This window comes from Pogona vitticeps, chromosome 5 (assembly GCF_051106095.1).
Source record: "Pogona vitticeps strain Pit_001003342236 chromosome 5, PviZW2.1, whole genome shotgun sequence".
Taxonomy (NCBI): Eukaryota; Metazoa; Chordata; class Lepidosauria; order Squamata; family Agamidae; genus Pogona; species Pogona vitticeps.
This window is the reverse complement of record NC_135787.1, coordinates 14,587,641-14,648,895: the sequence shown is the minus strand read 5'-3', so window position 1 is coordinate 14,648,895 and position 61,255 is coordinate 14,587,641. Positions and strand designations below refer to the sequence as shown.

Below are 61,255 nucleotides of genomic sequence, written 5' to 3'. Positions count from 1 at the left end.
TACTTTCTATTTAGGATTATTAAACCTAAAGGCAAGGGCAGGATATATCTGTCATTTTATTTGCACACGTCTCGTTTCTGTTGCGATTTTGTCAGATAATTAAATAAAAATATATCTTGCCATTTCCATATGGAACCCATCAGTATCTTTTCAGAGAGAGACAGAGAGAAAAACACTGTTCCTGAGCTAAATTGCAGTAAATGCCCTCACTACCATCCAAATGGACGTAAAATAAATATAATTTTTAAAAAGTCTTTGTTTCCGCATAGAGACACGTACAAAGACAAGCTCCTTATTGATTATTTATTCACTTAAAATATTTTTATCCCGCCTTTCTCCTCAAATAAAGGACCCAAGGTGGCTTACATCATTAAAAAGACAATATTTAAAAGCTAATAACAGTAAGTATGTAAATATTTCAAAAGAATGAAACAAGCCTTATATTAAAAATGGTAAATCAATACTAAAACACATTTAAAACAACAGAGCCCAACTGTCTGTTTAAAGATTTGTGGGATGGAGTTTCCTCTCAGACAACCAGTCATTAAGGAAAAGCCTGCCTGAAGAGAAAGGTGTTTGTTTTGACAGCAGGATCTGGTCTACGAGAGGCAGAGGGGGGTCACCCCAAGGTCCGTGCTCCTAGCACACTTGGTTCCAGGGAACCCCTTTGTGCCACTGCTGGAAGGCACCTGTGCCGGCCCACGGAATGCAGCAAACCAACCGACCGTTGGCATTCCTCCTTCTTCTGCCTTCCAACAGTCACCTGGGCACACCTGGCCCATCTGCACATCTGCTTTCCAGTGCAGTGCCTTGCTTGGATTTTTCTCTCTCTCTCCCTTCGACAAGCTGCAATACCGTCATCTTTTGGCTGGGTAAATGAGGTGGGGCGGGGGGGGAGGGAGACTGAAGGAGGTGAAACCAAAGGAGGAAAGGGGCTTGTAAATGTGGGTTTAAAAAAGCCTGGCCTCCGTCCTGTGAAAACAACAACAAAGATGTGTATGTGTGTGTAACCTGCCTAACTTTGCCACTTCTAAAATTAGCTAGACATCCAATTCCTGTATCTAAAGGAAACAAAAAATCTCCTTTAAAAAAACAGGAAACACATTTTGTTTCCTTACACTTTTGTGGACAAGAACTCAGTCCCACAAAATCTTATGCTTACCGCTCTCCCCATGTTCATTTTTGAGGCACCTTGAAACTTTTTGGCATCTCTGTGGTGAATGGAGAAAGCACCTGTCCAGATGGTGCTGGGATTTAATTCTCTTCAACCATAGCTAACCTTTGTTTAGTTGTTAAATCATGTCCAACTCTTCCTGACCCCATGGACCAGAGCATGCCAGGCCCTCCTGTCTTCCACTGCCTCCTGGAGTTGGGTTAAATTCATATTGGTAGCTTCAATGACACGGTCCAACCATCTCATCCTCTGTTGTCCCCTTCTCCTCTTGCCTTCACACTTTCCCAACATCAGGGTCTTTTCCAGGGAGTAGGGGCAAAACATGATGTGAGTCAACACCATCTGGAAGTCCATGGACCTGAAACATATATATTTTAATATTAGTATATATGAATACAGTTCAGTGGCTCTGAGTTATGTTCACATATACTAATATTATTACACAAACACATAGTGGTGAAATGATACATTTGAAGTACAGACACTCATCCAAAAAATGTACACTTTAAAGAGCATCCCGTTGATTAGGGTCTGTATAGCACTACATTAGGGAAGATTGCCTAGTGTAAAGAGATGTGGATCTCACTTTCAGGGCAAAACTGAATGTGAATTCTTTGCAACAGACTTTCTCCCTCTTGAGAAATCGCACAGAAAATCTTTCTCAGAGGTGTTGTGCTCATTGTTTCTGGGAGAAATGCCAACCTGCACAGGATTATTATAACTCTGGGCATCTTTTCTGTGCAGGATTTGCCAGAAAGGTATTAATGTGCAGGATTTAGAAATTTCCTGTACAGAGTAACAAGTATAAACAAGGGAAGAAAAATAGAAAGGAAACCCAAATGAATCACTGGTGCAGGAGGAAGTCTTAGTGGGGAATCTGATTGAGTGATTGATTGATTGATTGATTGATTGATTGAATACATACATGCATACATGCATACATGCATACATGCATACACACACACACACACACACACACACACACACACACACACACACATACATACATACATACATACATACATACATACATACATACATACATACATACATACATACATACATACATACATACATAAAAAATTAAAACCACTAAAGAACATCCACATATACAAATACAGTGCTCCTCCTTACCAAGACCAATGGAGATAAACTATTCTTTCCTTCCTAAAAAAGAGGGGAATCTTAGCAAGATAAGACATAGAAAATCACTATGAAATTTTGGTCCTATTGCAGCACATAAGTGCATTTCTTGAGCACACTACATAGTCTGACACCCCACATTTCACAGTGTTTAGCCACACACGTCTGTGAACCTCCCCTGCTGCCAACAGGGCAGAAGGCCCTTTCCTGCTGGTTTTTCTGATCCCCAGCATGTGATATTTGGACACATGCAGATTTTCCAACCAGTAGTTCAGGCATGAAGAGCTCTGGAGGAGTGGTGCCCATTTTACAGAAATGTGTTTCCTTATCATTTTCCTTGCAGTTTGCATTTCACAGGCAAGGACGAACTTTGTCATAACCAAAATATTTATGTTGTTGGACACAAGATTCTTGCCAGTGCAGTCCTCCTGATCTTGTTAGACTATAAGTCCCAGCATTCTTAACTACGTACTATGCGAGCTAGAATGGATAAGTAATGTAATTCAATAACATCTGCAGAGTGTACTTTGTTCACCCTTGCTTCAGTTGGCATGAAGGATGGAGTTTATAACACAAGGTTGGGGATGGAGATAAATAAAAGAAAGAAACATATCTTTGAATCATGGTGCAGCCATCTATCCCATGTTCTAAACTGGATCCCATATGCTAATTGTGAGCCCTTGTACAGAATACAGTAAGTCATACAGGAGAAGAAGAACACAGCATTCCAATTCAAATCAAGAAACAGAAGAATATTGGATGGAACAGTGAAACATCAGCACAAATATAGTCTTAGAAGAGGTAGCTATGTAGCTGCATTGCTTAGTGACTCCATATGGACAGGGGAGGCATGTTGGATGGGGAAACAGTGAAGTATGTTATACCCCATGGTATGTTATACCCCATGTACTAAAGGTGTACCCCATCACCTGCTCTGCCACTATCATGTTTGGCTGAACATCTGATGACGGGAAACTCTAGTACACACAAACACTCCCTGAACAATTTTGAAGCCACATTTGCTATGTTTTAAAATTTACTATAGCTTCAGTGGCTGGAGTGTCTTGGGATCTGCAATCTTAAAAAAAATAACTTCTCTCCCCTCCTCCCCTCCTGGTGCAATGCACAAGCCCAGCACTTTCTTCTTGGCTTGCACAGGTGTGTGCATGTAATATCAAATTCTGGCTTAGGACATGTGAACTGATGGGAGAGAAAAGAAGAGAAAGAGAAACGGAGACTGGAAACTAAACTGAAAAGCGGCTTGGATGCCAGGTTGGAGGTCTGATTGAAACCCTGGATTTGCCATCTGTAGAAGTGGTTCGGCGCTTGTCTCTGCCGCTACTCTACTTTTACATTTATAAATAAATAAAGTACCGGAGGCCGAAGAGGTGAGACTGCAGGTCTCCAGTGTCTCTGTTGCTACTAAAGGAAGCCAAATCCAGGTAACAACTGCCTCTAGAATTTCTCTTTGCTTGAGGAAGGGAAAAATGTTACGGTGTAATAATACACTAAATTAGAAGGCTTGGGTATTTGCGATTTCTGTATTTCATAGAAAGGTATCCTATAGGCTGCCTTTACAAGAAGAACTGCATTTCAGATGATAGTAGGATTGGCTTCACCGTAATCCACACTTCCTCGGCGGCTGGTTGCTAACGTTCTGATATCTGGTTTCACGAAGTGCTCACCATGACTGCTCCTTTTCTTTAATACTGTACTTGTAGCATCATGCTGCCTAAGTTGAGAAGAGTGGAAATTAAGCGTGAAAGCCATGTGGAAGACGCGGCCATGCTACGGAAGAGAAAAATCACTTTCCCAAGTGGCAAGTACCCTGAAGGAAGCACCATGACCTTTCACAAAATCAACTACAAAGTGAAATTTAAGACTGGTTATATAGGATTTCGGAAGGAGGTTAAAAAAACGATTCTGACTGATGTCAGGTAAGTCTGCCCGGTTAGGGCTCGCTGATTTGGGGGTGCCCACCACCCTTCCTCCTGCTTCTGTATACAGAGGCAAGAATGGTTCCACCTTTCTTTTACCGGTTCTTGCACCTGGTTGATGTTACAGCCCCTTCCGGAACTGTTCCACACCTTTCATTTGAAACCTCACCAATCTTTTCTTCTACAGGCTGCCCGCTGAGCAGGAGAACTTGGAAAAGTCATCTGGGGAGTTCCGGGTTGTGTAATTCAAAGGAATATCTTTCTCAAGCTCTCTTTACTAGAAGTGTGCGGCGTACTGCAGGGATGGGGAGTCCAGTTGTGGGAACTCACCCTTGAGTCGGACTTAAGTTTTACGGGCAACTTGACTCAAGATTTCCCTCCCCCAAAGGCTCAGACTCAGCTTGTGACTCAAAACCCACCCACCCTTCCTTTTATTTGGTGGTGGGAGAGGAAGGCTGGTTTTTAACAGGAACTCAGGGTTGGGCCTTGGGACTCAGGACTTGGTACCAAAGACTCAGACGTGGGACTTGGTACCAAAGACTTGGGACTCAGACTCCAAAGACTTGACAAAATCTCTGGGGTTTTGCATGCTAAAAGTGGGTTACTGAGTGCTTCCCGGTGAGGTGCTGAAGAGCTGCCTTGAAATTAAGTAATTCCGGGAGGGATGTGGTGGCGCTGCGGGCTAAACCGCAGAAGCCTGTGCTGCAGGGTCAGAAGACCAAGCAGTCGTAAGATCGAATCCACGGGACGGAGTGAGCTCCCATCGCTTGTCCCAGCTCCCGCCAACCTAGCGGTTCGAAAGCATGCAAATACAAGTAGATTAATAGGGACCACTTCGGTGGGAAGGTAACAGCATTCCATGTCTAAGTCGCACTGGCCATGTGACCACGGAAGATTGTCTTCGGACAAAATGCTGGCTCTATGGCTTGGAAACGGGGATGATCACCGCCCCCTAGAGTCGAATACGACTGGACAAAAATTGTCAAGGGGAACCTTTACCTTTACCTTTACCTAGCAATTTCCAGAGTTCTGAAATTATATTGGCACTCACTAATCGGGGGCACTCTACTACCATCATCACTAAATCTGCAGTTTTGATGGCCTTCCTGGGCTTTTACTTGCCTTCACCCTGCAAGATACACTTTCCTCACATTCCTTGTTTACAAGTAAAGTCATGCTTGTAAATAATGAACATTTAAAAATTGTGCTATAGGCATAGTTAAAGATGTGGCCAAAGAACACAGGAGATGAATGCAGCACTATTCAAACAACCAGGAGGTTATAATACCAATTGTTAAACATTTGAAAGATTTTGCGGGGTGGAGAGATATATTCTTTGGATTATCCATGGTTCCTCTTGCCCAACAACATGACTGTTTATTTTACGTGCCTTTCCCCCCCATGAATACTTACAGAATTCAGAGTTGGTGTGTGTGTTGTGTTTAGTCGTTTAGTCGTGTCCGACTCTTCGTGACCCCATGGACCAGAGCACGCCAGGCCCTCCTGTCTTCTACTGCCTCCCGGAGTTGTGTCAGGTTCATGTTGGTTGCTTCGCAGACACTGTCCAGCCATCTCATCCTCGTTCGTCCCCTTCTCCTCTTGCCATCACACCTTCCTAACATCAAGGTTTTTTCCAAGGACTCTTTTCTTTTCATGAGATGGCCAAAGTACTGGAGCCTCAGCTTCAGGATCTGTCCTTCAAGTGAGCATTCAGGGTTGATTTCCTTTAGAACTGATAGGTTTGTTCTCCTTGCAGTCCAGGGGATTCTCAAGAGCCTCCTCCAGCACCACAATTCAAAGGCATCAATTCTTCGGCGGTCTGCCTTCTTTATGGTCCAGCTCTCACTTCCATACATCACGACAGGAAAAACCATAGCTTTGACTATTCGGACTTTTGTTGGCAAGGTGATGTCTCTGCTTTTCAAGATGCTGTCAAGATTTGTCATCGCTTTCCTCCCAAGAAGAAGGCGCCTTTTAATTTCGTGGCTGCTGTCTCCATCTGCAGTGATCATGGAGCCCAGGAAGATAAAATTTGACACTGCCTCCATATCTTCCCCTTCTATTTCCCAGGAGGTGATGGGACCAGTGGCCATGATCTTAGTTTTTTTGATGTTGAGTTTCAGACCGTTTTTTGCACTCTCCTCTTTCACTCTCATTACAAGGTTCTTTAATTCCTCCTCACTTTCTGCCATCAGAGTGGTATCATCTGCATATCGGAGGTTGTTGATATTTCTTCCGGCAATCTTAATTCCGGCTTGGGTTTCTTCCAGTCCAGCCTTCCGCATGATGTATTCTGCATATAAGTTAAACAAGCTGGGGGACAATATACAGCCTTGCCATACTCCTTTCCCAATTTTGAACCACTCAGTTGTTCCATGACCAGTTCTAACTGTTGCTTCCTGTCCCACATATAGGTTTCTCAGGAGACAGATAAAGTGGTCAGGCACTCCAATTTCTTTAAGAACATGCTGCTAATAAAGCCAGGTTCAGAACCAAGCAGGCATAGGCTCTCTTATATCACTGTTTGGATATTCATAGAAAAGTGAAGTTGGAAGGGGCCTACAAGGCCATCAAGTCCAACCCCCCAGGTCCCTTGGTGTTTGCAGAAAACCATCTAAATAGCATCTTTCCCACGAATAAATAACTGATCTGTTTTACAAGATGTTCTTGTGCTCAAGCCCCATTGAAGTGAACAGGAGCTGAGTCAAAGCACTGCTGTGCGTCCGTGGGGCTACCCTTCATGTTGACAGGGGCTCTGCAAAAGTTCCATGAATATTCTGTCTTTGCATTTGGCCTTCCATATTGCCATGTCAAAGGCTCCTGGAGCCTCTAGAAACTGGGAAGGATCTGAGGTCTCCTGCCCAGTTCAGGTATACGCAAAGAACCTAGTGACTACCCCTCTCCGGCTGTCATTGAACCACAACTCCCATCAGCTGCAGCCAGCGTAGACAATAATGAAAGACTGTGGCAGCTACAAATGTGCAGCACCTGTACAATCTTGCACTCTAATTTTTTTAAAAAATGCATTCATTTTCAATAGGGGTAGGTTTAGAGATAAGGGGCTAGGGGGCTGGGGAAGTAGACATGGGTGGGGAAAGGTAAAATTCCAGAGGGCGAGAGAGTACTTGCACATCCACTTATACAGTTATACTACAATAAGAAGACAGTAAAAAAGAGAATAACTTAACAAGTTTTCCAAGAATGCCTATAGTTACTAAACTCTCCATTCCCTGGTTGGACCTTCACATTCTTTTATCTACACTTTCCAGTCTACCTGCACACTGATTTATAGCATGTGAATTCAAATCTTGTAAAACATTTCCTATGGTGTTCTCTGATATTTTGAGTGGGGTGGTGGTATAGGATTAGATGTCTAATTTTAAAACTATGTGGAAAGTGCTAGGGAACAGTAGACCTTAGCTCAAATGTCTGTGGCCTCTTCCTCTTGATTTTTAAGACTGTAATTCAGTACAGATTCCGTGACTTGAACTTCAGCCAGTTCTCTCCTTTGGTTACTATCTTGCCTGATGAAAAATAATGGAAAACTTTCATTTGGCCTCTTAAATTGGGCTCTAATGTGGATTTTGAAATTAGGCTCTTGTATGTTGTATAGAACAGGAGTCCCCAAACTCCGGGCCGTGGACCGGTCGCAGTTCGTGGCCTTGGAAGGACCAGACCACCAGGGCAGATGACCAGCGAGGAGGAAGTGAGTGGCGAGCGAAGCTCCGCTTCCTGTCAATGTGATCCTATTAGGTTATAATGCTGCTGCTCATCTGACAGGAGGAGGAGCTTCACTCCCTGCTCCCCTCCTGCTGCTGCAAGATCTGCTGAGCCTGGGGCATTAGAGTCTAATAGGAGCCTGCGCTCCTATTAGGTTCTAATGCTGCTGCTGATCTAATAGGAGGTGGAGCTTCAATTGCAGCTCACCTCCTGCTCCTGCTCGCCGCTCATCAATACACATAATGAGTCCGATTCAAAGCTATCCTCCAACAACCTACTGCATAACAAGTACCTTCCCCCCAAAGTCCTTGGGAGAATGTCTTCAACTAAACTGGTCCCTGTTGTCAAAAAGCTTGGGGACCACTGGTGTACAAAACGATCTTGTTATCTCCCGTCAAGTTGGAACTGACTTATACTCTTAGAACTGCAGAACTGAAAGGAATCCTAAGGATCTGTCTAGGGCAGTGGTCCCCAACCTTGTGCCTCTAGATGTTCTTAGACTTCATCTCCCAGAAATCCTGGCCAGTAGAGGTGGTGGTGAAGGCTTCTGGGAGTTGTAGTCCAAGAACATATGGAGGCCCAAGGTTGGGGACCACTGGTCTAGGGAATTAAACTCCCAACCTCTGGTGCCACAGCTAGGTACCCAAACCTCTGAGCTTCTTAGCAGTTCAATATTAATCTTGGAACTCCCGTATAAGGACCCTAATAGGGTTCTCAAGGTAAATGTTAACTTTTAAGGAATGGTTTTAGCAGTTCCACACCACCAGTGAGTTTCCGTGGCCAAGTGGGGATTTGAACCCTGATCTCCAGAGTCCCAGCCCATCACTCTGTCCACTGCACTACAATGGGTACCATGTAGAATAGTATAGTTGAGTAATTTTTCAGCTCTGCAAGACAGTTGTATCTCTGGAAGTGAAAAGAAGCAGGCATTCAGTAAAATGAAATGTAATATTGATAGATTAAACATCTGATGAGTGAAAAACTGTTTTGTTTTGTTTTTAATCTTATAGCGGTGCCATGAAACCTGGTCTCAATGCAATCTTAGGACCCACCGGCTGTGGCAAATCTTCGTAAGTATCAAAATAATGAAAAGACTTGTTTTACGGTGATGCAAAACTTCATATTGTTACAAGCTTATAAATATTCCCTGTCCATAAGTGTGGCCTTGTAAGAAATGTGCATGAATGAGTTTAATAAGAAAGCATGTACACAAGCTAGTTTCAAAACAGCTTCGGTGCAATTTAAAAAGATTAATCTGTGTGAATTTTCTGTGTCGGCTTAAATATCCTTATTGGAGTACGTTTTATATTACTTCTAGGCTATTGGATATCTTAGCGACAAGGAAAGATCCTACAGGGCTGTCTGGAGATATTTTGATAAATGGCTACCGTTTGCCTTCACATTTTAAATGTATTTCCGGATACGTAGTACAGGTAAATGAAGTTTCTAGTTACTGTATTAAATCTCCAGTGTTAATCTGGTTCCATTTCCTCACCCAGGCAAATTAGGCTAGGGAGAAAAAAAAAGAATACTTGGGGAACAGGCATGAAGTAGGTGAAAGGCCGTTTAAGCTTCATTCTGTTACCAGTTCCAAAATCCTGGGATGAACATGTGCTCAGATGTAGCACCGCTTAGCCTATGCCTGCTTGGTTCTGAACCTGGCTTTATTAGCAGGTGAACCGCGGGGTTCTAGTAAAAAAATAAAGCAGATCTTATGAGGCAGAAATCTATAAAGGTTCTAAGTGCATCCAAGACACAGATGGGAGGCATTTGCATTTTAGATTACAACTCCCAGCATCCCCCAAGGGCAATGGCTGATCCTTGTTGTGGGGTTTTGCAAGCTGTAGCCTCCAAAAATGTCTCCCATTCCCTGGTCAAAGCAGCTGTGGGTGGTCAACCCTAGAGAGGCCCAGAAATCAACCACCAGGAACTGGGCTTTCTCGGTGGTAGCTGCAACACAATGGAATACATTGCCTGTTGATATTTGCCAGACTCCCCCTCTTCTGACCTTCGGGAAACAGGTGAAACCTGAGCTTTTTAAAGATGCCTTTGCTAGCATCCCTCTCTTTACCCAGCATGTTGTTAGTCTGTGGAACTCCTTGCCACCGGATGTGGTGATGGCATCTGGCCTAGATGCCTTTAAAAGGGATTGGACAGATTCCTGGGTGAAAAGTATATTGCAGATTACAAGCCATGATGGGGATGTACAATCTCCAGGCTTAAAAGGAAGGTACCTCCAAATGCCAGATACAGGGGAGTGGTATCAGGGGACAGGTATCTAGTTGTCTCGTGTGCTCCCAGAGGCATCTGGTGGGACCACAGTGAAATACAGGAAGTTGCAACTAGATGGTCCCTTGGTCTGATCCAGCAGGGCTCTCCTTCTGTTCTTATGTTTTCTCCTTTAATATTTTTGCAGATCTGTGCATTTTGAAGTGAATTTCATCTGCTGTTGCCTCTGGAATTTTTTTATTGGGTTTTTAAAATATGTACATGTGTTGGTGAATGGGTTATTTCTCTTTATTGCTGTTAGCCATCTAGAGTAGCACTCTTTTACTAGATGAGCAGGCTTAAAAGCGCAGCAAACGAACCAACGAACAATGCAGACAAAGGAACAATAGCAGTGCATAATCTTCAGATGAAGTATAACCATGAAATGAAACCTTCCCTATTCCCATCTTTTAAGGATGACATTGTCATGGGAACCTTAACTGTCCGAGAAAATTTGGAGTTCTCTGCTGCCTTGCGGCTACCTTTGTCGACCTCGGTACAAGAAAAGCGGGAGAGAGTTGATCAAGTTCTCAGGGAGTTGGATCTGGCCAAAGTGGCAGACACCAAGGTATAAGCATAGAGCAGCATTTTGATATTACTTAACAGTGGCTTGTTGTGACAGAGATATTGTTAGGAATACCAGAAAATTAAGTACGTAGGGGTTTTTTTAAAAAATCAGGCTTGTGTGAACCATGATCTGACTACAGTTGCCTCACCAGAAAAAAACGCTTCTGCCAGTTTCTAGGAAAATCAGTGCCCGTGTGTGTTCTAAGATGAAGGTTTGGCTCTTTTTCTGGAGGCATTTTCCTGCCTGAGGGGAGGATCAAAAAGTGACAGCCTCCAATCGAAATCAAGGTGCACTGTATACAAAATGAGCCAAGTCATTTTGGCACAGGGTAGCTCATCATCCCTGGCAGCAAAAAAACAACAACACAAAGGTAGCAAAGTAAGCAGTTCATTGCTTCAGTAAAACAACCTGGTTCAGTAGCGTTCATTTCATTTGTTTCCTCGTGTTCTCCAGACCACACAATGTGCAGTCTGTTAAAATCTGCACCTTTCCCCATGCTTTTCTGTAATGTTGTTGTTGTTGTTCTTCTTCTTCTTTTTTGGAGAGGGGTTCACAGCCACAGCACATCCTATGGAGAGTTCATTTTCTCCTTGGAAGTTCTCAGTTTGAAGCCTTTATTGGGCTCTTAAAATTAGCTTTAAAAACCGAGAGAAAAATTTATCTCCAGCGGCAAAGCTGCAGTGAGGAAGTAGAACTGTGGTGATTCCTTTTTATTATAATAATAATAATAATAATAATAATAATAATAATAATAATAATAATAATAATAATAATAATAATAATAAACTTTATTGTCAATGCACAACATGTGTGCAATGAAATTGAATGAGCCTCCACTGGTACAACCACACAAAGCACAAAACACAAAATACATGCATGCATGTACATATTGCATGTTATACTGGCACTGTGAGTCTGTTTATATTAAGTCTGGTCACGGTGTTATGTGGCATTTAGGAGTCTGATGGCCCATGGATAGAAGCTATTTTTTCAGGCTATTTGTCCGGCTGGCTATACTTCTATATCTCTATATCTCAGTTTAGGCTTCTCCTGAAACCTGAGGGCCATCCTCCCCCTCCGGCATCCCCTCTCCCAAGAAATCATGAAAAAAAATTGCTCTAAAATGCAAATCATGTATTGGGGTGTGCATGGCAATTTGTTTGGCAAACATTGCTTTTATTTGGGGGTTCAAGGGTGTTTGGGCAGGCTAGGGGAGCCACACAGACTGCGCTGGGAGGGCCATGTGCAATCTAAGGGTCCCACTTTGCCCACTTTGGCCTTTGGAGTGGGAATACAGATCTATATTGCTGGTTCCTTTGCTGATATTGTTTTGCTGTCATGATTAGAAGTTACCCACTCCCCTTTTCCATGAACTGGTCTACCGAGTCACTCAAATATCTGTGATTTTTCTTTGTCAAAAGCACCCGTAGGTGAGGCCAGAACATGCTGTCCTTTCACACTTTGCTTTCCCAACTCAACAAATTCAGCTTTAAGAGGTATTAGAGGATATTTAGAGGGAGAGCAAGAGGGGGTGGGGGCATATAATTAAGGCATTTTACACTAATTGAAATGCGTTCCTAGTTTTAAACAATGCTACTGCAATGAAAAGCAACTCACTTTAACATTTATTTTCCTGTACTAGGTCGGCACCTATTTTACCCGTGGAGTTTCTGGCGGGGAAAGGAAAAGGACCAGCATTGGCCTAGAGCTTATTACACACCCGGTCGTATTGTTCCTGGATGAACCGACTACTGGATTAGATGCCAGCACGGCTAATGCTGTCTTGTTGCTCTTAAAAAAGTAAATTGTGCTAGAGGTGGCAGATTCTGTTTTATGGTGCTAGATGAAAGGGTAGCATCCATCATGGCCAGTAACATTCCAATTTTAATATCAGGGGGTTGAGTTGTTCATTTTAAACTCAGTATTCCTTTCTTAATTCTTCTTTTAAAAACTTAACAAGTTTTATATATAGGTTTCCTTGTGACTTTTACAAGCAACTTTCTTCATGGAAGGAATGCACAGTAATTTTTCAGATCTGGTTGTCGTTGATAATGACTTGGATTTTAATTTGCATTTATGGATGGTCCTTGTTTTTAAATTCATAAACTGCTCAGCTTACAGTCCAATACTGTTATTTAAAGTTACATTCACATGCGCTATGAATGGTTCAGAATATGAAAAGCCTGTGGTACTTACAGCAGTTAATTGTTTCCCTTGTGACAGGATGTCAGGGCAAGGAAGAACGATCATTTTTTCCATCCATCAGCCACGGTACTCTATTTTCAAATTGTTTGACACCATGACATTACTTGCTGCTGGAAGGCTTATATATCATGGACCTGCTGATGATGCTCTTAATTACTTCAGCGATCTCGGTGAGTTTACCTAGGGTGAGTTAAAATTGAGACACGTTAATGAGGATTTTTCTAGAACATCTCTAGTGCAGTTTAAGATGCAAGGGTCAAATTCTCATTGCTTAGTGTAATAAATCACAGTACAATAAGCCTATTGAATCAATGGGGGCTTGGTCAGTCAACTCCTCCATAAGTTCCATTGATTCAAATGGGCCTCCTCTAATTGCGACTTAGGATCTGATCCCACTTGCCAGAATAAATGAGCAGAGGGATTGTTTCTTTTGGATTTGGGCTAAAATCATGTGGCTGGGGGGTAGGAGCAATCAGGCAGGCTTGCGATTTGACGGATGGGCAACTGGGTGGGGGTGAACAAGGGGCAGATGAGTGAGAGCAGCTTTTTCTCCTCCCATCAGGGGCTTTTACATATGTGGAATCAGTGGCAATGAATCAATTCCACATCCATCTCAAAATAAATATACCTCTGGTGGAGGAGCAGAAAAACTCGTTCGTCTGACACACTACTCTGCGCATGTGTGCACCTCATGTGTACACCTAGATCTGGGTGTTTTTTTAAAAAGCAGAACCCAATACAAGAGTGTTTTTTATTATCAGCGGGATTAAACTCTTACTTTAGCATAGGTCACAGTTACCGCAGGCCATTCAAATCAATGAAACTTATGGAGGCGTTAATTTACAAAATCCCCCTGGCGCTACAGCGATTCACTATCCTGAGCAACAGGAGTTTGATCAAAAGATTAAATGTAACTGTAAGCAAATTTTTTATATAAAACAAAGATATGGCATTTTTACATAGAAATCAGCTACCCGTTCCACACGCTCTTCTCAATCCATGATGTTAAAAGTGGCCACATTGAGGCCAGAAAGTTGACCACAATGCTAGGCCCCTGCCTCCTTATGTTCAGGAAATTGCTAAAGATGTAATTATTTAAGGCTGCCTCTAACAACTAAATCTCGTGGATGCTTTTACATTTTTTGTAGGGTTTTTTATATTTATTATTTAATTACTGTTGTATATCACCGTATTGTTTCTGAATGTATATTGTTATGTGGGGTCTTGTGGATTTAATTTTTAACCTACAAACTGCCCAGAATAGTTCTTGCATTAATGGTGTGGCATTTAAATCAAATCAAATCAAATCAACCCAAGCAAGCAAGCAAGCAAGCAAGCAAGCAAGCAAGCAAGCAAGCAAGCAAGCAAGCAAGCAAGCAAGCAAGCAAGCAAGCAAGCAAGCAAGCAAGCAAGCAAGCAACCAACCAACCAACCAACCAACCAACCAACCAACCAACCAACCAACCAACCAACCAACCAACCAACCAACCAACCAACCAACCAACCAACCAACCAACCAACCAACCTTCTTCTAAGATGCAACAGCAGTAGAGAATGGATGCTGTTTGTTTTGTCTTTCAAAAGCCTTTTTGAATTCATGTTATCTTTATATGTCTGAGCCTAGAAACCACAAAAGTACTTTAGGCTTATCACATCCATGGTCAAGTAGGTCTTTTAACCATTTCCTTGGCATGCACACCAATAGGTTCAGCCCTTCCAAATTCCAGAATCTCCCCAAGGAGACAATTGCTTTAAATATAATCTGAAGTTGATGTATTTAGATCAAAGCATGACCTTAATTTGCACCTCTGAGAGTACAGATGTCTTAAAAGAAACCAAGCTCTTCTGGATTTACACATGGCCTGTTGCAAGGAGGCCATGTGTGAAAAAAGGAAAAGTTTTTGTTTTAACTAAAGCTCCCAGAATCCCACAACCAACATAGCAATTGCAGTGGAATTCTTGGAACTATCGTTGCTCAAAAAGTAACTTTCCCATCTGTGAATCTTTCCTGCATAACTGAGTTCAGGATAAAATGGCTCAGCTAATTTTTTGTGGCACTGTGGACTGAGTGACCTTTCTGATAACAAGAATTCATTTCCCCCCAGAACTATTTATCAAGTCGAATAAACCTAATTTTATGTCCATGTACTTTTCAAAACACGCCATGTCCAAGCAGTTGATAAGATAACCTTTGTGGCACCTGGTGAGGATGGCATTTTTAAAGATAACTGGACTAAAGCTTGTGAGGGATGGGGTCAAACAAGACAAAATATGTGTTGTATTTAGGAATTTTTGTCAAGTGGCTGGAATTAAACTCACTCCATAGCAGAAAAAAAGCACATAGATGTCTATTGTAGGTTATTTGTGTTTCTATTCCATTACTTTCTAATGACTGGTTTTTTTTGGGGGGGGGGGTTGGCTTGCTGGTTTGTTTGTTTTTAGAAAATCTATAATGCTTCCATGGCCAAAATCCTTTGGTTCCTGTGAAACTATACCTGTAAAGGTAATAATGCAAACTGTTTTTGGCTGTTGGTCACGGGTCCTGTCATTGATTGTGCAACCGGAGAACAGCTGGAAAGCTACCTACTACTGCTTGCATAGTTGGTGTTGCATGATCACGTAACCCAACAGTATCCAGCCTACAGGTCTTCATTTTAGGTATAGGGTATGTAAACATTAATCATCTTTGCTTTGCAGGCTATGTGTGTGAACCATATAACAACCCTGCAGATTTTTTCCTAGACATCATTAACGGAGATTCAACTGCTGTTGAAATGAGCAAAACTACCATAGACACTATAGGTATGGATGCTTATTGTCTTTTCCAGGGAATCTTGTCTTCTCATGATGTGCGCAAAATAAGAAAACAGTGTCAGTTACATCATTTTTGCCTCCAGAGACAGTTCAGGCTTATTTGATCCAGGACACACTTATTTGTCTTTCCAGTAGGTGGCAAAGCTCTCCTCCGGCACCATATTTCAAATGCTTCAATTTTTTCCTGTCCTCCTTTCACACCCATACATGGTGATCAGAGATACAAGAGTATGGGTGATCTTAGTCTTAGTCTTCAACGATACATCCCTACCTTTGATCTTTTCTAATCCTTTTACTGCTGCCCTTCTGCATCTCTGGGCCGGCCCACACCGTGAAATTTGGTGCAATCCAGCCAGTGTTTAAAAGCACTTATCTTCAGGGCATTTTGTTTTAATTCCCGCAACTCATCTGTGATGGCAGAAGGAAGAGCTATTTTGCATCTCAGTGTATCTTCCTAAAAAGACTGCATGCCCTAGCCCTGTGAAAGAAAGATATGGGTCAGCTCTTAAAGGGGAAGGATGGGTTGTTCTAAGTAGAAACACAAGCAGATAAGGACTTCTTTTTTCTGTGCCAAACAGTGTTATCAGGGAACCATATACCATAACTAAATGCCAAAATGGACAGGTTCTTCTGATTTCTTGGCTGCCATTTCTGTTTGGAGTGATTATTCAAAACAGGTGTACTTACCTTTAATAACACCTGCTTGCTTAACTGGCTCTGAAGTGATATGGGGGAATTCTCCTTTTAATGGCATCCTTAACCCCTTCCTGCCTTTACCTCCTTGCACTGAAATGTTTTCACTCTTTTGTCTAGCTCAGCTCCAGTACAGGAATTATATTAAGCTAGGCAAAAATAACTGGGATGGGGATGCTTAGCGTAACAAGGAAAGGTTGAGGAAGAGGTAAACATGCTTCTTTGGCTTCAAAGCCAGTGCAGTACTGGGGATAGAATGCTGAACTTGGGGTTCAAATCCCTTCTTGGCCATGGAAATTCACTGAAGGTAGTGTTGGTGAAACAACTGCTTAAAATATCTCACATAGCTTGCAAATCCTACCAAGGTTGCCATAAATGGGATGTGATTTGACGACACATAGTAATAAGATGAATAGTATATGTTTGATTTGGCCTTTGGTCTATAGTGTATAATGATCAAAGCATGTTGTAATACACATTTCTCTTGAGGTGGATGCAACTCTAGCTGGCATTTAAGTATTAACTATATATGTATGAGAGTGGAAGAACTGGAGAACCACATTTTTATGCTTCCTTGTATAAATAATTCTGCAAATAGAAATGTAATAAACTGAGCAGGAAACTTACCTGTGACCCTAAAAGGGCTTTCAGGATACATGGGATATTTAAGGAATTGTTTTACCTGTTCTGCCCCTAGTGAGTTTTCATGGCTGAGCAAGGATTCAAGCCCACATCTCCTGACCTGAGTCCTAGTCCATTGTTCTGTCCAATATTCCACCCTCAATAGCTGATGTTCAGTGTGATCGCCACCTATTCTCCATGATATGCTAGTGCCTTTACTGGAGGGAGTTTTCTGTGTGGTAGACCAGCCAGGTTTAAGTCTGAAGATGTTCAAACTTTATAGTTCAAATTATTAAGATGTTCAAACTGAATAGCTTGCTTACTTACTGTACAGCTCACTTGCAATGTATTAATCTGATTTTTCCTTCTTATCTGAAACAGATATTGAAGAGACTGTCAGAGAGCAGGAGACCATTGCGGAAAGATTAGCTGAAAAGTTTACTCAATGCAGCTACTACAAAACAATGAGAGAAGAGCTGGATACACTGTCTGCGGAATATAAGAAGAGGGGTGAAACGTATAAAGAGATTCCATACTCCACTCCCTTTTTTCATCAGTTGAAGTGGTTGTCGAAACGTACATTTAAGAATTTGATAGGTAATCCACAAAATTCTACTGCCCAGGTAACTCAAACAAAATTCACTTTAAAAAATAATGACTGAAAGCAATGAAGCCTGCTTCTGTTTAAAAATAAGGTAAATTTACATAATGAAGAGTTACGAGAATAATTATGTTTAATTACTGATGCTTAGTAATTATTATACTTTAGGGCAAACAGCTTTTATCCTCTTCTGCCATTACAAAATAGTGTATTTGGGCAAAATACAAACATGAAATGTTTCAGATTTGTTACACTTGCTCAAGGAACTGTGGAAATCCTCATTCTAGGCAAAGCTAAATATCCCTTAGAGATAATTCACAGCACTCAGTAACTACCATTTCCCAATATTGTTCAAGGAGGGAAACTCTCATGCTCTACAACAGTTTCATGTTTTAAAGCTGGAATACATTTGTAATGTATAGACATGTCCTCAAAGTGGAGAAGAAACCCAAGCCTGGGGGGGCTTTTAATTTCTTGTTCGTCATTTGGTGGGTTGGGACTCAATACTAGGTACAGAAATAGCTTGGGCTAAAAGGGTCACAACAGCATCTCTACCATGATGTGGATCAGTGGTTCCCAGTCTTGGGTAGCCCAGGTGTTCTTCGACTCCAACTCCCAGAAACCCTAGTCAGCACAGCTTGTTGTGAAGCTTTCTGAGAATTGCAGTCCAAGAACACCTGAGTTACCCAAGGGGGGAAACTATTGATGTAGATATATGCTAAATAATTAAGAATCGGATCTGCAATGGCATGCTTGGGGTGAAGGCAAGCATGTTTTGGCCTAAGTCTGTCTCTACTGTTAGATGAAGCGATACAACCATGATGTATAACAGATGCTGGGAGACAGCAATAGCAGTAATGGGCTGCTCTTCCTAAGCCTTGTAGTTGAAAGAGGATGCCATGTGTGCTAGGCCTGTCTGTTCTCCTAAAGAGGGCTGCTGCTCTCAGGCGTGATGGAACATGCTATCTGATTGCCAGCATTTAGCTGACAGTCCAGTCATCTCCTGAATGGAGAGGAGGGCATTGATTTGCCCTTAAAGGTTGGAGTTGGCTTTGCTCAGGACTCCAAGAACGTAGCTCATTTCAAGGCAAATCAAACCTTTTCCAACCCTCTCTTTGAAGGACGTCCGATCCCCTCCCCCCTCTCCATCCCAGACTTTCCCCCCCTGTGACCTCTGTTTCCAGCAGCAGTTCTTCAAAAAAAAACTGTGCAAAGGTTTTCTTTCAAGAGGAAAAAGTACAGCGCAATCACCAATCAATCATCTGTTGAGACCCTGTGAAGTTAAAAGCTTTGTGTGTGTTGATAGAATGGGGATCCCTATTAATTGCTTTCTAAAAGCTTGACCTTGTGACAAGAATTATGATCTTAAGAGCTTAGAATCGTCCAGGGTTAATAGACCTGACTTTTTTCTCACAATCGTTTTCATCTCCCTAACCTCATTAGGAATGGATTTTGGACGCATTCTTAAAAAGACCCTGCATTTTTAAAGCCTCCCTTCACTAATCTTCTTAAATTGGCCCTGATATGATCTTTGTTTCCCACTTCAACCGGCTTAGAAAGGAGTTATTATCCCTGACGTTTCATCCCCTCATCCTGCCCTGAGCACTTTGGTACCATGTATCAAGCCCACCTTAAGTGTTAAAGTTCAAGCAATCCCCTCTGATTAAACACCGGTGAACAGCCTGTTACCATCGTCTTGACTGAGATTTTCCTCCCTTTTGCTTATTTTAAAGAAAGTGTTACATACAGTTTTTAATCAGTTTGGTTATTGTCACCAAAAGTCACAATCCTTCTCTGTGTGTGTGTGTGTGTGTGTGTATTCCACCCTTCTATATAATATGTTAAAAATACCCAATTTGTTTTGAATCCAGAAAATGGGAAACATCTTTTCGTGGCATTTTTATCTTCGCGATTAGTGCTGTAGTTTGGTTTGGTTTATTTCCGTACTGTCTTTCTTCCAATTAACACTCACAAGTTATTAAAAAACAAACCAATTAAAAGTATGATAAATGATTATATTAAAAACTATTAAACATATGTTCGTATTAATTAAAACTATTAAAACATTTTAGAAGGAGGTTAAAATGTAAAGATGTAATACCAAAATTAAAATTCTTCACTGCCCGGTGAAGACCAATGAAGACCAAAAGTATGGTCTTCCTTGGAAGAAAAAAGAGGGTGGGGGCCAACTTAGCCTGCTGGGGTACATTTTACAACGGGAGCAGCTACAGAAAAGGCCCTTCTATCACATCTCCACCTCAGCCTAACGCCGAGGGAGTCCCAGAGAGAAAGAACAAGAAATCAGGCCTTCTCAGCAGTGGTCCCTCATCTCTGGAAAAATCTTCCCTCAGAAATTTCTCTGGCTCCCTCGCTGGGTGTTTTTAAGAGCAAACTCAAGACCTGGCTCTTTAGGCAGGCCTTCCTTTCTGTCAATATCTAATTTATTTATTGCCATCTTCAATTGTAATAAAGCTGTTGTTTTCTTTTATATTTGTTATTATTTGGATCGCTGTTAACTGCCCATAGTAGACATTGGTCTAGATGGGCGGGGTATGTATGTATGTATGTATGTATGTATGTATGTATGTATGTATGTATGTATGTATGTATGTATGTATGTATGCATGTATGCATGTATGTATGTATCAATCAATCAATCAATCAATCAATCAATCAATCAATCAATCAATCTGCAAGAGAGGGTGGTGGGACTGAGAGAAGGGTCTCTCTTGAAGTTCTTAGAAGCTGAGAAGGTTCACATGGGAAGATACGGTCCTTCAGATAGCCTAGACCCAAAACATGCAAGGCTTTGTAGATCATATAACCATCACTTTGACTTGGGTCTGGAAACAGATCGGCAGCCCGCGAAACTGTTGTAACAGAGGACTCTGTTGTTGGAGCCAGTCTGAAGGGAGGGAGTGATTTGACAGAACCAGGAGGGAGCAACCTAGGAGGATTCTGGCTACAAAAGAAGTGTTGGTGCTTTGACATCTGCAAGTATAAAGGAATTTTCTAATGCAAAATCAATTTATCGTGAATACACATGGCAACCTGTGGGGATGTCAAAGCACTAACACTTCTTTTGTAGCCAATATATATTGGCTACAGGTTGCCATGTTGTATTCACGATAAATTGATTTTGCATTAGAAAATTCCTTTAAAAGTTTAAACCATGTTCTTGAGGTTTGGAAGCTAACTGCTGGTCAGCATGGTAGGATTTTATAACCTCTTACAATTGCCAATACATCAAGGTTGGAAAGTTAAACATACACCATTCACTCTTCAATGGTCAGAAGATCCTATACTTCAGCTACAAATGAACACCTATTCTGTCAATGTCATCTCTAAATGAACTCTCTTTTGAGGGTACATTGTCTCCTCACATTAAGATGATTATATGACAATATATTTTGTATATCCCTCATTTTTTAATTTTTAATTTTCTTTTCCTTCTTCCTTCTCTCCTTCCTTTTGATTTGCCATGAAAATAAAATATTTTTTTTAAAGAAATGACCAACTTATCTCAAAATGCTGTTAAAGGTTTATTACACCCTTTAAAAGCAGCTTTTTGAAAGTAACTAGATGATGTTATTCATTATGCCAGGAAAGTAATGCTGGTCCTACTTATTACATTAGTTTTGAAATGTAACTTCATTACAGTCTACAGGTAAGTTTGTAATTTATAACTTGTTATTTTTAACCTTGCTTCCTTTTTCCACTTGAATATCTGTTAGAGTGGAGTGCATGATGTCTACAATCTAGCTGGAGCAGAAGTAACATCACTAAAGATTCTATAACAGATTGTATTGTTGTAGAAGATATTGACGTGTGCTATTTTCAAAAAGCTTACTCTCTCTTTTATACTAACCACTTCCACTGCCCCTTCCTCATTGCTTGTTGTGAATCTTAATTTTTTTTCCTTTTTTCCTAGCTGGTTATTACCACTTTTCTGGGATTAATTGTTGGAGTTGTTTTTGCTGGAGTTAAAAATGATGCCACTGGCATTCAAAATAGGTTAGTATCCATTAGGAATATACTTTAAAAGGGGATCAAATTTTCCTTCATCTGGAGTCATTTACTTAAATTTTACAATGTACTGAAAATGCATAGATAAAGAACCTAATATGCTTTATACTATGGTTTCTCCTGTGATTTGAATTTCCTTCAGCTATGGGGCCAGAAGGTGACTGACAGAAGATGCCCATGCAGTGGAATTTAGAAAGATTGCTATATTTGCAGGAATAACTTCTAGCAAGTATCCTTTGAAGACCAAGCCCTGTTATTTCCTCCTCGTCCTAATTCTTCCCTCCCAGAAATCCACAAACATCCAGCCTTCCTGAGATTCAACTCACCTTCTGCCTCAGATGGTTTCCTTTGTTTACAGTGGCCTGGTTAACTTGCTTCATGCAACTTTATCTCTTTATAATGTGAATCCACCTGTGGAATAATGATATGGATGCTACTCTTGTTTCATTAATATAACATGTTTTGTTGTCTTGTTTTGTTTTTGTTGCTGTTTTTTCTGTTATATGCCCATCTAATTTTGAAATTCTTGGATTTTCTTGCAGAGTTGGTGCTTTGTTCTTTTTGGTTACTAATCAGTGTTTGAATAGTATAACGACGGTTGAACTTTTTATCATTGAAAAAAGAATATTTATGTAAGTAAATCTGTGTGTCATGGCAAACGAAGTGTGTCTTTCCTGTTAGCAGCTTTATTCATTTATCTGTTGTATGGTTAAGTTGTTTATCTGTCAGCTGGCTTCACAGCCCTGGGCATGCAGCCATTTTGCACACACTCTACCAGAAAGCTCTATCACAGCTGTAGAAAAAAATGTTCTCTCTCTCTCTCTCTGTGTGTGTGTGTGTGTGTGTGGTCCCAAGGCTTATGTGAATGACTGACTCACTATTTTATCTCTGTGAATATACACCTTGGAAGAGTAATCTTTTGGAGTACAACTTCCAGAATTCCCTGGCTGTCCTGACCACCAAAGGAATTCTGGGTATTATAGTCCAAAGAATAATATTTCTAAGCTTTGGATGAATGCTGGCTCAGCAATTGATTGATTGTTATTAACAATTAACAATTGTTTGCCAGTAAAATCCAAAACACAGAGACTGGGACATCATCATCATTCTTATTCTTATTCTTTAGATTGCCTTGTATCATGACAAGCTAACCTGGCACTTTGTATTAACTCAGTTTGCTTCAGCTAAGCTAATGACAGACAGTATCCTAGCTGGGTGAACTCTTTCCATCTATCAAGGTGTTTGGATGAAAATGTAGGCTGAAAAAAAAAACATCCAGCAGCTGACGCTTCACATGGATAGCTTTGTTTGAGCCTTTGGTGATGATGCTGGTGACCTCTTTGGAGAAGCTGTGAGAGCATTTAACAGAAACAGCTCCCTTCTTTGTTCAAATTCTTCATCAGCACTGTTGCTTTCAGCTTGGTTGGGGCTTGGTGCATAGCTGCTGGATTTGGATCCCCATTTTATTTTCCCTTTCTTTTTTTTCTCAAGAATCATTTATAAATGATTCTCAAGAATCATTTATAAATGCTCTTTTTCTCAAGAGCATTTATAAATGCTCTTCATTTCTGTTCCTCTTTTCCCAGTCATCTTGACATTATATTCCTCTTTTGCTTCCATTCTATTTAAATTCTTCTTGATGTAATCATCTGCTGTGCAACAAAAACTGAATCACTGAAATAATTTATTAGAAATAGGTGTAATAACACATGATACTTCACATTTTTATTATGCGTATAAAAGACACTGGATTAACCTGAGCCGTGTTGGGGCCATCAGAGATGGGAAGTGGACATGGTCTTTTAGTAGTAACTTCTAAGGGATGTTGTTACAGTAGACTGTTTACTTGTAAATGTATTTAATGGAGATATAATAGCTGAACAAAATTGTATTAAAGCATATGTAATAATGCCTTATATGTTTCCTATGAGTGTGCTTTTTGCCTCAGTATGAAGTAAGTGTTTAACACCTGTGGTATCAGTTATTCTGTGAAGGTATTTTAATTTATTTTATTTGTTTAGACTTAAACCTGGCCATTTAGTAGACAACCAACTACTCTTTAAGGAACTGAAGGGCTTACAGTAATACTGCTTGGGCATTTTGTTGTCTGGGGAGCTGCCTATACCACTTCACCAGAGCTTATGGAATAGCAGGTGGTTTCTACAATTCGCTTCCAATTCAATTGAAATTCCAGATCCAACTTGGTTCCATTCCACTGAGACAGCATACTCCCTACAGATCTCTTCAACTAGCATCATCTTTAAAAATCTCCTGGAACACATAATAATACCTGAGTTTAAAGAAACAGCAGTTGATCTAAATAGGCACATGATTGCCCCTTTCCTGGCTTCTTCTCATATTAAAAACTTTTTCTTTTCTTCCTTGCACAGGACATGCTACCACTGAGAACTTGGGGTCTTACCTCTTGTAGAGGGAGTATATGAGAAATAGCTGGATACTCTTTGAGTAACTGTTTAAATGAAAAAACAATGTAAAACAAAAACAGCTGAGATGAGGGTATCTAGATGAGGAATACCCACTCAAAAGGATTAAATATCAGTCAAAGGTTCAATACTCATTTGTTGTTGTTGTTTAGTCATTTAGCCATGTCCAACTCTTCGCGACCCCATGGACCAAAGCATGCCAGGCCCTCCTGTCTTCCACTGCCTACCGAAGTTGGGTCAAATTCATGTTAGTAGCTTCCATGACACTGTCCAACCATCTCATCCTCTGTCGTCCCCTTCTCCTCCTGCCTTCACACTTTCCCAACATCAGGGTCTTTTCCAGGGAGTCTTCTCTTCTCATGAGATGGCCAAAGTATTGGAGCCTCAGCTTCAGGATCTGTCCTTCCAGTGAGCACTCAGGGTTGATTTCTTTCAGAACGTATAGGTTTGTTCTCCTTGCAGTCCAGGGGACTCTCAAGAGTCTCCTCCAACACCACAATTCAAATGCATCAATTCTTTGGTGGTCAGCCCTCTTTATGGTCCAGCTCTCACTTCCATACATCACTACAGGAAAAACCATAGTTTTGACTATGCGGACCTTTGTCAGCAAGGTGATGTCTCTGCTTTTTAAGATGCTCTCTAGATTTGTCATTGCTTTCCTCCAAGATGCAGGTATCTTTTAATTTCGTGGCTGCTGTCCCCATCTGCAGTGATCATGGAGCCCAGGAAAGTAAAATCTGTCACTGGCTCCATGTCTTCCCCTTCTATTTCCCAGGAGGTGATGGGGCCAGTGGCCATGATCTTAGTTTTGTTGATGTTGAGCTTCAGGCCGTTTTTTGCACTCTCCTCTTTCACCCTCATTAAGAGGTTCTTTAATTCCTCCTCACTTTCTGCCATCAAAACTCATTACCAATTGTGAAATCCTACATTGCTTCCCAGTTTGCCACTCGTGGCAACAATGCTATTGTTATCTTGTAGACTCATTGATAATTGAGCATTTGAAATTATTCCCAGTTTGGTAATCCTATTCCTTTACTAAGGAACCATTATCACTTTGTCCATTGTCTGTATCTTTACATGGTCATGGGCCATGTGTAAATATGAGTCATAATCTTACTCTAATGTCTGAGGAAACATACTTGGTCTAAGAAAGCTCCTATTAAAATATAGCAATTAGTCTTTAAGATGGAACAACATTTTTGTATCTTTGTGAGGGTGTTCTTTTGTAGTTTTGTGGTTTTTTGCTGTTGTTGTTTTGTCTGATTACATGAGTTGCTATCTCGTTCCTGACAAAATGGGATTCCAGATAGAAAAGAATGTAATTGGGGGAGTGTCGTAAGGATAGGATTTTAGGGGCACACACAGAAATAACCCCCCCCTCGCCATTTTAGACGGTAACTCAAAAGGTTGACCACTCTCTGTCTTTTTTTCTATTTTAGACACGAATATATAAGTGGCTATTACAGAGTGTCTGCATATTTCTTCTCAAAAATAATAGCCGACATGATGCCCATGAGAACCTTGCCTGGAATCATCCTTACCTGTCTAAACTATTTCACAATAGGCAAGTATATGGTGAAACCAAAATATTCTCTCCTCCCCTACCTCACCTTGGAGAAATGAGGGCCCACATTTGTTTGTTTATGGCCTCTAAATTGCTCCTTAGATATAAATTTGAAGAGGTTTTATTCAAAGTTACTAGCTACAAGATTAAATTATCCACTGCTTGTATTAAAGGGGGAAGGCTTAAGGTGCTCCCCTGCTCCATTTCTGACTAATATATTAGTTACTGCTTTGCCACGGTTGAGTGGGGAAGACATGATTCAGCTATGTTTGCAAGCAGAGCCAGAAGGAAAAATTATGGATTTCATGAAGGTTGGCTTCTCTTTCCCCTGAAATTGTGAGGCACATACCCAAATGGAGCAATAGTGTGCAGGCATTAAGAGCAACACTGGTGGGGGCAGGCCATAGTTTTCATTGTGCACAAAGGGGAACAAAACTAATAGCTATGCATTGCAAAGGGTGACCTCTATACACTCAAGAAATTACAAGGGTTACTATCAAGCTATGGTATTTCACATCCATGGTTTAGAACTGAGCATTGAATGTTTTTTTTTCTTTACTGTTAAGTTTATTTAAATACTGTCCAAGTACCACATTTCCTTGGGGTGAACCAAAATGTCATCACTGAGGAACAAGGTGTGTGTGTGTGTTTCATCTATGCGCAAATACCAAATTTTTAGATTAGCAAACACACCCCAACTGGTAGATACACTTCTAGCACCTTGACCACCAGTCTGGACCAGTAAATTGCACTGCATTGCTTTCTACACTTCATCCATTTACTTTAGCATAGTGATACACTATTTATACTGCTTATATGTACTGTACATTTCTCCTATATAGACATTATGGCACTGGTTACATATGGCTATTGACTTTATTTTTTAAAAATCTGTTTTAGGTTTCAAACCGACTGCAGAGGCTTTCTTTATCATGATGATTACCATTATATTAGTCGCCTACACAGCCAGTTCTATGGCTCTGGCAATAGCAACAGGACAAAATGTGACATCGGTGGCAAACCTCCTCATAAACATTTGCTTTGTTTTTATGATTGTGAGTGCTTTATTATTATTCTTGTCTCTGAATATTTAGTTTGAAAGAAACTGTATTGCATGAGGCTTCTGTTGTCTCCTTGCACTTTGTATCTGTGAATTTCAGAATTACGATTCCAGTGGCGTTTTGTGTGTTGTGCTTATGTCGCTGGTTACAGAAGCTCGGGGCTATTAGATAAGAGTGGTGGAATAGAAATAAAAAGAAGTAATTGATGAATAAATAAATGGATTAAAAACGCTAGATACCAGTTGTTCCTCTATCTTTGACCATACCCTAATGAGACCAAGAAATGCAATCTTGCATAGACTGGTGCATATAAGGACAGGGGTGATTTTTAATGGATATGAGGCTCCACTGGTGGTCTAGCAAAGGACATTCTCCAAGTACGGATCTGTGGCAAAGATTCTGGGCCCCACCCAGGATAAGGCACGGAGGGGGGCAGCAATGCAACAGGCAATATTGCCACATTGAAATAATGCATGATACTATAAGGTGGTTAGCACGAAGTCCAAAATCCCTCATTGTTCAAACAACAGTGTCCCGTGTCCACTTTTGCTAGTATAAAGGAATACAGTAGTTGCTCCTCAATCCCATTTGGGCAGGGCGGAGGGGGGGGGAGGGCTAAAGCATGACAAATTGTTGGGTTATTTTCAGTATAAATTCCCACACCCCCACCCCTCTTCACGATTGTCATTATGTTAGTAAGTAATATGGCCTTCTATTCTGTATAGCAGCCGTTGTTAATGGGGACCATATTGCCTCCTGGGGGGGGCACAGATTGGAAACAATCCTTCACATGCCACCTTATAAGGTTTGTTGTGTGATTTACACAACCCTGATGCGGCCTATATTTCTTTCATATTATGTTTGTGGGTGTGGTTAAAAAAACTGCTGAGAATGTCTGGTCTATAGCAGCTGGGGAAGTATGGGATCCCCTGTGTATGGGCTTGCATATGGCCCGTGGCCCCTGCCCCTTGCCAAGTCTAGTTGTGAACCTTGTACAGTTCTGCTCTGCACCATGGTAGGAGTGAAAAGCCATCTGTGCTTAACTCTGCTCTCCAAGGCTGATCTATCACACTATGGGTCCCTTTGAGCATTGTAGATGTAGGCTCAGTTTGCTAAACTTCAACAATTGCACCTTTTACTAAGAAGGGAGAAAGACTATATTTAAAGGAAACTAGGAATGTGCTCAGTTGGTCAGTTAACAGGCTATTGGAGTCTTGCTGCTCAGGAAAAATGAAAGCTACAAATCCATTAATCTATATGTATAATGATACAACTCTGGGCAGAACTGTGGGATTCTTTACGGTTATAAACAACGTGCTGTCCTTTAACAGCCCTTTTTTTTCCTAAGCTATCTTGTTCTTGCTTTTAGGTTTTCTCCGGCTTGTTGGTAAATCTGCCAACCATTTCATCTTGGTTGCTATGGCTACAGTATTTTAGCATCCCTCGCTACGGCCTCAATGTAAGCACTCACCCTCCCCTTTTGAATATTGCTGTTGTTGAAAGAAGTGAGTTTATTACCTAGCACAAAATGCAATCCCATGAATGTTAAGTTCTTATAGTTCTTACAGCTTACCTCCTGCTCAGTACAGGTTGGTGGAACCTTAAAGGCCAAGCCCAAGGCTGGGTGCGTAACGAAAAGGAAAAGGTTGGATGAATGAGATGAGGAGATGGCCTAGAATAAAGAAGGTGCCCCTTCTTCCTGCAAGTTTGAGTTAGTGGGATTGTGACAGCAGGCTGGGGACCTAATAATGGCAGTAGCAGTTATTGTACTTGCTGACATATATCCCGCATGACAGTTTTTTCACTAGACATTGACTTTTTGCGATTGCTATATCGATTCACAAAACAGTGACTCCTAAGGGGGAATTTCGCAGGATAATGTTTTGTCCCTGCTTCGCAAACCAATTTTCGCTAGACAATGATTTTGACAGCTCCCTCCTCGCTTGTGTTTTCGGGACCTAAGCTTCACAAGACAGCTATTTAAACAGCTGATCTGTGGTTCGCAAAGCGGCTTTCCTATGGCCGATCTTTGCTAGACAATGACGATTCTTCCCCATTGGAATGCATTAAACAGGTTTCAATGCATTCCAGTAAGGAAATGCTTTTCGCTAGACAATGATTTAGCTAAACAGCATTTCAGTGGAACGGATTATCATCATCTAGCAAGGCACCACTGTATACTGTATTGTTGTTGTTGTTGTTGTTGTTTAATTGTTTAGTCATGTCCGACTCTTTGTGACCCCATGGAGCAGAGCACGCCAGGCCCTCCTGTCTTCCACTGCCTCCTGGAGTTGGGTTAATGTTGGTAGCTTCGATGACACTGTCCAGCCATCTCATCCTCTGTCATCCCCTTCTCCTCTTGCCTTCACACTTTCCTAACATCAGGGTGTTTTCCAAGGAGTCTTCTCATAAGATGGCCAAAGTATTGGAGCCTCAGGTTCAGGATATACACTATATATAAAAATCTAAACATAATTGTTATTATCTAACGACATCTAGTGGTTAATTTTGCAAACAACACTGTGGTGCCCGTAGAAGCCATATTATTTTGTTTATGGGCTAGACTAGAATATATTGTTAACAATTAATTATTCATTCATAAGTGCTTTATTTTTCTTTCCATCAGGATGCATAGGTAGCAGTAGTGTTATAAATTTAACAAACTAGCACAGGAGTGGAATGAAGGAATGTCCATCCAACCAACCGCTTAAAGGAAGTTGAATATAATTTTATTGCAAAAAGATTTGTTATATAGTGTTTTGGCAATAACATGTTAAAGCAACAATTACATCTTTTAAATAAAATTGTGGGAGAATGAAAACTGATCAAAAAACCAGTTTGTAAATGTGTCCTGCAAGAACAATAGGAGAGCAGGGCTCTAATAGCTGTGTTGAAGAGGTCCACTCAGCAGCTTTCCTGGAAAGCTCCAACTTCTGATATCCCCTTCTCTATCCAATGATGAAATGAACAGAAGCTCACTCTCTTTGCCAGCTGCCCTGTCCTATTGCTCGGGCAGTGCTTTCTATTACTCCTCAGTGTGGTCACATTAAGGGCAGACCTTAAGCTCGCATGGAAGCTTCCTTCCCCTCTCAAGGTACCAGAGTTCCACAATCCTAGATTTAATCATGATAAATGCGTGCCGCCAAGTCAATTCTGACTTTTGACTGTCCTTTCCAGGATACAGAGGAGTGCAAATCATATTTCCTTTAAGCACCATTGGGCTGTATCCATCATTTTGCTCCTCTGAAAAACATGACAATATGGAAGCCCTCTTTCATAATATAGGCAAGTAATTTGGTTGTCTTGTCTGTCTTCATAGGCTTTGCAAATCAATGAATTTACTGGGCTCAACTTTTGCGAGGACAGGACGGAAGCAGTCAACGTGTCATGTCTCACTTCTAGTCCATTTACAATGTAAGCATCACAATGCAAACTGTTGCATTATTCGATAAGCTAAACATAAAGTGCATGGATTTAACTGTTCTTCCTTGTCCACTAATCACTATAATTTACCTTCTTCACTTTTTTCTTTATATACGTAGTTGTGATGCTTGCTAGTGGCCACAGAACCCATAGATGTAACTTTGTAACCTTTTACAAAAAATAAAGGATAAGCACATCCTTGATGCCCATCAAACTGCAGGATAGCTCAGTGGTTTAGCTCTCTGGCTGAGGAACCAGAGGTTAGGAGTTTGATTCCTCACTGTGCCTCCTTGACAAGTGCTGGACTTGATGAGCCACAGGATCCCTTCCAGCTCTGCAGTTCTAAGATGGTGATAATGATTATACAATCATGCCCCGCTTAATGACTGCCCCACATTACGATGAATACGCTTTATGACGATCTTTTTGCAATCTTTTTGCGATCGCAAAACAATGGTCTAAATGGGGGAATTTCACTTAGCGATGATTGGTTCCCTGCTTCAGGAACCGATTTTCGCTTTACGACGAGCAAAAACAGCTGATCGTTGGGTTTTCAAAATGGCCGCTGGGTGCTTAAAATGGCTGTGTTTAGGGACTGATTCCCCACTATACAGGCAGTGAAAATGGCCACCGTATGGGGGATTTTCACTGGACGGTGAGTTTTTACCCCATTGGAACGCATTGAACGGGTTTCAATGCGTTTCAGTGGGGTTTTTAATTTCGCTTTACAATGTTTTTGCTTAACGGTGATTTTCCTGGAATGGATTATTGTCGTTAAGTGAGGCACCACTGTAAACTGTTACTCTTGAATGGGAGTAAAGCTCTAGAATGCAATCCTAAATAGCCAACGTAGCAGAGCTGATACTAGGCTAACTGAAATGTGCTGAATTGAAACCCCATTCAGTCTTTCTAGTTTATAAATCCTTCTAAGGCTCAAGTTCATGCTCCTTCCTCTACTGCCAGAGGATATGTTCACTTCTGCTTTTAACAAATATCTTTTTTCAGCCATATTCTTTTTTCCCCCCAGTCACATGAGTTACAGAGATACTGTAAAACAATATTGAGACTGGGTTGGGAATATACCAGCTATAGCATGAAATAAGTTTATAATTTATCTCTAAAAAGATCCCAACTGCGGAATGATTTAACCACTCCTAATGGGAGAGAGGAGGTCCCAGAAATGGGATCGCTGTGGAATGGGGTGAGGGAATCCTCATCTTCTGTTCTAGAGGTTTAGCACAGCATCAATCCGGACAGACTACAAATGACGTCTTCCATCTATTCTACCTCTGGTCATTCTTTTGAATCACTCTAGGTTACAGCAAAATAAGGTAAATTAAGCACAGTGCATTTCTAGTAGGTGTTTGACTAACTTTTGTCCTGTCTTTGTTAGATGCACCGGAGAAGAATATCTAAAGATTCAAGGAATCCTTGCAACTCCTTGGGGCTTCTGGAAGAATTTCGTTGCACTTATATGCATGACACTTATTTTTCTTACCATCGCATATCTGAAATTGAGATTTCTAAAGAAGTATACTTAAATGAATGGGTTGAATATATCTACTGCACTTTTATAATAAAGATGTAATATTTGTAAAGTATAGAAGTCATTAAATACCTCGCTTATTTATCCATGTTCACTTCCAATCATTTTAACTAAGTAACTAATTAGATGGGAAGTTGTCCCAGGCTGATGTGGAATTTCCTATGATGCGGCCCAGCACTTTGTACCAATTGAATCTGCTGTTGTCATTCATACAACAGTATGTTTAATCACCCCAGGAAGGTGGGTTACAAGTGTCCACATAGCAGAGGGTCTCTTTTAGTACTTTTCTCCCTGTAGGTCTTCATGGTCCTCTGCTATCCAAGCTCCCTTTCTTACCAGACCACTTCATTTGCTCCGTTCTTGAAATGACCTAGTGTTGAACTGACAGTGACAGTTGAAGCTTTCCTTGGTCTGCCCAAATCTCCATGTACAGAGTTGTGTGTATTAGTCTCTGTCTTCTGCAAAGGAAAGAGGCAAAGAATCCTGCTTTTTTTTCCATTCCAGGGCGGACCAAAAAGTTTCATCCAAGCAGGATTTTTCAAAAAGATGCGTACAAACATGGATGCGAGCCAAAACTGTGGCTTAAGGGTTGCTCTAAAAGGAAGACTCCTAGCAGTGAAAATACAGCTTTGGAGGCTGCATTGAATGAGGCTTATGTAATCTAATCAACTGAAACCCTCCATCAATTAACAGTGAGAACTGTCTGTCTTGTCATGCTGAAAACTGCAATTGTGCCTGGAACAGTCCAATCTCCTGTGCCTATTTTTTTTTTCAAAAAAAGCATGTGGGTTTGGGGATGAAAGACAACATATTAACCCTTTTCGTCACCGTAGTCCAGTAAGAATTCTCCAGCTGATGGCATTGGATGCTTTGCCTCTATTGCAAATAAACTTAAGTAATTCTAAGCAAACCCTTCTCCAGTGGACCCAAACTGTATCCTCCAACCCAAGTATTTGTTGGAAAAAAGCAGAGGCATACACGTACAGTGAAGAATACCGCATCTAGTTTGCCTTTCATCTAAGCGTAAATTCTCATAGACATCAGGCAGTGTGAGAAAAACCAGGACTATTTTATGTTGTGGAACACATATATTTTCCATTTCCCCAAAAAGAAATTAAAGCCTACATATTGTGCGCTAATAGGAACTGTAGCCTCCAGTAAGGTTCTGGTGAAGGGAAAGTGATGGATCTAATAATCATAGGAAAATAAACAGCACCCAGTTTGTGGCTTGGTTGAGTGTCAACCAATCATACCGAAACTGTACTATTCAGATAGAAATATTGAAACCTTGACTCCTCATTTCTGTTAAATGCTTCTAATACAAAGCAGAACTTTAAAAAGGAATTGGAGTTTCACAACTACATCACAGCAGCTCTCAAGTAAAGATACAAATCTCAGTCAACAAGAAAAGTTAAATATACAACAACCAGTAGATCTTTGTAAATTGTTTCTGCAGACAGAAGCATTTTGTTTTGTTGTTTTTGTAGTTGACCACAAAGAAAAATTGTACTTTGAGTACTGAGTCCCAGATTATTATCCCCTTCCTTGAAAATGGAAACTCATCTGCCCAACACTCTACTCCAAAGAACACACATGCTACTGTAAATCATATAAAAAGTTTATTAGGTGGAGAAGTGGTCACTTGATACATCTTTGATCACTATAGAAGACTTAACAACTAGAACACTGTTTATACTCTTTGATATAAAGACATTAAAAAACCCACAGAATAGTACAGTAATTCACAAATTACCCTTAGATGGGGGAAATGAAAGGATACAAAAACAGGTACCTTATCTGCCATACCATAATTGTATGTACATTGTCATTTTGCATGGATAACCCATGAAAGCCTATTGCACTTCAAAATGAAGTTTGTTATAAAGTAACAACATGTTACAGAAATATCAACTAATATGATTATGAATACTAATGTTTTGTTTTTCATAAAAACAGCTGCAAATGGAAGATACTGTGACTGCTATCAAAAAGGCCACTTAAAAATGTGCACATCAAAGCTGTGGCAAGACAATATATCCATCATCTTTATAAAAGGATAGGCTCGCTAATTTCACCCAGCCAAGCTGTGATATCAACCATAGAAAGAACTTTTCCCATCAAATGGACAAAAGCTCTTAATAGAAACCTAAGGTCTCAGACTGTCGGACGGTTTAAAGCAGTCTTCATACCAAATTAGTTCTACAATATTTACTTGTAGATAAACTCCACTGAGCTCACAGGCACTTACTTTTAGGTGAAGCTATGATTATGTTCTACATTAGAAAAGGGACTTGTGGCTGCTACCTCCAGTATTAGAGGCAGTATGACTCATAATGTCAACTCTTGGGATGCAAGAGTAAGAGGCTGCTGTTGTCCTGATGTCTTTTTGCAGGAACACAATGGGAACTAGCTGGTCAGGGCAGACCACAATGGTGGTCTAGACAAGCCTTGACTTCATCTAGCAGTACTCTTACATGAGAACAGGTACTGTGCTTCACAGCGGTCAGTGGAAAACAGGTGGGACTATATTAATCAGAACAATATAGAAAATAAAGGAATTTCAAATTCTGCTAGATCTAAATCAAATATCAAAACATCAAAATAAAAATGAGGAGGTACAGTAGTTTTTTGTTTGTTTGTTTGGCAAATGGTTCTGATAATCATTTAACATAGTACCCTCCCCACTTGACAGCGGAGATAGCAGCAATTTAATCTTTGGTTTGGATAATCTTCTTACCACTTTTTCCATAAAGATATCATCACCTCTGCATTTTCAAGCAGGGGAGATTTACACATTTACTGTGTGTGTGGCTGTTCCAAAGGCTAATTAACTGGATTGGAGAGGAGCCCTATATATACGTTTTATTTTAAAACTGTTCTCTTCCCGTTTCTTTCTTTCTTTCTTTCTTTCTTTCTTTCTTTCTTTCTTTCTTTCTTTCTTTCTTTCTTGGATGAGAATATGTGAGCTTTGAAATCACACAAAAAGCTGCACTACATTCAACTGAAGGAGTGAAAATTGGTGGAAGAAAAATTCAAGATATACAAATAATGCCATATTATTGGCAGAAAGAAGCAATGACTTGAAACAACTATTGAAAAATGTTAAAGAAAAGTGTACAGAAGCAGGAACAAACATGAATATAAAGAAGACCGAAATTGTAACAATGAAAACATTGCGTAAGTTTAACGCTGAAAATGAAGAAATCTAAATGGTCAAAGGTTTACTATAAGCATAGTTCCATCATTAATCCAAAGGGAGACTGCAGTCAGGAAACCTGAATAAAACTCTGACTTGAATGCACAGCTATGAAGGAACTAGAGCAGATCCTTAAAGAGTCAGGATGTATCATGGAGGGCCAAGGCCACAATTGTATGGATGTGAAAGCTTGACAATGAAGGATTTACATGGGGAAAAACCTGTGATGTGATGCTGGACTATCAGAAACACACAAAAGGGGGTGCTAGATCAAATCAAATCCAAACTCTGCTTAAAAGCCAAAATAACTAAACAGAGCTACTACATAAGACAAGACTCACTGGAAAAGACTATGGCTGAAACCCAGTAGTCATTCACAACCAGTGTAGCCTATTGAATCAGTGGGGATTTGGAGAGTGATCCTACTCTAGTTGTGATTTACTACTGATTTCAGTCACTGTTTGGGAAAGTGGAAGGTGGCAGGAAAAGAGAAGACCAAGTATTAGACAAATTGATTCAGTAAATGAAACCACAGCCTTTAGCTTGCAATATACAAGCAGAGCTGTTAGTGATAGAACATTTTGGAAGCCTCCGATTCATAGTGCCAATGCAAGTCAAAAGTGACTTGACAGTACATATAAAAGCACCAAACATCTATAATACAGTTTTTTCCCTCACTTCTGGAGAGTTACGTTTTAAAGGAGAAAAAAGCCCAATCTCAATATATTATATATCTGATCCCTATATGTGCTTATGTAGAAACAGCTAGTTACTATGCAATCCTATGTATGTTTACTTGGAAATAAGTCCCCTTGAGGGCTCTCTGTCAAGTAAATGTGTCCCTGAATGAAGCACTAGGCACTGAGCTAATAATTAATTTCCCTTATCTATCTATTTCTTCCGATAGATGAAAGTCCAAGCGTCTTGAATGGAATTTAAGTCTTATTTTATAAAAAAAAATCTAGCTGTCAAAAGGCCAGCTGAGACATCTCATAAATTTCTAAAACAAAGGCAGCTAACCTGCTTACTGTGCTTTCCTTGTGTCAAAGCATTTTATCACCTTCATTAATTGCGACAGGTTTTGTAAGCAAAATACAAATGCTACTAGACATGTATGTTGCTTCCACCATTTCCAGCTCCTCCTCCATCAACATCTTCTGTGGACTGGGAGGAAGAAGGCCGGGAACTCCTAGCCCGACACTGCCCATTGAGCCCTCCTGGGGTTCCCAATCGATGGCTCGCTTGGGATGCGGTGTCATCTGATTCCCAGCGCTCCAGCTCTTCCCGTACCAGTCTTTCCATCTGATCCCTTTGAATCTCACTGTCCCGGCCCAGCCTTTCATCCTAGAAACAAACATCATTGAGGATCACAGGGAGATTGCCAAAACCTCCCCCCCCCAAATCATTGTGCCTAGTACTTAATTTAATTAGAAAATATAAACAGTGTTAAAAGCATGGGTGCCACAAGATAGATCACATCAATCTGTTCACCTTTTTTTTTTGAGAAGTGAATTTACCTCTGCAACCCCATCCAGTAGCTTCCCCAAGACCTCTTTCCTTTTCAGTTTTGCTCTCTCCATGGTTTCCAGTTTCACAATGACAGCATCAATCTTGGAAACAATGCTGCCTATGGAATGCTCCATGCGATCCACTCGCCGCACCAACCTAGAATCAAAAACACTTTTTAAAGGTGTCCACGGTTAATGCTGTTATCATACTTCACACCATTCAATCCCTCACATCTTTAGCTTAAAAGGTCTCAAAGATCATATGGGCTGATGAAAGAATAATGGGATTTAAAGCAATATATTCATTTTCTGCAAGAGATGGAGGAGATCTTTGGACAGGTTGCTCCTCCCCCTTGTTCTGAGAGGCTGGAATATGCAACCTGCTTCCAGTTTTGGAAGGTGCCACAGCAGAACAGACTAAACAGGCAGAAAAGATACTCCTCAAGAGATGCAGAACTATGGGAACAAAAATTATGACTCAGAAGCTATAACCAAGAAGCATCATGGAACACCAGCATGGGTTAGAGATACATGTTAACTCCTGAGCCCCATGCAGCAGCAAGGGGAAACCACTCTAATGGTAGGGAGGGTATCCTCCTTCCACTGAAGCCAATGAACATGGAATGTATTTCTAACTACAAAGGACATCGTTGTTCTAAGATAACACAGAATTTGTGTTCAAGTGGAAGAAGAGGAAAGGCAGCTCCCAATGCTCTTGGACTGCTCTTAATTAAGTAAGCTAGAATCCTCTTCCTCGCATACAGTGATGTAAAACCAAGAGTGTAAAGCATAGCAGTGAATTGCTGCTGGTTAAGAAGTCAATGACTGCATTTCCCATTGTGTACTACTCATGCCATTTCGTGTGTGAAGGGGAATGCAAGCACTGACTTTTTAAATAGCAGCAATCTGCCATTGTGATTTATATATGTGACTTATATTGGCATATGTAAGTGACAGGATTCTTGCTGCATAATTTTTTTGGAACACTTGCTTGTTCCAAAGATTCTTACAGGAAACAAAAAAACCCCCTCAGTCTCTAAATCCTGATTTGTTTTCTGCAAGGTATTTATGTTTCCAGCTGAAAACACCAGTGCAGATATGCCTCATCCTAAGAATGCATGCTCTTATCTGATTTAACCTACATACACATACATATGAATTCTGGTTTCTAGATACACAGCTTGAAGTCAACTCATTCTTCATAAAAAGGATGTGTTTCATAAGCAATAGTCAATCTTGTGTAAATAGTAAAGGTCCTTAAAAAAACCAACAACAGAACACCATAATAACTTACACTTGAAACTCTTCATATGAAACTCCACTTGAGCTGCTACCTCTCCTCCTGGAGCTATGTCCACTGTCATCATCATCATCCTCTTCAGAGTCATCAAGGCTTCGTGGAAAGCTACGGCTACTTAATGGACGGTTCAGAGAGTTTCTATCCAGTTCTAAGTCCTCCTTAGTGAAAACAATAAACATGATTAAGCTGAACACAGGGGCAATTTTAAAAAGACATTTAAACTCAAGTCAAAAACAATTTAGACAATGTTCTGGAAAGTACAAGTAACAGTTTTAGATTTAATAAACCCCGAGGGTTTTGTGATATACTGTAAACAGAAAGTAAATTGTATGATACAGTTAAATAAAATCATTTGAAGACAACAAGCAGGATTGTTGATACCAAAACTCACCCTCTCTTTCTCCAAATCGTCTCTCATTTGTTGATGCTCCAACTCAGTCAATTCTTGATCACCATCTTGATCGTATTTTGTAAAGATGGCTTCAATCTCTGCATCAGTGTGTCCTTTTCTGGAAATAAAAGATAGTCTCCAATTTTTCAGCTCTATTTACAATGTGTCAACAAAAGGTTGTCAAAATTTACATAGCAAAACAAATCATACATGTATAAGTAAAAATTAAAATTATCAATAATATTACACTACTGCCTCTTGAACTTCTGCTGGAATCATTACTAATGTGAGCAACAAAAATGTATTGGAAAAGAACAGGCAAAATTCATCTTTAAAAACAAATGGGCAAAGTACAGTGGGAAATAATGGGTATGTCCAAATCAAAGTGAGGAATGTCATGTCATTTGCTCAAATATGACACACCTAAACTTCTGTTATATTCGAAAGCCCACTCCCCATCACGTAATATATCATTTTTATAACTGCTTTATTCTTTCTCAATATTGTTTGTTTGTTTGTTTGTTTGTTTGTATGTATGTATGTATGTATGTATGTATGTATGTATGTATGTATGTATGTATGTATGTATTTATTTATTTATTTATTTATTTATTTATTTATTTATTTATTTATTAACTTTTAATATTGCTTGTTTTCTTATTCTAAGCTGCCTTGGGTACTCTTGATGAGAAAGATGAGGCATACATATTTTAAATAAATAACAATACAGTACAATACACTATTTTTGAACTGTGACCAATAGGAGCAGAAGAGTACAGAATAACCTTTTCTGTTTGCTGACTAATAACACAGCAGACAAATAGAACTGAGACAGATCCCAGTAGTGAACAGGGAGAGCTAATAGGAATTTCATGTCGGAGAGGCAGTAAGGAAAGATAACAAGGAAAGAGTATACTGGAGGAAAAGACAAAAGAAAACGGAAGACTAAGGTGACAAGGGCGGAGACTTATATATTAGTGGATTTTTCCACTCAGATTGTCATACAGAGGAGGGGCAGGATCTGTTCTTGGTCATCCCAGACTGCAAGACATATAACAATGGGCTCAAGTTACAGGAAGCCAGATTTCATTTGAATATCAGGAAAAACTTCCTGTTAGAGTAGTATGACAATGGAACCAATTACCTCTGGAGATGGTGAGCACTCCAACGCTGGAGGCATTCAAGAGAAAATTAGACAATCATCTGTCATATATACTTTAACTTAGATTCTTGCAATGAGCAGGAGGGTGGACTTGGGGGCCTTACAGACTCCTTCCAACTCCATTATTCTATGATTCTGTGACTCACCCCTTCAGATCCTGCCGCAATTCATCAAAGTTTAATTTGCCTCCGCTTTGTCGCAGACTCTCTGAAATGTCATCAACTGGTGTTTTCTTCAATTTTAATTTCACCATGGCATCAGTGTATCCCTGAAAAAAGAAAAGAAAAACAGTATGTTTAGAATATGATCAAAATATGGTGGAAGTTGAAGACTGTCTAAAATGTATCCTTTTAAGGATGCTTACTCTGTCCCTCAAATTTTATACGCTATGAATACAATGACTGTCTTACTTCCATGTGACAAAAGACCTATCAGTGACATAGAATGTGCCCATATCTACTATAAAGTCTATCACTACAGAGATCAACTACAGTATTTCATTTGGGACTCAATGCGGATCAGTACTATCATGGAGATGAACTCACTGTGAGCTAATTAAGCAGTAACATTTTGCAGTTGCCATTTCAGTCATATCAAGAAAGGGCTGGCAAATTTGCATAGTGTTTCTGGCTGTATTAATTACCTTGTCTGAGAGCACTCAAAAGTTCAGGAATGTTCTGTTATGCACGCATGTGACTCCATTTGCATTCCATAAGATTTCACTGCCTTCAGATCACAGTTAAACAAGGATATGCAGAATGGTGATAAGACATCCCAATTTCTGAATTCACGTTATGAATATTAGATACTCTGTAATCATCATCATCATTATCTTAGAACTGCAGAGCTGGAAGAACCCCATGAATCACTGAGTCCATCTCCTGTCAAGGAGGCACAGTGGGGAATCGAACTTCCAACCTCTAGCTCTGCAGCCAGATGCCTAAACGACTGAGCAATCTAGCAGTTCATCAATTGCATGTAAACACAGTACATCCACTAGGATCTGAAGATGTTATCTGATTCCATCTCCCAGAGCAATGATCAGCCAGTGTGCCATACCTTTGTTTGGTGTCTGTCAAGCGGACTATTACATCACAGTCTTAGCCCCTTATCAATATATTCCAGTCCATACAAGTACAGTGGTAGTTATCCTGGTTTGGATTATATATCAGGTTTATATCTACAACAACAAATATCTAAATCGGTGGTTTTGTGTCCATGTTAAGCAACTATGCTAAGTAACAGGATTTCAGCTACTATGTGACTCTTTAATAATAATAGCTAAAATCCAACTGAAAGTCACAACTAGTGTAAGCCAATCAAATCAGTGGCTTTTTGGTGAGTCATCTCCTCCACAAGTTCCACTGATTCAATGGGCCTATCCTAGTTCCAGCTTACTATAGAATTTCAGCCAACATGTGGACTTTAAAAAGTGCGTAAACAAATGGTGGTAATTCCACACTAAAAACTCAAATTCAAAGCAGTCAAGAAATAATGTGCTGTTAGCTGAAGTCATACAAGCAGATGTGATAGATAGTTACCTTTTTTATAAGGTCTGACAGGTCCATTTCAGACTTCTGCTGTGCCATATCTGACTTAACTTCCGAATATGTATCATTGATGATCGCCAAAAACATGTTCTGTTTAAGACAAGCATTTAAGAAAATAATTTATCAAAACAACACACTTTTAATATAATTAACTTTAATATTTAGAGTGTGTTAAGTTTCAGCTTAGAAGTTTCTTCTCAATGCAAATCCATGCACCATGCAAGAAATAACTTGCAACTGGTCTGCTAACTGGACCTACAGTTAAAGCAAAACAGCTGTTCCTTGTTCCTCTTAACCAGATTTAACACACCTTACAAGCAGGGTCAGATCATAATCAATGTCTGGGGTAAAAACGGCAGAAGTTAGAGGGCAGGGCAAGCTTGACAATCTCCCTACTTCAGCTTCATTCACTCCAGCAAGAACTGGGCTCAAGATTTAACCTTCTTTTGCTGAAACTAGCAGTTCTATTCACATCCATAACTTGTTCTAGAACTTTGAATTCAGAGTTCAAAGTATTCTTTAAAAGAAAAATGACTTGAATCTCTTGATCTGTCTTGGTTGGCTATAAACAATGGGAGTGATTAATCATAATCTATTGTAAAAATATTAATAATCCAGTCACAAAATACTGATGAGCATTTATTTTTTCATTCTAAAAACAAAATGCTTTCTAAAACTTGTATCTGCCCTACCCCAGCCTAGGCCCACTATGCATACTTAAATGTTCATTCTGAATGGTAAAGATCATGTTATCAGATTAGTGTATGGAAATCTATCTATGCAGGCCGTTTTGATTCTTTCTTTGTGACTCTGGTCCCCCTTTCAACACAAATAAAATACTGTGATGAGACTGTCCTGTTGCCAATTAGCAAGATTATTTTGGAAAACACACATTTTTGATAAGGTTTATTTTTTTCACTTATTGAGAAGCCAAATGTCTTTAGATTATCTCCTACAAGTAAACAGGCACACCACATAAAATTGTCAGTTCCATCTGAGAAGATGATGACATGGAAAATAAAATCTAAAAATATTTTTACATACCAAAAGAATGAAGAACATAAAGAACACAAATGAAGTGAAATAAACTGGTCCCAAAACTCTGTTAGCTTCTTCAATCTTTGTAAAGTCAAAATCTCCCAAAAGGATTCGGAACTGGGTAAAGCTTTAAAGAGGAGGACATAATTTTAACCATGTTAGTAACTGTAGCACAGCAGAATTTTATTATTGTTGTTATTGTTATTATTATTGCAGCCTGTTGCTCATCTTTAATTTTTCAGTATATATTTTTAATGGAAAGTCAGTGACTGGTAGTAAAATCCAACTTCTGTGTCTAACAATTCAGCAAAGCACCATGTGAGTTCAGAGTTTTTGATAAACTGACAAGATTGCAAAGCCACTGAAAAACTGAAGTATTAATTATCTGACATGTCATGTCCAAACTAGGAAACCACACCTCACCATCTATTGGAATTGCTTTGAAAATCTCTAGGTGTATGGATGGTTTGGGAGTGGCATACCCAGCCATTAAGCTAAATGAGAAGAGGGGACATGGCTGAGGAGGAGAAGCATTGTAACATTGTTAAATTTAATTCAGGACAACTTTAGCATTTCAACTGGATTACAGAAACTATATAACAAGTAATTGTAATATAACATACAATGTTTCATTATGTTTACATTTCCGTAAAGAAACATATTTAATGCTATAGTTCTGGAACACTTAATAACATTTATAGAATTTTTACAAGGAATTTGACACAAACATCTCTGTCTGACAAAGACTGACAGTTTTGTAACAATTTGTTGTACTTACATACTCTCCTGGAAGGTACTGAAGTCATCAACTTGTGTTCCAAACACAAGATAGGCTAACTGAGCATAGGCTAAGAAAATGACGAAAAACATAATGGCAAAGCCGAGAACATCTTTGGCACATCGTGACATTGTGGTAGATAACTGGCTCATTGTTCGATTGAAGCCAATAAATTTGAAGAGCTGTTAAGGAAGATTACAAATATGTAAAGAACTACATTGTTCAGAGGGAAAAGACAATAATAGCTGGAAGAATTATGTTGCTCATTACATGAATTGTAATGGGTTCTATTAACAGCTGAAACAGTGAAGAATTTAGTTCACTATTTCAGGGGTAACATCAAGCTATAGTTTGTCCTAATCATAGTTTGAACTTCTGAGTTACTATGTTTCAGACATACAGGAAAATGAAGCTTTGCATAAAAACACCATAGCGATGCATTAAAGATTAATGTATTTTATCATATCACAAGTGTTTGTGGACCACAACCCATTTCCTCAGATGCAGTACAATTAGTGCCATTTCATTTTTCCCCTGCTTGCACTTAGATTCCCTGGATGCTATTCTAAACAGCAGTCTCTGAAAGCCCAGCAAAATTACAAAGCATAGGTTGTCAATTCAGATTTAATACATCACTTTGCCAAAGCTTTCCACTGTGACTTCAGATACTGGTCTTGTGTGTGGCTGCCTATCATAGCTGGCTTGATACTATTGATTTAAACATAGTTAAAATTATAGCTTGGTATTTACACATGAAGTACCTTAGACACCTCCACACCAATATAACAGAAAGAAACTGGAATAACTGGTGCTAACAGACCAATATACATACAAAGTCTAAGATTTTCTTGGACTTCATATATACATGTCCAAGCAAACTTTAGGCTTCTCTTTGACAAAATTTAGTTTTTCCATCACTGAATCTCTGCTTGTGTGCAAACCAGGGACTATGATTTATGACTAACTCAGATCAGTTTCAAAACTGGTTCCTTAAACTAACTAGAGAGGATTATACACTACAGCCTTTGCATAATGAAACCTGAAAGAAAAATTAAACTCTGTTGGCATCCTGTTCCCTAGTTTTCCAGAAGACGAGAAAGGAGATACAATTGTGTACACCTGAGGCTTGCTTGGAATCATAAACATCAAAATAAACCAAAGTTGAGTCATGTGCAAATTACACCATTTTCTTAACTGGAAATATTTTGATAAAACCAAATTATGGAAAAAAACATAAAATGTGGACTTATACATTTATCTCCATAAACAGATTTCCTAATCCACAATAAAGATATAAGGAGCTTCAAATGTTGTATACTAGATACACTATTTACTTGAACTAGATATACGAGTTCAAGTTATTTTGGTATACTATGCCAAAATAAAACAAAAAACCTGCAATTGTATACATGACTGTATTTAAAATTTAAAAGCCTGCACTTGTATACATGACCTTAGTGTGGAATGTTTTGTTTCTGACTATGGGTCATAAGGCAGGATGTGATATATATTTAAAGGAATAATGAGCACAGTCTGTACATTTTTCTTTCTAAGTCACAGATATTAATTTCTTAGAAAAGGAATATGGCCATCATGTGCTTGTATTTGCTTAAAACATAATAAAATTTGAATTACCTTCATCCAGACAAAAAACATGGTGACAGCTGCAATATAGTTGAACTGTGTCTGCCAGTATGCTAAAGGTTCAAAATTTGGAAAGGTATTTTGATTTTCCAGCAGCTTCTTCAGTAATCTATCCACGGTAGATGTTCGATATATATTAATTCCTATAGCTGCCACTGATAGCTGAATGTAAAAAACAAACAAACAGGTGAACATATTGAACATGTATTCGTGAAGGCTTTCACGACCGGAATCTAATGGTTGTTATGGGTTTTTCGGGCTCTTTGGCCGTGTTCTGAAGGTTGTTCTTCCTAATGTTTCTCCAGTCTCTGTGGCTGACATCTTCAGAGGACAGCACTCTGTGCTCTGGTGACAGAGTGCTGTCCTCTGAAGATGCTTGCCACAGAGACTGGTGAAACGTTAGAAAGAACAACCTTCAGAACACGGCCAAAGAGCCCGAAAAACCCACAACAACCAATATTGAACATGCTTCATAGTAAATGTTACAACTTTCTTACATAAGAACATTAACTTCTGTCTATGTCTCCTTTTTTGCAAATCCAACATGTGGAACAACCAGAGAAAGCACCAAAGGTGTCTTCAGCAGTGTAAAAGGGGATCTGGGGGACTCTGACCGACATTTATCAAAAAATGGTTCAAGCACACTGTCAATACATTCTCATTCAACTTTAATGTGTATGTGACTACTGCCATACCAATACATGAAGTGTTCTTACAGAGCATGGATCATTATTATTCTAAATTACTGTTTTATGTTACTCATTAAGCACACAGAGATTTAGCTTGTCACATTGCTCATTCTGCTGGCTTCAAATGTAACTTGCTCTGTTATCACTAAATAACTGTTTTGTTAATGAGCTCATCTTCCTGCTTAAGGGCATAAGTGGCAGAGGGTGGTTTTTCATGCCCTTCTTTCATTGCTTTTAAAGAAGGATCCTAAACCACTGAGGTCAGTGCAGGGTCCTTCTCCTCCCTCCTTTTTCTTCTGTTCCCTCCATGCTTCCTTCCACTTCCAGAATGATGTAAAATGGTGTGATATGATGCAGCAGGAAACACGGTTGCCAAACCTGCTGTACTGTGCACCCTATCTTTCTATAGCACTCAAAATTTGGAGGAACCTTCTCTAAAATGAGATTCTGAAATTTACCTCTTACTCAACTCCAATAATGTAGAAAAATGTGTTACTTGGGATCCCCACAAAAAGGGAACATTTTGGTGACTGTTACAATCATTTTTGAAGGGACCAGTATTACTTCTGCAGCAGAAGTGACTTGTTATCATTTACTGATACTGTACCTGCAACAAATTATCCCAATCTATGTCCTCTGCTACAGTCATCTGGCAGGTTGGTCCTTTCCTGTTATCTCTACCTTCACCTGCAGCTGCCTGCCAGAGATGGAGTAAGGTTACAGGTTCAGGGAGCTTCCATTCCCAGCAGGAGCACATGCAGCTGCCAAAGTGGAGATACTGAACCTACTTCCTGGTATTTTGGGAATTCCCTACAGATATCTCCTGTACCTTGCTTCCATCAGAATTATTACTGAGGACTTTCCTGCCAAGGTCCATAAATCTGTCCCACAACATCACAGTAATGAAAGATTTTTATTCATCAGATTTCACTTACCACAATAATGAGAACATCAAGACAATTCCAGAGACTCCTGAAATAGAAAAGTCTATGGATGTGAATTTCCAGGATTTCTTCTACTATGTAATAAATAATAAAGAGGCAAAAAACAATTTCACAGGCAGCTAGGAAGAAGTCAAAAGTTGAAATATAGTGGATCAGCTTCACTGTCTGGAATTGCCAAGACGTAAGGAGGCCTCCTGTTGGTGGGAACTCCACCAATAATCTGCATTTAAAAATAAAAGAATATATGATATATCTTGTTATTACTATTAACTTTCATTTTTATTGCTGTGAATAGCCCCTCAATTATCTTTTTTTACTGAAAAATGCCTTAAGTACAGCCTATATTATAAATGCAGTATATAATGAGGTCCTAATGTTTTTACAGGCAGCTATGCACATACAAACAAGCCACTGAAATATATATCTCTACACTGGCATATATTTTAAATATATGTCTCTGTCTACAATGAAAGGTATAAGAATTTTGGACTATAGGACTCAACAATTCCATAAATGTCAGTCTTAAATATTTGGGGGGGGGGGAATAAAATATACATATATATAGTTTGTTTTAACTCCTAATAAATACAGCCAAATGTCCAAGTAAACGGGCGCAGAAGTGGGCCATTAATATTCTATATTTATAAATTAACTTTCAAAAATTCCTGACCTACCTGATAATACAGAACAGATTGATATTTGCATTGTACACTGAAAAATCAATAAATGTTGCCCTTGTGCCCCTGTCAAGCCACATGTTGTTTTTAAGGATAGCAATTAATACAGCTGTCTCTTCTCGGCTTCTGGCAAGATCCTGGTAATAGCCAGCTCCACTGTATGTTGCAATTAACCCCCAATGGCTGCTCCCGTTCATGTCCTTCTCACTGGTGTAAGTCCAACTGAAATGCAACATAGGAAACACCAAAGATATGGCTGTCGTAATTTTTAATCAAGAATTCCATTAAAAGAGAACAATTATGAAACAGTTTAAGACTTTTATTCTCTCAGCCTGTTTTCTCTGCAGTGGAAGTAAAATGGGGTTGCAAATATGAACGTACAAGCTATTCAAAAACATATTACAAAGGCTTTTTTGCTAGCAGTTTAATTAATTAGCACTTTAAAGATATCAATTATAATAGAGTATAATAGAGAGAACACAGCACAAACTAATTTACTATCTGGTAAGTCTTGCTTTTGATAGTCAGATTCACTCACTAAAATATATCTTAAAACCACAAGAATTGCATTGACAATAAATATGCAACAAAAATACATACGCAGTTCCATTGCGGAGCCCAAATGGAGCAGTATCCTCATTACCCACAGAGTAAACATCATAACAGTCTTTAATTTCCTCTTTCAAATCTTCGGGAATTGAACACGAGCCATTCCTCACTTTCAGTTGTCGTATACGAGGCACCCCCAAAAGCAGGTTCTCATGGTATATGAAGCTGCTATTTTCTGTCACTGTTTTATTATTGTACCATATTTCCCAGTAGAGTCCATCTAGCAACGGGCCTTCAGTGAACTGAAACAGAAGGCAATTTAGAGGCAATTTTAAAAACAGGTATTCATTTACTTCTTAATAATGGGCTAAATCTGTTAGCCCTACATAGACTAGACTCACTGAAATCAATGGGATTTCAGTTGTGACAAAGCCCCACTCATAGGTAGGCACCATTAAAATCCACTATTAGGTGGGTTTAGCAGATTCATATCATGTTTCAGACATACAGCTACATATTTCTTCTATATATAATACAGCAAATTTCAGTAATATTGAACAGTTTTGAATATCAAAGTGCCTGATAACATCTAACTGTATTTTCCCCAAGATGTATACTTCACAATCATACAGAAAAATACTCACAATTCAATCATCTATGTGTTTATTCAGAACCCCCCCACCCCCCACTGAGATCAGGACTTATTCCTGTATCTTGGATTGCAGCATCATAGGAATAAAGACTGTTTCCAGACTACCAGAGAAGAGCTGTGTTTAGTTAAATGTATTCCTCACTAGAACATCACTTTCCATAACAAATGAATAGAGAAATATACAGGTAGGTTGGCTAACATCAATTTCAAATCTGGCTTCTTTGGAAATCTGGACTAATGCCTATATTAAACTCTGCCAAGCTATATATATCTTTTCAAGAATCTGACAGACTAAAATTGCTTTAGAACTATTTCTGACAATACACATTGCCCACATCTTGTACATATTACGTTAATCTCTTACAGCTCAAGGATCAAATTCTAAACTATACCTTCCAGAAGTCTTCCATTGTGGTCAAAGTTCTGAAGTTGGTCTTCTCCAGCTTTGATACTGGCACATCTAGAAAGAGCTGTGACATTACTCTTGTATAATAATATGTGTTAGAACTCACCATTCCATAAGACACTGTAAAACATTAATTTGGAAGAGAGAAAAAAACCTGTTTCAATTGTATATTTAAAAATTCTTTAAAAACGCAAAACATATAGACAGTTGTCTATCTGTGTGATAGTAGAAAGTTCCTGAAAAAGACAAGCCCCTTGCCAAATGTGTTTTGATCTCACCAGTTTCTGGCCACATGCTGCTAGGTTCCCCTTGACAATTTTTTTTGTCCAGTCGTGTTCGACTCTAGGGGGCGGTGCTTATCCCACATGCTGCTACTAACTTGTTAATTAGGGCACAATTTTTCTGTGCTTAAAATTTTTCTATCAGACACTTCTTTTATCTCTGTTAAAGATTAAGAAGCACTCGCACAAAAGGCAGAGTTAGTGAACTACAATTCCCAGAATCTCTGGACATTGCTAACTACAGCTTGTGAGCATTATAATCAAAGATGTCTGAAAAGCACCAGGACGCCCAATTCTAATCTCAGATATTGCTTTCCAAAATGTCATATTGCACAATAATCAGAACCAGATATATCTGAAAAAGAAACAAAACAACATAATATATATAATAATTTAAACAGAGTAACTAATCTATTTCCAATGTATTTGGCGTAAAAAAGTAACCAGAAAAACAACTCTATAGAACAAAATTGTAATGAAGTGCTTCAGATAAGCCCAGATCCAGTTAATCATTTCAGGAAATTGTTAATGTTTATAGCACTTTCCAGGAGATGGGACTCCAGGCCAACAGTCAGGTCTTACTGTAATTTATGCTTCCCTAGGAAGCAGTGCTATTGGCAGAAGCATAGATGAATTAGCACTATTATGCTCCAACAGGAAAGGGACTAAAAACCCTAATGGTACTGTCCATACATACACATCTTGTCAGCCTCTTTGAATCATTGTAACAGGATATCGTTTATACATTTTGGAAATAAATCACGTATTTACAGACTTTTAAAACAACAGTAACAAAGTAAGAAAACATAATTTAATAGTATCCAAAACCAATTGGAAATACTTTATAAACCCGTCTGTCATGTTTGTGGCACTTGTTATCATTTACACATTTTGGAAATAAAATCACATATTTACAGACTTCTAAAACAACAGTAACAAAGAAAGAAAACATAATTTAATAGTATCCAAAACCAATTGGAAATACTTTATAAAATTGTCTGTCATGTTTGTGGAGCTCTCTTCACTTGTGAAAATGAAGTAACCATGACATCTGAGTGTAACCCGTTTTCCTAAATAGTTTAACAGCATATCCAGATGAGCATATCACTTACTATTAGGATTGCTTTTGGTGCTATTTGTTTCAAAATCAAGTAACAGCTTCCCCACTGATTTTGACTTGGCAATCCACCCCAACCCTTTTTAGAACTGTCCCACTCGTTTTTGGCACAGCAGTAGGGCTACAGGTTCTTTGGGATAATTTGGAGGGCTCCTAGTTATCCCATTCTGTAGCCCATGTGAGTGATGTTATCTGAGGTGACAATCTGTGATGTGCGTGGTGGGTTGTGGCATTGAAAGGCATGACGAAGAACACCCCCCTCTATTTTCATCTACTGTTTTAATTTTTTTTAAATAAATGAATGTTCTTATTGATTCAGCACTTTTCTAGATAAACAAGATTGAAACATTTCGTGTATTATGTGTACCATGTTAGGCAGATGCATTCCTGTTTCACTGTCACTTACTTTATTTAACCAAAAAAAAAAAAAAGGAAAAAAGAAGTCACTAAGGTCCCTTGACTGAATGCTGGCCACAGAAAAAGGAGTGTCGTTAATACAAAGGGAGACAAATTGGAGCAATCCAAAGACCAGTCTCCCTTTTCATGGGAGAAAAACCATCGAACAGTGTGCACTAAAGATACGAATCTTTGCAGCATGAACCGGATCACTCCAACTTCCCTAACTGGATGTGCCTCAGAACTTAGAAATTATCACAACTGCCTAAAATATGATGGCTAAAAAAAAGTATTGCTCCCATCCAGGTCACCTCGAGCTAATTTGTACTCAGCTAACTTGGTGTGCTCACTGGAAGGACAGATCCTGAAGCTGAGGCTCTAATACTTTGGCCATTTCATGAGAAGACTCCCTGGAAAAGACCCTGATGTTGGGAAAATGTGAAGGTAAGAGGAGAAGGGGGACAACAGAGGATGAGATGGTTGGACAGTGTTATCGAAGCTACCAACATGAAGTTGACCAAACTCCGGGAGATAGTGGAAGACAGGAGGGCCTGGTGTGCTCTGGTCTATGGCGTCACAAAGAGTCAGACAGGACTAACCAAACACCAATTTGGTGTCAAATGGAAGAGGGTCTCCTACCTCTCCAACAGCTGGTGCAGCATGTACAGGTTACTGAAATCTTCCTCTAATGCAGCCAATCAGCCGTTTGCTAGTTGGCTTGATAAAAGGGGTAGGTTTTCTAGGCAAAACTGAGAAGGAAAGCTCCATCTACGATTTGCCTGAAGAGTGCAAAAGGAATGTCAATATGCCCCTCTGCTTGGTCTTCCTGAACTTGTATCATTTGTTGCACTGTTCCTGGATGTTACACAGCTGCTGGTTGATGAGGCACAGAAGGAATTTTATGTCAGTTCATGTGGATTTTGCTTCTCCTACTGCACTTCATTCTGGTTCTTTGCTCTTGCATTTTCCGGTCACAACTTTAATGTAAAGTGGTTAAGGCACTGGGGGGCAGGATCCAGCTTTGGGATAAGCAGAATATCTTTTAACTATTTTGGAAGCAAAAGTTTTCAGGAACATGAAACTCCTATACTTGCTTTATTCCAATATGATAGGGAAACAATGCAAAGTGTGTGGCCTATGTGTTTTGCCATAAACTATCACCCAATGCTTTTTTTCCAGCTTGTGTACTCAGGAATGGCAATTCATACGTTAGCAGATATCTAGATATATTGTCTTAAGCCTCACCAAGATATTTCAAATGTAACCACTACATTTGAGTTCATTTTCTTCTCATTATGTGGGTATTTACATATAATCCCTTCCCGTTCACACTCCACCTTCCCTTTAGAAACAGTACTACAACACACTAGACTTATAACCACTTACTTGTTACATATGATATTAATTGGCTATAACATTAAGGTATCAGTAAACAGAGTACTTACAGACAGAAAGGACCAGAAGGAACATCAAGTATGTGATTAATTCTCGCAAAACACTTTTCAGGTATTTCTCTCTGGTGGTAGTTTCTTCCATTAGTCTTGTACCCCACAAACCTCGAAAAAGAAGAGTTACCATTAGACAGTAACTGTGCTAGTAATAACTGGTCAAAATGTTATGATTTTAAATTGATATCTAACCCGTGACATTAATTTTTCCCTCTCCAACCTTGGATCCCCAATTTTATTGCAAACCCCAGAAATCCTAGCCAGCACAGCTAGTGGGTGAAGACTTCTGAAAGTTTTAGTCCAAGAACATCTGGGGACCCAAGGTTGGGAACCACTGCTCTACATCAGTGGTTCTTAACCTTTGTTACTCGGATGTTTTTGAACTGCAAGTCCCAGAAACCCCAGCCAGCACAGTTGGTGGTGAAGGCTTCTGGGAGTTGCAGTCCAAAACTCCTGAGTAACCCAAGGTTAAGAACCAGTGCTCTACATGACTGATTGCTAGAAATTTAACATTCAATTATATCTGCTAAATAATAGATGAACAGAAATCTTCCACAAAGAGGACTTATTATACACCAGGTATACACAGAATTATGATGAAGCCTAGACACTTGATTGTATATCATAGGCTTCAAACCAGAATCCTCTGCAAGCACACAGTGATTTACTCAAAACAACAAAAAGTCTTGTGGAAGCCAAGAGACTGACCAGATTTATTTGGCTTACGTTGCTGTATACTGCAAGCCACTTTTTCAGATGTATGCATCCAATGAATCAGCTTCAACTCACAAAAGCTTATTTCAAGTAGCACATGTTGTCCTTTAAGCTTCCACCAAACTCTTTCCCCTTTTTACTGTAACAAGGCTATCAGAGATTGATTGATTGAGTGATTGAGGGTAAACTTGCAGTCTTTCGTAAATTTATGTGAAAGCAAGCTGGACTCAGTTCAATGGGATTTACCTAAAAATATACAAATACAGAACATACATATTCAAATAGATGACTATACAGTGTGTATCTGTGTTCAAAAATTTGAGTCTGGTTTTCTTGTGGCTAAAACAATGGAATAGCAATGCTCAGTAACTGGGAGCCAGACCTACTATGGTAAGTCCTGATCTTTCCCCTAATAAAAGATGTCTAGGTGTTCAGGTTATTTTGTATGTTATGTGTGTGTTCTGTGCTGTCACATCTGTTAAATTAATATGTCTGATTTCTTTCTCTTTTTTTGTATTTTTCTGTACCATAAATGTTTTGCTATGTAATCCATATATTGCTTCCACGCCAAGAAGTGGAAACAGGATTATAAATGGGATTATAAATCTAATTGATTAGATTAGGCATCCTTCAGTCTAAAGAGACTATGGTAACATGCTCTGAATAGCAGTCTTGGAACAGTGTGGCTGAGAAGGCCAATTCCAGAGTGACAATCCCTTCCACACTGAAGATAGATACAATCTGTCCCCTGTTCAGCTCCCTGATTTTGTTGGTTTTGGGACTGTCTCTTTGCCTTGGCTTGCTGAACAAGTGTCTCATCAAATTGGGAGAGGCCATGCTGCACCGCTGAACACTCCAGGCTGAACACTCGGATGTCAAGGTTTCGTATCTGTTGAGGTCCATTCCTAAGGTCTTCAGATCCCGCTTGCAGATATCCTTGTATCACAGCTGTGGTCTCCCTCTGGGGCGCTTTCCCTGCACTAATCATACAGGAGATCTTTTGGAATCCGACCATCAGCCATTCTCACAATATGCCCAAGCTAACATAGACGTCGCTGTTTCAGTAATGTATACATGCTAAAAATTCCAGCTTGTTCTAGGACTGCTCTGTTTGGAACTTTGTCCTGCCAGGTGATGCCAAAAATGTGTTGGAGACAAAGCATATGGAAGGTGTTCAGCTTCCTCTCCTGCCCTGCACAAAGGGTCCAGGACTCACTGCAGCACAGGAATGTGCTCAGGACACAGGTTCTATAGATGCACATTCAAATCTTATAGATGCACATACAAACTAGGGCTCCTATTCTTAATTTTGCTAGTTTATCTCATTTTTTTAAAAAAAGGAAGTGACTAAAAAGCTTAGTTCATTCTAAAGTATTCTAAATATAAATACATGGCAACAAAGCCCTTAAGTGAATGACACTCCCTCTTTTTTCTCTCTCCCTGAAATGATGCTTGCTAGAATACAAACACACCCCATCTAAGAAAACACAAAATTATGTGTCGTGCTTGTGAGCTTGTTTTTTTCTCTCTCTCTCTCTAGAGTCAAATTTAAAGGAACCGATCTGAACAAAACTCGAGTTTTCTTCTTGCCTCGTTCAAAAGAATAAAACTTAAAAGGGAAACCGGGATCGCGGGGTCTGAAACGCGAAAGAAGGATCTAAAGGAATGCAAAAAACAAAAACAAAAAAAAGAGGTGGGAAATGTTGCTCAGCCTAGGCTGATGGAAGGCCGATGGGTTCCGGAGTTACTCACGGACGGCTGGAGCCTGGGGCGGGATGTGTAAAAAGAAGAAAGGGGGGAGGGGATGATGGGAATGAGAGTCCTGAACGGGCGACGGAGCCCGGCGGGCGGGGACTCACCTCGCAGCCGCCGCGCCAGCCCCTTGGTCCAGGCGCCGCGGTGAGGCGGGGGAGCCGCGGCCTCCCCGTCGGCCTGAGGGAAAGGCGAGGGCCGCGCGTCTCGCCCTCCGCCACTCCCGGGGTAGCGACGGTCTCCTTCCCCTCCGCCATACTCCACCGCCACCTCGTCCCCTTCCTCCTCCTCCTCCTCCTCCCGGTCCTCCCGCCGCGGCCTCTCGCCGCCCTGCCGGCCCAGACGCTGCCTCCCGACCTCGGCGTCCCCGCTCCGGGCGCTGAGGCCCCTGGAGGAAAGGGCAGGCGACGCGGCCCCGCGGCGGCCCCACTCCCCCTCCATTTGCAGCACCGGCCCCGCGGCCAGAGCCCCCGCCGCCGCCGCCTTGGCTGCCTCGTCCTCCTCGGGCTCAAAGCCCGGGTTGTCCCGGCTCCAGGCCTGCCTCGAGCAAGAGGAAAGCGGCGGCGAGGGCGAGCAAGAAGAGCCGCTCCGCGGGTCTCGGAGGCGCCCCAGTTCTAGCTGCTCGAGGCCGCCTGGGGGACAAAGGCCTGCCCTGCCGCCGCCGCCCGCGGTGCCCGCCATGGCCCCCCTCCCCCTGGTTAGCGCCGCCACTTCGGAAAGTTTCTCCTCAGGCGGGCCGAGTAACGGGGCGGGAAAGGAGCGCCGTCGCCTTTTTTCTTTTTCCCCATCCCCGCCCACCGCGCCTCAGCCGCCAGGCCGGAATCCCGGGCTGAGGGGAGCTTTCCTTGGCCCGCTTTCGGATGGCGGGTTGCCCGGAGCGGGGAAGGAGAGGATCCTCGTGCCCCAAGCTGTGGCCATCCGTTCCTTGGGCAGCTGGGCTCCATATCCCGCTCCCGAGCCTATTTATAGCGAAATTAAAACTACTGTATTCACCCCAAGGGACTGGGAGCTCGATCAGAGGGCCATTTCCTCCATATCCTTCCTTGCTGCCCCCCCCCCCCGTTTCAAATTGTTTAGGAGCTGACTAGTAACTCATAACCTTTGGGAATAAAACAAGTGACAAAAATGCTTACTTAATGAATTACAGAATGAGGGTCAGCTGTGTATGAAAACTGGAACAGAAGGCATTTAGCTTTTCATGCACAGCTTTGCAATTCATAACTGGGAAGGTGGGGTTTCAATTAAACATTGCATTCCTCCTGTTGACTGATCTTCCACATATAGTCACTAAGGTTGGGATTTTCAGAATTAAGGAACTCCCAGTTCCATAATTCAGCAGGAATCCCTTAGGCTGATTTATACAACTGGGAGTTATCACATGAGCAGGAGTTAGAGCAACCCTTTTACTTCCCTGCCATTCTAGAATTTTGCAGTCTGTCTGAACTGCTCTGATTTGTCTAGTTTCCCAAATCATGGCGAAGAACCTTAATTATTGCCCAGTACTTGCTGTACTTTTTTATGCATTCTTGTGAAATTATACTATATACAGTATAATTTTGATATGATACTCCTATAACAATATATACATATACAATATATATATGCATGCATAATGTATAATGTTCCCTCTAAGCCAGTGGTCCCCAACCTTGAACCTCCAGATGTTCGTGGACTTCAACTCCCACAAATCCTGGCTAGCAGAGGTGGTGGTGAAGGCTTCTGGGAGTTGTAGTCCAAGAACATCTGGAGGCCCAAGGTTGGGGAGTTGTAGTCCAAGAACATCTGGGGCCCAAGGTTGGGGACCACTGTGTGGGTATGCAGTGCTGCATCAGATGCATGCAACTGAGTGAGTGTTTCCATCAATTTGCTTTCAGCACAAGGGATGGAGCTCCTCCCCCCAAATTAGCAGGAACATTGATAATACTGTTTTATCAAGCCTTTTTAGGTGGACAGAAATTATACTCAAATGTCTGAAAGAAGAGACCTCTAGACTGAAATATTTGTGTAATATAATGTGGAATCTAGAGTAATGCCAGGGCAGGGAATAAGCAGAATTCTTTAGTCCTTTCATTAGAACTTCTAGTTGTTATGGAGAGATCTAAAATACTTCACAATGGTGTTGGCAGTGGGTGGGTAGTAAATAGTGTTTCCTCTTTTCAGCAGTATTTGCACAGTGTTGAATTATATTTTCTCAACCATGAACTACACGTGCATTGTGTCATGCATGCCTTACTTATATCAGCCAAATACACGGTACATCACTTCTGATAAAAGCTGCAGTCTTGCATATGGCAGCATAACAATAATTTGCACTTGCTCTCCCATTTTGAATTGGCAATGTATTGATGTGCGTGCAAAGAAGATAGGTATGAGAACATTGGGTCAGTTTTTCGTGAGACACAAGATCATTAGCAGATACATTGGCATCATTCCAATTTTTATTGTCAAAACTTCTACCAGTCTCTTTCCTATTTCTGAACACCTCCCTCATTTTTATTTTGCTCAAATAATTTTTTATTTTGTTTATTCCACTTGTTCAAGCAGCTGGAACAAAATGAGTTGAGCAGGGGAACCTTATTGACAGGCTAGGCTTAACCTTTATTCCTGTATAAATTGTCTTAGGAAAAAGCTGGTGTGGCGATCCCCTCTGAAGCCCCTATTCCCTCAGGCCTTCGCGAGGTTCTCGCTCTTCTTTCTTCGCTGCCACCAGGTATTGCTGTCTCAATACCATTCACACAAGGAGACATGTGTACTTTTGAAACTTAACTCATTTATTTGATCAGGGAGGCTAACGTCTGATTAATATTCAGTAGGTAAATCACAGGTTGCTAATCACTTGTATTAGAATCAATTCTACTTTAACTTTAAAGCTCTGTCAACTCTCTGTTCCATTCAGCATTCTTACAGATCTCTAACTCACTCTTAGTACACCTTTAAGTTTCACACTGTCTCTCACTCACAGAATCTCTCCTCATACACCAGCCTTTATATTCAGCCCCCTCCCCCCTTGGCTCCACCTTCCGTCCTCTCATTGGCTCCTACTCCACTGTTCAGCTGTGACGGACAGGTGAGGGCAGGGCTGTTCGCTACAACTGGTAGAGGAAAAAACTGGTATGTTTTTCTCATAGGTGAAATGGTGTACTCTGCCCAAGGGAGATGTGGCCAAAGCTAGCTATTGAAGCCCTATTGGAAGCAGTTTGGTTAGCACACTCCCAGAATCAGCAACACCCACAACCTTTGGTTATGCACAAAATGTACTGTGTTTTCCTATTCCCTGAATTGTATTTTTCTCTTGGGGAAGCTGTGAATGAGAAATACAGTACAGGTACATGTTCTGTCCACATTTGGACATTACAGTAGGCCAGGCAGCTGTAGGAACCCTGAATTATCAAGTTTGATCCTGATCACTGGTGCTTTCAGTGGAAGTTTTGTTCCATGGTTTATTTACCATATTTTTCTGTTTATAACACCCACCCACCCCGTTTATAAGATGCCCCCTCCACCTTTCTAACCCCCAAATTAAGAAAATTTAGCTTTGAGTATTCAACCTCTGAGCTCAGAACACTCGGACATTAGGAATCCCTGTTGAATCTGAGCCTACAGGCTTCACCTCCAAGGAGGTGTGTTCCAGTCGGTTGGTTCAGCATCAGCTGACATCAGTTCCATAAGACTTGTGATTTGAGGAAGCCTATTTACAGAGGCAAGGTATGGGCCGTTTGTTCTCTCCTCAGCTATCTCAGCTTACTTATGTGTAAAAGAAGCCCTTCAAGTTTTAGTGTAATGATTTTAGGAAAAAGGAGTGTCTTATAAATGGAAAAATATGGTACAGTACAGTATCTTGTTTTCTGAATCTTGGCAGCAGCAGACACCCTGGCTTATTTATCTCCCAGTGTATCTGAGAAAGAAGCTGTAAAACAAAGTATCCGTAAAGTTTCAAGAGTTGCAACTTTACCTGCTCCCACGTAGTCTATACTGTACTTATGTACCTGTATACAGAAAAGTCAAACTGGTCCCAATTTATCAGGTATGGCTGCTGAATTGATTTTAGATGTTTCACAGAATTTTAGATGCTTTGTCCTTTGACCTCTTTTTTATCAGGTTGCAATGTGGATTCCCATATATTGAAGTTTTGTACAAACACAGATATGCAGGAAGAACTTTGATTCAGTCAAACACAAGGTTAAGGCAGCTTGGCATGGCCAAAAGGTTTGGAGTCCTGTCAGACAACCTCTGAGGAAAGCGTATTGTCCTTATTGATGACTTAATTGTGCAAGGCAACACGGTTTCACCCATAAACTATTAAGAGAATCTGGTGCTAAAGAGGTAAGTACATAGAACTGTTTTGTCCATAGGCAGAAATAACTGAAGGAAAATATGAAGTGTTCTAGTTAAAACTTCATATTTTCCTTCAGTTATTTCTGCCTATGAAGTGTTCTAGTTAAAACTTAGAGGGACGTGGTGGCGCTGTGGGCTAAACCGCAGAAGCCTGTGCTGCAGGGTCAGAAGACCAGCAGTCATAAGATCGAATCCACGTAACGGAGTGAGCGCCCGTTGCTTTGTCCGAGATCCCGCCAACCTAGTGGTTCGAAAGCATGAAAATGCAAGTAGATCAATAGGGACCACCTCGGTGGGAAGGTAACAGCATTCCGTGTCTAAGTCGCATTGGCCATGTGACCACGGAAGATTGTCTTCGGACAAAACGCTAGCTCTATGGCTTGGAAACGGGGATGAGCACCGCCCCCTAGAGTCGAACACGACTAGACAAAAAATTGTCAAGGGGAACCTTTACCTTTACTAGTTAAAACTTTGGAATAATTTCTCAAGTGTCAGAGAGAGAAAAGTGCAGGAGGAAAAGAGGACATAGTTTCAAAAACCTTTGTTTTTATACGTAGCTCTCCATAACATTGTGTTTTCCTCCTCCTCTCCAGTAGCAAACCCATATTTATTTGACTCTTATTTCCAGTCCATCAATTTATCCATCTGCTTGCACAACTTTTTAATTATTTGGTGTTGCCCATTAATACAAACAAATGCTATTAACTGAAGCACTGCTAATGTCACAATTGCATTATCCACTCCACACATGCATGCATCTTCACCTCCCATAAAATGTTCTTGCTACATGGACATAAATATGCCAGCAAAAGAACTCATTGCTAACAAGCCTCAATTTCACGACCTTGCCAACCACAAATGTAGTACAATATTTTAATTTTCAATTCTTTTCTGGAAAGGTTATAAACATAAATAATTTTCAGAAGAATGGGAATTGGCTCTTCAAAATGCAAACCCTAGGTTAGTGGCAGCCGCAGAGCTTTTTGCAGTAACACAGAGAAAAATGTTACATAAACATAAATACAGATTATACTAAAACTTTAATACCTTGTTTCCCTGAAAATAACCCCTAGTATGATTTTTCAGGATGCTCATTGTATAAACCTTACTCTCAAAATAAGCCTGTTAAGTGAAACTTTGCCCTCCACCATTGTGCAGCAACCAGAAGATGACATGACTGTATTTGAATAAATATAGATTGCCGTACATAAATAAAAAATCCTCTGAAAATAAGCCCTAATGCATTTTTGGAGCAAAAATTAATATAAGACCCGGTCTCATTTTCGGGGAAACACGGTAATTTAGATTTGTTTATTAATATCTGCACTGCAGATTTAAATAATTACAATAATTCAATAATTAATGGAATACTTGAAATAAGCAATGTGACACATTTGTGATTTTAGTCATCTTCATAAAAAGATATGGTTTATCTTTTGTGTTTGGACACATGGCACGGCGGTGCATGTACATTGTATGTTTGAGGCCTCCTTTTTAGTCACTGAAACACTAGCTAGCATCCCTAGTAGAATTTCAGGGGATAGGTCTTGCCCTGTATTAAATCAATAAGTCCTGGCAATCATATTCTCTTTCTGAAAAAGAGACATGGGGTTTTATTTATAAATTCTTACAGATATTTTAAGAGAAATATTAAGAAGACCTAGTAATTTTCAGTACATCTAATGCTGCACTTGTCACGAACAAGCCCTTTCCACTCAGGTTTAACAGCTTGGCTAGGTTTCTGCTAGATGCAAATTGGAACATAACACTTGAATGGTGCATTAACACAAGGTCTCCTGCTTTTGCAAATTTTCTTGCTACACAAGCAGAGATATGTTTGTGAATAGCCAATTTGTTCTAAAACATCCTAGTTACTGAGGGTCATGAAAGACAAACTGTTCCCATTGCATCCCATTGCAGGAGTAATTTGACTTCACAGGATCCTGAGGCTTTATTTGGAGAGTTATACAATATTGATGGTATCCAGTGTGGTGTAGTGGATAGAGTGATGGGCTAGAACTTTGGAGACCAGGGTTCAAATCCCCACTTAGCCATGGAAACTCACGGGAGAAGTGGAACTAATAAAACTACTCCTTAAATACTTTACTTGCCTTGAAAGCCCTATTAGGGTTACTATAAGTCAGTATTAACTTGACAACACATAACAACAACAAACAGTAGTGACAGTTTGCTTTTCGTCTTTTTTCTTTTTCCAGGAGCTGATGATCTTGTTTATCTTTCAGTAGACAGGCTGATATCATCTGTGCAAGAAAGCATTGAAGCAAGACAGGACAATGGAAATAATCTAAAGACCAACGAGTTCCTGGATTGGAAAATTGGCCATCACATAGCTTGCCTTGTTGGAAAATAATCCATAGAGCTAGAATGGTGAATTCACAGAAAGTGTGTTAAGTGGAGAAGTAGTCACTTGATATATCTTCGATCACTATGGAAGACTTGAATAATTAACATCTTTCTAAGATGCTGTTTATATTGTTTGATGTAAAGACATTACAAAAACCCCACAGGAAATAATTCACAAGTCTACCCTTGGATGGTGGAAATGAAAGGACACAAAAACAGGTATCTTAGCTGCCATACCATAATTGTATGTATATTATCAGTTTGAATGGATAACCCATGAAAGGTTACCTCCTGGGTTCAAGTGGTACCCAGACACCACAGAGACAACTTTTATAGCATCTCACATCCCTTCAGTTAGAAAATAGTTTTAACAGTGTCATTTCACACATTTTGCTGTCCATTTGTGTGTATGGCAGTGAGCTGGTGTATACTTTATGTGAGTCCAAGCATCAGATGGGAAGTGTAAAGCTCCTCCAAGTAGTCTATACCTAGAGGATACTGGAATGGGTTGCCATAAGTCGGAATCAACTTCATGGCATGTAATTATTAGTATTTT

At 40.1% G+C, this 61,255-nt stretch overlaps 2 protein-coding genes across 3 annotated transcripts; one reads left to right on the top strand and one right to left on the bottom strand.

The window, feature by feature from the left end:
• Nucleotides 1-3,302: 3,302 nt before the first annotated feature.
• LOC110080522 (broad substrate specificity ATP-binding cassette transporter ABCG2) lies at nt 3,303-31,892 on the top strand. The gene is made up of 15 exons (XM_073001979.2): nt 3,303-4,254; nt 8,985-9,044; nt 9,293-9,407; nt 10,658-10,810; nt 12,453-12,610; nt 13,034-13,185; nt 15,713-15,817; nt 17,525-17,766; nt 21,676-21,758; nt 22,313-22,402; nt 25,654-25,778; nt 26,679-26,833; nt 28,209-28,298; nt 30,159-30,253; nt 31,656-31,892. Exons 1-15 carry the CDS (start codon nt 4,043-4,045, stop codon nt 31,801-31,803), a joined length of 1,983 nt encoding a protein of 660 aa, XP_072858080.2. The 5' UTR covers nt 3,303-4,042; the 3' UTR covers nt 31,804-31,892.
• A 1,516-nt stretch (nt 31,893-33,408) lies between these two features.
• On the bottom strand, nt 33,409-54,817 carry PKD2 (polycystin 2, transient receptor potential cation channel). 2 transcript variants are annotated; one of them, XM_073001980.2, is made up of 15 exons: nt 54,108-54,817; nt 51,532-51,642; nt 48,279-48,412; nt 47,286-47,536; nt 46,683-46,907; nt 46,000-46,228; nt 44,367-44,537; nt 42,732-42,913; nt 41,960-42,080; nt 40,907-41,005; nt 39,512-39,633; nt 38,204-38,321; nt 37,807-37,970; nt 36,522-36,669; nt 33,409-36,348 (listed from the first exon to the last, which is right to left on the bottom strand). In XM_073001980.2, the coding sequence occupies exons 1-15, from the start codon at nt 54,679-54,681 to the stop codon at nt 36,109-36,111; spliced, it is 2,889 nt and encodes a 962-aa protein (XP_072858081.2). In that variant the 5' UTR covers nt 54,682-54,817; the 3' UTR covers nt 33,409-36,108. The 2 variants fall into 2 exon arrangements, with proteins under 2 accessions (XP_072858081.2, XP_020652161.3); XM_020796502.3 differs by having other exon boundaries at nt 37,807-37,967.
• Nucleotides 54,818-61,255: the final 6,438 nt, after the last annotated feature.

Bases quoted from the DNA above. Each gene is read 5' to 3' on its own strand.
- LOC110080522 (XM_073001979.2), top strand. From the start codon at position 4,043: ATGCTGCCTAAGTTGAGAAGAGTGGAAATTAAGCGTGAAAGCCATGTG. The intron at 21,759-22,312 runs GTTAGTATCCAT...ATTTTCTTGCAG, and splicing joins GCCACTGGCATTCAAAATAG to AGTTGGTGCTTTGTTCTTTT. The intron at 22,403-25,653 runs GTAAGTAAATCT...TTTCTATTTTAG, and splicing joins ATTGAAAAAAGAATATTTAT to ACACGAATATATAAGTGGCT.
- PKD2 (XM_073001980.2), bottom strand. From the start codon at position 54,681: ATGGCGGGCACCGCGGGCGGCGGCGGCAGGGCAGGCCTTTGTCCCCCA. The intron at 46,908-47,285 runs GTATGTATTTTT...GTTGCATTTCAG, and splicing joins GGGCTCCGCAATGGAACTGC to TTGGACTTACACCAGTGAGA. The intron at 39,634-40,906 runs GTAACTATCTAT...TTCTTTTTTCAG, and splicing joins TGTCAGACCTTATAAAAAAG to GGATACACTGATGCCATGGT.